Source organism: Primulina tabacum, chromosome 4 (assembly GCF_025594145.1).
Source record: "Primulina tabacum isolate GXHZ01 chromosome 4, ASM2559414v2, whole genome shotgun sequence".
NCBI classification, from domain to species: domain Eukaryota; kingdom Viridiplantae; phylum Streptophyta; class Magnoliopsida; order Lamiales; family Gesneriaceae; genus Primulina; species Primulina tabacum.
The window spans coordinates 4,639,672-4,710,997 of record NC_134553.1 but is presented as its reverse complement, the minus strand read 5'-3'; the positions used below and the strand labels follow the sequence as shown (position 1 = coordinate 4,710,997).

At 34.0% G+C, this 71,326-nt stretch overlaps 8 protein-coding genes across 14 annotated transcripts in view; 3 read left to right on the top strand and 5 right to left on the bottom strand.

Annotated features, from left to right (window-relative positions):
* Nucleotides 1–3,167, bottom strand: part of LOC142542661 (L-ascorbate oxidase homolog) — a 3,388-nt gene extending 221 nt beyond the window's left edge. The window contains exons 1-8 of one of the 2 annotated variants that reach the window (XM_075649417.1): nt 2,805–3,167; nt 2,325–2,434; nt 1,507–1,777; nt 1,317–1,419; nt 895–1,240; nt 431–796; nt 254–332; nt 1–151 (exon numbers count right to left, since the gene is read on the bottom strand). The exon at nt 1–151 is cut by the window's left edge and continues 221 nt beyond it. In XM_075649417.1, coding sequence (XP_075505532.1) covers nt 1–151; nt 254–332; nt 431–796; nt 895–1,240; nt 1,317–1,419; nt 1,507–1,777; nt 2,325–2,434; nt 2,805–2,942 — 1,564 coding nt within the window. In that variant the 5' untranslated portion in view covers nt 2,943–3,167. The other variant, XM_075649415.1, reaches the window with a different exon arrangement.
* Nucleotides 3,168–7,903: 4,736 nt separating this feature from the next.
* On the top strand, nt 7,904–10,224 carry LOC142542660 (uncharacterized). The gene is made up of 2 exons (XM_075649414.1): nt 7,904–9,433; nt 9,743–10,224. The coding sequence occupies exons 1-2, from the start codon at nt 8,045–8,047 to the stop codon at nt 10,064–10,066; spliced, it is 1,713 nt and encodes a 570-aa protein (XP_075505529.1). The 5' UTR covers nt 7,904–8,044; the 3' UTR covers nt 10,067–10,224.
* A 2,897-nt stretch (nt 10,225–13,121) lies between these two features.
* Nucleotides 13,122–15,660, bottom strand: LOC142542659 (pentatricopeptide repeat-containing protein At2g26790, mitochondrial). The gene is given in 3 exon segments (XM_075649413.1): nt 13,122–13,236; nt 13,324–14,452; nt 14,454–15,660. Coding segments are annotated over 2 exon segments (1,521 nt in total). The 5' UTR covers nt 15,279–15,660; the 3' UTR covers nt 13,122–13,236; nt 13,324–13,756.
* A 15,080-nt stretch (nt 15,661–30,740) lies between these two features.
* Nucleotides 30,741–32,207, bottom strand: LOC142542657 (ATP synthase gamma chain, chloroplastic). The gene has a single exon (XM_075649412.1). The coding sequence runs from the start codon at nt 31,998–32,000 to the stop codon at nt 30,864–30,866; it is 1,137 nt and encodes a 378-aa protein (XP_075505527.1). The 5' UTR covers nt 32,001–32,207; the 3' UTR covers nt 30,741–30,863.
* A 1,264-nt stretch (nt 32,208–33,471) lies between these two features.
* On the top strand, nt 33,472–39,348 carry LOC142542656 (tRNA wybutosine-synthesizing protein 2/3/4). Its single transcript, XM_075649411.1, has 9 exons — nt 33,472–34,402; nt 34,944–35,328; nt 35,747–36,892; nt 37,007–37,136; nt 37,541–37,776; nt 37,902–38,037; nt 38,390–38,466; nt 38,616–38,722; nt 38,858–39,348. The coding sequence occupies exons 1-9, from the start codon at nt 33,610–33,612 to the stop codon at nt 38,962–38,964; spliced, it is 3,117 nt and encodes a 1,038-aa protein (XP_075505526.1). The 5' UTR covers nt 33,472–33,609; the 3' UTR covers nt 38,965–39,348.
* An 864-nt stretch (nt 39,349–40,212) lies between these two features.
* On the top strand, nt 40,213–45,062 carry LOC142542655 (putative GPI-anchored protein At1g61900). Of its 2 annotated transcripts, XM_075649410.1 has the most exons (8): nt 40,214–40,660; nt 41,804–41,983; nt 42,067–42,672; nt 42,856–43,101; nt 43,229–43,240; nt 43,620–43,763; nt 43,887–43,934; nt 44,608–45,062. In XM_075649410.1, exons 1-8 carry the CDS (start codon nt 40,597–40,599, stop codon nt 44,676–44,678), a joined length of 1,371 nt encoding a protein of 456 aa, XP_075505525.1. In that variant the 5' UTR covers nt 40,214–40,596; the 3' UTR covers nt 44,679–45,062. The 2 variants fall into 2 exon arrangements, 1 of the variants encoding a protein (XP_075505525.1); XR_012819565.1 differs by lacking the exons at nt 43,229–43,240; nt 44,608–45,062 and having other exon boundaries at nt 40,213–40,660; nt 42,856–43,115; nt 43,622–43,763; nt 43,887–43,940.
* Nucleotides 45,063–46,157: 1,095 nt separating this feature from the next.
* On the bottom strand, nt 46,158–53,491 carry LOC142542654 (heat shock 70 kDa protein 16). Of its 5 annotated transcripts, none has more exons than XM_075649407.1 (10): nt 53,228–53,489; nt 51,713–52,888; nt 51,051–51,263; nt 49,849–49,944; nt 49,646–49,756; nt 48,278–48,478; nt 47,688–47,834; nt 47,456–47,596; nt 47,221–47,351; nt 46,158–46,654 (listed from the first exon to the last, which is right to left on the bottom strand). In XM_075649407.1, the coding sequence occupies exons 2-10, from the start codon at nt 52,880–52,882 to the stop codon at nt 46,549–46,551; spliced, it is 2,316 nt and encodes a 771-aa protein (XP_075505522.1). In that variant the 5' UTR covers nt 52,883–52,888; nt 53,228–53,489; the 3' UTR covers nt 46,158–46,548. The 5 variants fall into 5 exon arrangements, with proteins under 5 accessions (XP_075505522.1, XP_075505521.1, XP_075505520.1 ...); XM_075649406.1 differs by having other exon boundaries at nt 49,849–49,950; nt 51,713–52,882; XM_075649405.1 differs by having other exon boundaries at nt 49,849–49,950; nt 53,228–53,487.
* A 14,501-nt stretch (nt 53,492–67,992) lies between these two features.
* Nucleotides 67,993–70,663, bottom strand: LOC142542653 (iron-sulfur cluster assembly SufBD family protein ABCI8, chloroplastic-like). The gene is made up of 2 exons (XM_075649403.1): nt 69,142–70,663; nt 67,993–68,436 (listed from the first exon to the last, which is right to left on the bottom strand). The coding sequence occupies exons 1-2, from the start codon at nt 70,564–70,566 to the stop codon at nt 68,218–68,220; spliced, it is 1,644 nt and encodes a 547-aa protein (XP_075505518.1). The 5' UTR covers nt 70,567–70,663; the 3' UTR covers nt 67,993–68,217.
* Between the last annotated feature and the right edge of the window lie 663 nt (nt 70,664–71,326).

Below are 71,326 nucleotides of genomic sequence, written 5' to 3'. Positions count from 1 at the left end.
GATACTCGTCTCTCAATGATGTTGAAGCGGTGTGAACTCTTAAATAAAATTGCTGTCCTAGATACTGCCTGGCCCAGTTCTCAGACCTTATGTTCCACATGCCTACATTGTCCAAAGCTAGATAGACTGCGGTCCAAGATTTCGGATACACCTGCATTGTTTTACACAGTTTATACTCATATTGATCGAGAGTAAGGATGCAGTTTGAGAAAAAGCCGTGATCTTAATGAAATTTTATGCATGCAGCTTAAACCTGAGCAGTGCTACGAAAAACTGCATCTCTCAGATTGTAGCCTGCCCTACTTGATGTAGTCCACTGTCCACCATCCATTCTGTTAATTTGCATCGTTTATTAGTTATACCAAGAAGAAATCAATAAATTATACTTCTTGCATGGTTTTTAAGTATATATATGGTTATCTTAACTCACCCGACCACAAAGAAAGCGTTTCCATTCATGTGCCAAGATTGGACTGTATCCTCCCAATTTTGGAACACGATCTCTACAAAAGCTCGGTAATCAGAATTCATAACAGAGGTTGCTAGATAGGCATTTCCGGCTGCGGGTTTGTCAGGTATTGCGCCAATGGTGAAGACTCCTCCAATCTTGAAGTAGTCAGCCAGTTTTAAAGGCGTGTCGGGGGAAACATAGGATACACTGTTCACTGCATATCGTTGTTTGCCGTTTATATATGGAGCAGAGTTGGCAAGGATAATGGTCCTAGATGGCTTGATCAATCCATAGTGATATGAGCCTTGAGGATTCGGTCTAGGCGCACTGGCTGTCAGATTGCGGCTGATTAAGAATCACAGCGTGCAAGAAATTTCAAATTGAGTACTAGTTAATTCATAAGAAAAGCCAAATTAGAATTTAGTCCAGAAAAGGATGTATACCGTATCGATCTAGCCTGATCCAGAGACCAATCAATCTGAACTGTAGGTCCACCAGGGAGATATCCCGAAACTTTAATGAATGAGTTTCTATAATGGAGAATGGCAGTGCTTGTAAGCACAGTAGAAGTGAAACGTGAAGATATTACGATATAATAGTCCTTTGGTGGCTGATCGGCTTTAACCAAAACCGAGTACGACTGCCCTAAATGGATATCGATAGATGAGTACGTGTTCTGGATCGTGTGTGATCCTTCTACCTCCACGAGTGTCATCATGTGGCCCTGGATTCTGAAATTAATCGAAGTACTAAGTCCAACATTCGATATCCTGAACCTGTATGTTTTGCCTGAAGCACAACATTCAGCATAGGTCGATTCATAAGAATGCAAAACGACCACAGTTTTTTAAATTAATTCAGCTACCTGAATCAACATTGAACGTAATTCCATTCCAACCACGGCCATTGATGAGAAGTCCATCCGGAAACGGAAGATTATGACCACTATCCAAAATATACCTCAGTTGCTTAAGGAACAGAAAACAAAACAGAAATTGAGTACACTGGATCAAATAACCAATGCTCCATTAGACAGAGTAAGGAAATCAACTTACTTTGTGGCTACTCTTGAACCAATCTCCAACCAGAACGGAGTGATCTCCAGCAGGAGGTGGAAAAGGTACCGGAATTAGTGGACGGCTATAAATTTTTATGCTCCCAAACCCACCGGCGGCCTTATGGAGTCCTAGTGATGGAAAGTAGTAGTAGCTACCGATTTGATCCTTTACTTGAAGGATGTAAGTAAAGTTTTTTCCGGGTGGGATTGGGCACGTTGTGCCAAATACTCCATCCTGCCACGAATTCTTCCTTTGCAGGATCCCGTTCCTGAGAAATTGGAGTGTTAAAAAAGCGAAAAGTTTTTCAAGCACATGAAAAAATCAGATTCAGCTTAAAAAATCAGATTCTTCTTTTTATTTTTCAATTTTCAGAGATTTTGACATTTGTACAAATCTGGCCATACATAAACATGGGACATTCAACTCTGTTTCACTGTATCATTTTGAACATATCGTAGTTGAAAAATGCGAAAATTAGATGTCATAAACCCCATCAGATGTTAAACGTGAAAAAAGAACTTGCACCATATTTAGTTTTCAGAATGGATAAAATAAATGAATGAGTTTTACTTCCACATCTTCTGAGGCAACATCAGCAGAATAGCCTAGCGGAGAGCGACACTTTCCATTGAAAAGTTCATGTTTTAGTACTTTCTAGTGATAGATAAAAAACAGATTCCATGTCGGACTACTCCGATTTTATCACAACTTACATGGTTCAATTCGTATCGAATAAAGACGACCAAAGAAAATGTAAAGATCTGCTACACTCTTTTAAAAGACTAGTACTAGTATAGTGTAAAGGCTCTGCTTACCAAGAAATGAGGAACGATTCGTCCAAGTAGTTGTAAACACTGATAATCAAATTATCATTAGTCACACAGTCAATCTGAGGCCCTGGAAACTGCCCATTAATAAGAATTCCCTGCGCCAAAACCACCATTTTACTTCACATTCAAACCACATATTGATTCAAGAAAATCCAAGAAACTACACCAGAAACACAGAGGCAGATCCAACAGCGTAAGTGGGTACCATCTTCCTCAAATGAGAACGGACAGCAAAAAAAAAAAAAACAATTCTTATGCTCTGAATAACGTTCATTTCATCTATAAACTGCATCAAACAGCTACCCTCGAGTGAATTTCCACTCCGATTTCGACAGAACACACCCACGCAGACACCCGCAAAGAGCGCGGAAAACAGCACCACCATTCCTCTCCGTCAAAAACTTGTGGTTCAAGAAAATCCAAGAAACAACAGCACACACACACATACACACACATACGGCGTACCTGTTGCTTAACGCCAAGCGGATAGATATCACCATATGTGATTTTCCAAGTGTAAAATCTATATGGGTTGTCGCCATTAGCGACATAGAATACGAGTAGCAATGCAAAGAAACAGGACACTCCGTAACACCCTCTCATTATGCCCTCTACTTCTTGTTTCTTGCTATCCTTGTGGAAATGACTTCCCCTTTCTCAGGTCTCTCTCTATAGACGGATAGATCTTGCTGAAAGATAATGGGAAACAGAATATGAATGGATTCTGCAAGTGCGTTACCAATTCAGGAGTGATTTATGGCACCGCGTATTTACTGTCAACTCTCTTCATAAATTATTAGATTCATGTCGTCTACCAGTATCATTCTACACCCGCAAATTAGTATTCCAACGTTTCAATTATATAATCCATTTTATTTTCCATACAATATATTGATATTAGGAAATGAAAATTGAATACTGCCGTATACATTAAATACGGATATAACAGTAAAATGATTTATTAAATGAAAGTGGATTATATAATTAAGACAGTGGGTATAGTTTAATATTTAATAATCAATAAACACCTACAAAAAAATAACTTAATATTTAATAAGCTATATGTACACATATCTCAAGAGCTACTTTGAATACTAAAGATTTACGTCAACATATATTATATAAAAACAAAAATTTGTGTAAGACGGTCGGTCGTATTTTGTGATACGGATTTCTACGGATTTCTTATTTGAATCATACATGAAAAAGTTTTACTTTTTATGCTAATAGTATTACTTTTTATTGTGAATATCGGTAGGGTTGACACGTCTCACAGATAAATATTAATGAAAACGTCTCACAAGAGACACACTCTTCTATAAATGAGCGATATTTCAGTTGATCTTTATAAATGTTTATGGTGAGTGTTTATCATATCAAAACTTTTTATGATTAGAGTTTTGATACGGTGAATATATAGAATTCTGATATGATACTTACTCACTTGAGTCGGTGTTCACATAGGCTAGACTTTAATATTTTAAAAAATCGATCGCTTTTCTCCAGATATAAATTTTTTGTGAATCGTTATAATAATCGAATGTTATGGCGCCTATTTTTACATTTTTATCGAATTTAATAGGCATAAAACATAAGGTGGAAGATGAAATTTTTTTTATTGATGGTGTGCACATGGATAATGTCAAGCGCTTTATCTGATAGCCTGTGATAATTATTATTACTAATATTTTAAAACTCACAGATCTGAAGAACATGACTATATTTAATGAGCGTCGTCGCTGGAAAATTCAATTCGTCCAAATTTCAAATCGTAAAAAAATCATAGCTGGTTCATTTATTTGTATATAAATATAATATATATTCAAATGAAATTGGGAGTGATACCAACCAATTTGACTATAAATGTTTTTATATTATCTTGTGCATTGAAATGCCGCCTCCAAAATTAATTATCTTACTGTTGGCCATTTTTAAATTTTGAACTAGAACGTGAGGTACTTCAAAAACACAACAAATACATATGATAAATTGCTGCAATGGTACAATGTAAATAAATTAAATATGAAAGTTACTGATATACAGGGGAAAATATGGTTGGGACATAGAGAAGCCGCCTCCTTCCGGGGAGAGATCTTTTTTGCATTTGGAATTCGTTGGAGAATAGCATCCGGGATCGATGTTCGGGTGTTTATGGACCTTTGGTTGCTTCGCCCTAATCTTTTTAAACTCATCACAGTTCCACGACCAAATCAAATTCACTTGAGGGTCTGCGATTTGATGACGGATTATGGCGAGTGGGAATGGGACATAATTCATAATACTTTGTGGCCGGTTGATCGCGATGAAATCAAACGAATTCCCAATGGCAATGATGCGCTGTTAGTTAGTATCGTGTGCTGGATAAATTTAAAACTTAATGAATAGAAATTAAGCTAAAAAATATAAGAAACTCGAAACAAATTGTTCTATGCGCCAAGTGAGGTGCGTGGACAGGACACATCAGCGTTCCATATACGGCTTGGAACAGTCAGACCGTAAGGGAGGTGCCTAAGCGCCCCTCTATGTAGTTGAATTTTTCAAGGCCGTGAGGGTAGCGCTTATGTGTTTGGTGGCGCTGTTTACCAAGAGTTGTGAGTTTTCATGAATTTTAATCACCAAAAGGTGTATGCTGGTCATATTTTAGAAATTTGTAACTTAAATATCAATTCAACGTAGGATTGCTCCATCCCCTGGCAAAACTGGCACCAACGTGCGTAAAGAACGACCAGCCAAGGCTCATTCCTACTTTTCAGTTTCAACAAGTTCTCAATTCCGGGCCTGCTCAAATTCACAACACAGTTAGTGTTGAAAAGGTCTGTTTCTTGCACACATGAACTGCCCCGTTCAAGTTTTCCTCCTTGATATCATATTTTAGAATTAAGAAAATAAATAAATGCCATGAGTAGAAAGTATTTCTAATATTCAAATTTTCAAAACTTAACATTTATTGTGTTTTCCATGTTATTAAATCTTTGTAAAATGTATCCTCTATCATTGATTATATATATTTAAAAAAAATTCAATTAATTCATAATTAATCAGATTGAATGAGCATTAAATTTACGAATATGTTGTACGTATATAACAAGAATCTAATTTTATGTACAAGATTGCATATGGACGCCATTGAAATAAAACCAGCATGAAAAGGGAAGCTAATAAATCCAAATGATTACAAATAAATAGGAGATTCTAGGATTAATAATAATATGTTTGTTGTGAGATGATATGTTTTGACTTTAATTTTTTTTGGTTTTTTTTTTTCTTAGCATTTTTTTAAATTATTCATGTTTAATTAAGTAATAAATATATTGTCTATTTTTTTTTAGCAGTTTTCATTTTTGTTAGAACAAATTATTAAAGTAGTTAAAAATAAAGGTGATAACAGGCAAATGAACATATTTTAATGCATATTTTCCTTCTGAGGAATGGAGCTTAAATTTTAAATAAATACATCACATATTAAAATTTGATTTGATACATAATTTTAAATAAATATGAAATTTGATTTGATTTATATATATTTATTTATTTAAAATTTAATATATATATATATATATATATATATATTAAAGTTCCTTGGATTGTTTGTACATAAATATTTAATTATCACCTATCACTTTAGATAATTTTGACAATCATATATTTTATTTTATAACTTAGTATAAATTTTGAGTACAAAAACAATACACCAAGTTTTGAAATTCAAGGGTTTTACATCTCTCCCTTCTTTTGAGATGTTTCATCCTTCAAATCGAGTTGACTTAGTATTCGAAGGGGTAACGATATTGTTCTGACACTCTTTCTTTCAACTCTCACGTGACTTCTCTTTCTCTACGGTAAGACCAATGTACCTTGAAGTAGAGAATAATATGTCGTCTTACGTTTATGCTTATGTTATACGAAATATGTTATGCATGATATATTATTTCGAATATCATGTGTATTTGGTATGTATGTGCTCGAACGGCTCCCATTTGCTAAGTGATGATGATATCACTCATAATTTACTCTACCTTTCCTAGATAAGTCAGTTGAGGAAATCGAGGAACTTGAATAAGTAAGGATTATATTTTATGATTGTAAAAATAAAGAGGGATTTCGAACCGGGATCTAAAACGATTCTATAGCAAGTGTGCTGAGATCTTCGATACTTCTGACCAGTGTCTCTATATATGATTGCCCAAAACATACATAGGTGAACTTTATTAGTCATCATTGCTGAAATGTAGTGAAAAAGAATCATTCTACTCTAAGCTTTTTGATTTATTAAAAATGATATTCTTGGATTTTGTCCGGGTTGACCCCGGACCGATGGGCCAAAAGTGGGTCCAATACATCTCCCAAACGACTGTCCAAAGCAAAGGATACTTCAATTTCACCTTTTGCTTTAGGACTACACATTCGGACATGCCCAAACTTTATCTCTTTAGCGTGGCACGGTAATTCTAATATCGGACACACAAAACATTATATATTCTTCTAAATTTCTACTTTCTTGCATATAATCACTTATTATATATTCTTTTTTGAAATATAATTAAAATATCACATTATATTGCACAGAACAATCAACATCGAAGATGGGAAATTTAAAAAAAAAAGATAAAAAACAAGAAAATGACAAAAGGGAATAGGAGAGCAGAAGAAATAGTGAAAAAAGGACTGGGCAATAAATAGTCGCCAAAAGTCGTGCCCAGTTGGGAGGGCCGTATTACACCCGCTACAGAGTATCCCAGTATGTTTATTTTGTGACCAATTTGCCCCCAACATTTTTAAACTGTATGACCTCACATTCCTTTCGTAACGCTCCCCCCCTATTTACTACTTTCCTTCTTTTGGTTTAAAATTTGTGTGTTTTGTTTACAAGTCGGTGTTCTTGTTTTTGAAATCGAAGGTTTCACACCCATAATTTTAGATATCTTGGAATTTATTTATAGATGTAATTTGATTTTAAATTATAAATCTATTTGATTAGACGGTTAGATCTATATATTTACTGAATTCTAAATTCATAATTTTGAGCATCATTTCAATTTCAAATTATATTGGAAAATTTTTAGGAACCAACATGATAAAAAAATTATATAATTAAGTTTAAACAAATCAAATTTTCTAAAATGATGCTTTAGAATTAATTTCTTAAGGTCAAGTTATGATTTGAAAGTCTTGAGTTAAAAATTAGACAAAAACTTGTGTGATACGGTTTCACGGGTCGTATTTTGTGAGACGGATCTTTTATTTGGGTCATCCATGAAAAAGTATTACTTTTTATGTTAAGAGTATTACTTTTTATTATGAATATCGGTAGAGTTGATGCGTCTCACAAATAACGATCCGTGAGACCTACTCTAAAAAGACATTAATCACTAAAACTCTAGTGAAATGGCATATATTCTGTATATCGTCTTGTTACAATAATAATACCACAAGAATCTAATTATCTTAACAACAACAACAACTTGTATTTAGGATTCTAGATACCTTGTAAATCAATTTTTATATACTTAACACACAGACAATGGGTGTGGCTGTTCAAAATTAAGGCAAAATGAGAGAGTAGGAAATAAAGAACGGTCAAAGGTGAATTTACTCGTTAATCTCCATTTAAGCAAACCTCAATCGAAGCAAAGGGAGCACAACAAATTTTCACACAACAAGTGTAGTAGTAGATAAAACACAAAAGTAGCAGGGAAAATCTTTCGATGTCCAAGTCTTCGGCGACGGCCGCCGTCATACGGCCTCAAGACTACGCCGGCAGCCCCGTTCATTATGCAGTGGCAGTCGGCGATCACGCCACCCTCAACAAACTCCTCTCTTCGATTCCCCGGCTACCAGATCCAACCAGTATCCGGACCGAGTCCGATTCCGTTTCCCAAGAACGTCTTGCTGATAAAGTATCTTCCTCCCTCGACCGCCGGGACAACCGCTTAAGAGAAACCCCACTCCACCTTGCCGTACGCTTAAACGACGTCATCGCTGCTCGAGCCCTGGCGACTGCCGGAGCTGACATTTCACTTCAGAATGCGGCGGGGTGGAACCCTCTTCAGGAGGCTCTCCTCCACCGATCTACGGAGATTGTCTCGGTTCTAGTACAGCGGCACCACCTCGCCGCCTGGTCCAAGTGGCGCCGTCGTCTTCCCAGTGTCGTCGCCGCTCTCCGCCGCATGCGTGATTTCTACATGGAAATTTCGTTCCATTTCGAGAGTTCCATCGTTCCCTTCGTCGGGAAAATTGCTCCATCCGACACGTACAAAATCTGGAAGCGGGAAGGAAATTTACGGGCCGATACGTCACTCGCGGGGTACGACGGTCTGAAAATCCAACGCGCTAATCAAAGCTTTCTTTTCCTCAACGATATTTACGACAGTGCTCTCGATATCCCACTGGGTTCCCTATTCATCCTCAATCACGACGAGAAAAAAATCTACGATGCCTTCGAGAACGCCGGGAACCCATTATCTGACTCTGACATTTCAAATTTCTGTAATCAGACCAGTGTCTATCGTCCCGGAATGGACGTTACGAAAGCCGAATTAATCGCCCGTACAAATTGGAGACGCCAAGAAAAGACCGAAAATGTAGGAGAGTGGAAGGCAAGGGTTTACGAAATGCATAACGTAATTTTCACTTTCCGGTCACGTAAAGTATATCCGGGAGAAAGTCGAGAAGACCCGTTTGGGCCCACATGCGTTTTGCCATTGGAGATCGACGAGGAGTCCGACGATGGATTCATCGTTGCTGAGAATCCAAGATTCAGTATGTCGAACGACAGGCAGCGCAGACACAGCAGTTTCGTGAGAGAGGAAAGAGAATTTGTAACGGTGACAAGAAAGAGCGTGGACATAATCCCCATTGATCCGAGGAGGAGAGCTCCACCTTCAGCGGTGGACAGGGTGGTGGCGCCGCCAGATACCAAAGAGAAGGAGTACGCCAAGAATTTGCGACCGACGTTCTGGTTAACGGAGCAGTTTCCACTGAAGACGGAGGAGCTGCTGCCGTTGCTGGACATCTTGGCGCATAAAGTGAAGGCCGTACGGCGGATGAGGGAAGTCCTGACGACGACGTTTCCTCCTGGGACATTTCCTGTGAAGGTAATGGGGGCAAAATGGGTAATTCGCCTTTTCAAATTCCGTGAAACGCTTTTGTTTGATCGATGTTTGCTTTGCTTAGCTTTAATCCCATCTTTTAATGCATTCAAATTTACAAGAAACGTTCTTTACTTTGTGCAAGGCTTGTTGCTTTGACGTGGAAGTATACCGTTGGGCCCTTGTAATCCTAGGTTATTGGATTTAGGCCCCCCCCCCCCCCCCCCCCCCCCCCCAAGCTTGAATCTTGATTATCCATACCATAAAAAAATAATAATATTTATATATACTAATTGAGCATTGTCAAATGGACAGATAGCAATCCCTGTGGTTCCCACAGTGAAGGTGGTGATCACATTCACAAAATTTGTTGAGCTACAGCCAATTGAGAATTTTTACACTCCTCTGTCAAGTCCCAAGCAGTTTTCTAGTGGTAGTCGCGGAGAAGGCGGTGAGGCTGAGAGAACAAGCAGCTACTTCTCATCGTGGCTATCGAGGAGCGGTAGCCGCCAGCAGGGTTGCAGCGGGGGCGAGCACATGATCGATCCGTTTGCTATTCCGAGTGGATACAGTTGGAGTAGTTTTGATGAGAAGAATAGGAAAATGAAGAAGTCAAAGTCCAGTAGGAGAACCAAGTGAGTATGTGAAGTAATGCGTTTACAAAGAGACCCCTATATGATGAGATTGGTTTTATTGTATACTACTAATTTTGGAGGTGAGTTTTCGGACCCTCCAACTAGTTTAAAGCTATGTGATGCCGTGGTTAGATCTATTCAAGTTCTGGTTTTTACTCAAAATTGAATCTTTAAATTTTTTTTTTTTTGCCTTGAATCAGCTACTAAAGTTATCAATAATGGTCTACTTAATCCAATCCAAATTCAGAAATGAACCATTATAATTTAAAGAAACAAAAATCGCTCACTGAGTTCGTTTTTTGTATAATTATAAATATTGATTCGTCATCGTACTAATATTTAATTATATGTTGCAACACACGTGTGTCCAACCATTTAAGCAGTGGGTTGGGACGTTGAAGTGGGTAAGGAGCAGGTAGAAATTGGAGGCTTGCCCAATCTTTTAGTCAATAATGGATAATCTTCAACACTGCTTTCAACAACCTCAACAACATTCTGGTTTGTTATAAATAAACAAACAAAAGAGTTGAGTTGGCCCTCGGGAACAAATACCAGTAATTGCTTAGCTAAAAACTTATGTTGGGGGGTTGTACATATTATTCAGTATTTCTACTTGAAAATTTATTACAATAACTTGCAAAATAAAGGAACCAACCTGAGTAAAACTACCACAACACAATAAAAATATTAAAATCTTATGGATAATATTTTAAAGTTCAGTGTACACCATCCATTTCAATAGAGAAAATCTCTACCATAATGACTGATTTAAGAAAATGGATTACAAGAGTCAAGAGACTGAGCATTAATCAATGATAGCTAAAACAAATTTATTAAAAATCGAAGTCCAAAAATACCACTTAAATTAAAGAGTCCCGAGTCAGTAGCTGCACAATAAAGTTGATTATGTAAGCTGGCTGGTCATATATCAACATCATTATCAATTAAAAAAAGGAGGAGGAAAGAATCAAGAACAAAACATTGCTTCCAGTGACGGCAATGACTTGGCATATGTCGTTTATTACAAGGGTATTTTATTATAACTCATAGTTAAAGGGTACAGCCTATCCACATGAAGCAACCCATTCTTAAATCGGCAGAAATATCAAATAATTCTCTGTTTCTCCATTCACAACCTCAAATATCTCTTCGTAACAAGAACAAGGTACAGTCCTCTCATCATCATCTTGTGTGTTTTCAAGTTGTCGATGCTTTGAGTTTAATGTGATTTCGCCGTTTTCCCACGTATTTCTTCCGGTTTTGATCATTCTCGCCGTGCTCTAACACCATGTTTAAAATATCAGTCACGGAATAAAATAAAAAATACTCATAATCATTATGACTGTTTGATCTCAAAATAGACAAACATGAAATATTCTCTATTTACAAGTTTGATCAGTTTGGTTTGATTGTTTTTCAAAATGAAAATAAACCTTCGATATTTTCCACCAAAAACAAAAAAAAAACAAATTACTGAACAAATCGAAATGAATCTGGATTAAGGGTTGTTTCTGTTCAGCTTAGCCGAGCTTTTGCACATCAGGGCACATTTGTTAACTTCGAATCAATAATAACCAAGAAGGAAAATGTACAAGGTGTGTAGACGTAAGTCACAAGAGGTATTGACTGACTTCATATGCACAACAGTTTAAACCATCCAACAGAAATGGCTACTGACGGGCCAAGCTGGGCAGACCATTGGGGAGAGGGCGGAATTGGTGCCATGGGAGATGACAACAAATTCAAGAAAGACTCTGAGAAAGAGAAAAAAGTGGCCTCCTCCAATGGATTAGGTAAAGCCAAAGCAGCAGCCATGGCAGGTGCCCAGAAGGTCAAGAATGGAACTTCAGCGAGTATGAAGTGGGTCAAAACCAAGTTCCAAAAGAAGCCTTCCACCTGAACAACAAAGAGATTTAGCACAAAGAAGATACTGTATTATTATTGATTACTATTCTATAATTTTTGTGAGAATGTTTAATATGTTCTAGAACATATAGATAACTACTGTTCAGATATCCATAGAAAAGATTTGTCTATTGTTTAAACGAAACAATTATTTTTTTTATAAATTTCGAAAGTTACAATAGAGATGGTGACATAGTCATCTTCATCATCGATCTTGGAAAAACACAGACAAACCAAAAAAATAATAAATAAACATTCATCATAGTGAGAAATCGAACATGCTTCAACAAATTGCAGTTCACAAGATAGTAGCAACTTAAACAGATGAAGTTTACGAATTAATTTCATATTACGGCGAATAAGTTTTTGTCAATCTAGGACGTAGAGAAAACCATCTTCACCCTTGGATTCCACACAAAATGCAGCTGTAACAACGTGGAATATATCATAGGATTAAGACAATCTTATATTTCAACATAAAAAAGAAAGCCTTAACAGAACCCAAGCTTGATCCTCTTTAGGACGAGATACCCACAGTCAAATCCACAGGAACCAGGTGCATGGAAACCACACAAATGAAATCATGAAATCATCGATAACCCATGCCCCTCTTAGCTATTACATAAAGTCTCTTAAGAAATTTGGTAAATACATAATTCATGAATCTGGATATCACATGCATTTCACATAGAGACGGCCTAAAAATAAAGAAACAAAGCCTTGGTCATGTGAGGTAGGGTTCTACAATTCCATAATTTATAAGGTGGTAATATTCACAACATCAGGATACAAAAACCATGTGGTAGGATTTTGATAATCCCCAGACAGAGAATGAGCCATATCATTGATAATTCATCACAAATAGTCTACAGAGCTTCCTTTCCTTTAAGATATGTGATCTGTCCTATGAAAATTAATCACCAGCAAGAATGTGTCCTATTTACCAGTACGAATTAAATATTGAAATCATTGCTGAGTTTGCAATCAACCAAACCAAATTATCTATGTAGACAGGCAAATCACATGATGTCCGGAATAATTTAGCAATCGAATATAAACACAAACAACAACCCGAATTGAATTACACGGCCCTATATTTTTATTGGGTTCATTAAACTGAATTCTCAGTACAGGTAAAGTTACTGCTGGCACCTTTCATCATTCTATCCATTAAGAACTTAAGTGCAATGCTGCAGATGCTCCTGAGTCCCGACAAAGGAACTCGGAATCACCATGAGCTCGACTGATGGATTACAGAGACGATTCATCCTGCAAGTCAAGCAGAATTTACAACTCCATCAACAATTAACAGTATCCCAAACCAAGTTTTATTGTGCTTAGCAGAATTATCCTCACCTCAGTCAGTGCCTCTTCAATGAGTAGATTTAGAATGATGCCGTAAGTTTGGCCAGCCAGGATTACTCCCTCAGGCCCCATGTACTCACAAAATTTGGTAATTTCCTCAGTACTGACGACCTCATCAAGGTTTGGCAGCAATGTTTGTGTAGGTGACAAGATCTGGATTCATAACCTCAGCAACCATAATTCTCCAAAGTTCCGTTGATTGATGAAGTTAACCCAATTTTGCACATGAAGCCTAACCTTATGTTAAAAGTGATCTTGTCAATGAAAGAGGTCTCTTTTTATCATACTTTCAGGCACACTAAACATCTCAACGACTTTCTGAATGTTGTAGTATCTGTTCAACAAACAATTAAACTCATTACATCAAACTTATTCATCCCCCAACATTTATCAACCAAAAAACTTGCAACATCTACAATCCTTCTTAACATAAATCACCTGAATCCTTCTCCATTTCTACCATGTCAGGATACTTGTTAACAGCGATTTCCATTCAACCTGCCTTACAGTATCCATCAATCATGGTAGCATATGTCACAAGGTTCGGGACGAATCCCCTAACAAACATGGAGCATAGAAGCTGTTTGGCTCCTGATATATTGTTGCTTCTGCAAAGAAAATTGATGAGAATATAGTAAGGGAAGCTATCTTTCACAAGGTTATTGTCTAGAGCCCAGCCATGGAATTTTAGAGCCTCGGTAACATGATCATTCCGGCATAGTTCTTTTGCAACGATAGAATGAGTGAAATGATCAGGAGATATGTAATTTTCCATCATATTGGATAACAAAAGAGAAGCTACACTGGTATAACCTTGTACATATATCCAATGAATGAGCGAATTATATGTCACCGAATCAAGCATCAGACCTTTTTCGACCATTATATCACATAGTCTGAAAGCCTCCTCCAAATACCCGTGCCTCGCATATCCATCAACCATGGTAGCATAGGTCCTAACATTAGGCACCACTTCCATCATGACCATTTCAACTAGAATTTCTTTGGTGCAATCCATCTTACCCACCTTACAATAACCGTTGATGAGACAATTGTAACTAACTACATTAGGGGAAACGCAACCTCTGGACATATCTTCCATTTTCTTTACAAGTTACACGAGCTAAAGTGAGGTTAAAAGCCCTACAAGCGCCATCGATTAGCATATTAAAACTGATGACATCTGTCGAAATCCCACCTTTCAACATCCTAGATAACACTGCGAATGCTTTAGAAAGTTCACCTTCTATACAATGAGCATAAATTATCAGATTCAGTGAATTCAAATTTTCACAATATCCATATGATATCATTTCATTGTACGCTATCCAAAATATACCAACTTCGTCTATCTTCAAGAGATGGTTCAAAAAATTGTTCCATGCATGAATTGAAATCCAATAGCCTCTTGATCTCAATTTCTCGATCACAACATATGCATCCTCTGTCACCCCAAGTTCTGTACAAGTCCTAATCAAGGCACCAAAAACTGCACTGCTTGAAAAACATGCATCGTAACTATTGACCAGAGCTTCTGAAATCTCCAAAGGAAAATAACCTTTTGATATTATCAATTTTTTCATCAAACATAATGCATCATCAAAGTTCCTACGGTTTACCATCGCATGAATCAGAATACAACAAGACTCTAAAGAATCCAAAAGGCCTTCACGTACTCTTGTTCTCTGGTGGAACTCTAAAACTAGATTTGGAGATCTCTGAAACTCTCCGAAAACACGGCAAATCAAGGAACTTGTGAGTGTCGAAGACAGCTGGTCCACAAAATTCCATTTCTTCCGCTTTACATTCACACAAACAGCTTTCAAAATAATATCTTCAGCAACTGGGCTTGTGAAATGGTTGCCCAAGTGAAAGCCTCTTACAAAAATATCCCTCTTTTTTGCTGGAAGAGACTTCAGAGACATGGAACAGAAAACCCAGTTCATAAAATGACCTTTTCCACCTCATGAAACTATAAATTGAAGAATCAAAGATACATTAAAGCGATTAACAAATAAAACTCGAGCAAAATATACTAAGCGAGCTATGACCACTTTAAATTAAAACCCTGCTTCAGAATGCAACAACAGCAACCGATAAAATAAAATTCCGTCAAGAACTAAATACAGAGGTCACCAGTTCAAACTCAGAGGCGCACACTTCGAATCAAATAACTATTCCCAGATAACCAAAATACATATAGAACGGATGATAACCGATTACCCACTGGACAGCAACAAATATATAGTTATTAACAAAAGAAAAAAAGAAAAAGAAAAGGTTTATCTAGGGTTTTGATATGTGAAAATCAGAACGAAATAAGAAACTCGAAGCCATTGTTAAATAAAACGATTTATTATTAACTAATTAGCTATTATACACGAGTGTGTATGATTTTTTTTATAATTATTGAAGAATTAAAATAAAATTTCATAGTTTATCGAAAGATTAAAGTGTTATTTGAATTGTTATAATTAAAATAAAAACAAAAACAAATGTGTTTATTGAAATTAAAAATAAAAAAATTGTAATATTAATATAAAATAAAGCAAAATTGAAATAATGAAAAACAGACCAAGACATTATTTTTGTTTTTATTATAGAAATTTTTAATAACAGTAATAGATAGATAATTAGATTATATAAGACCAAGACACCGAGAAAAATAATTTTATCATAATACTAAATTATTATTTAAAGTTACTACTGATACCTAACATATCAAGGCTCTAATAAGAAAAATCAATTGCATGAGAATGCTAATTTGATCAATTAATAAAAAGTAAAGTAAACTTTTTTATTTACAGGCAAACTTTGTTAAAGTTTTGAAAAATGCTACTCTCTAACCGAAGTTCCTTTCATGTTTATGTAATATTTTTCTTATTACGATGGAACACTATCTTCAAAAAGAGTAGATACAATATCTATACGAGTCCAAATCCATAGCATACTCTCCTAACTTCTTTCTAGAACAATTACAATGAGCCAGCGGAACGAGTTATCCATCATTTGGGTGGGTTGTGTTGATTGCTAAGTCAACTCGCCTGGTGTTGATATCTCCTGTGATTATTATGAATAATGCTAAAGATACAACCAATATATCGTTACAGTAATATTTACAGCCATTATATCATGAGATTTTACTGATATATCACGATAATTTGTATTCAATATATAGTGAGATTTTGACAAATCGAATTTTTGTATTGAATTTTTTGTATTGAACAAATTGATGTACAAATATTGATGTACATGTAGCATCACTCAATTATTATTCATGGGTATTTTCACTATTTACTGCATCAAATATCAAAGACAAAAATTTGTGTGAGACGGTCTTACCGGTCGTATTTTGTGAGACGGATCTCTTATTTGGGTCATCCATGAGTGGTGGGATCGCCACGGGCACATTGCACGATGTCACAAGATAGTGTATTGGCGATTGTGCCAAAGTCTGTCACCGGATGTTTGGCTATCGATGTGGATATAATTATAACTTCTTCTATTAATGATGATCGATATTATATCGATGTGGATAGAATCGGAGCTTCTTCTATTACTGGTGATCGGTACCGTATCGATGTGGATAGAATCATAACTTCTTCTATTACTGATGGTCGATATCATATCGATGTGGATAGAATCGGAGTTCTTTCTATTACTGGTGATCGATACTATACCGATGTGGATAGAATACGAGCTTCTTCTATTACTGGTGATCGATACCATATCGATGTGGATAGGATTGGTATCTCTTCTATTACTAGGTGATCGATACCCTATCGACGTGGATAGAACTGGAGTCTTTTCTATTACTGTTGGTCGATATGTGAATGCTAACTTCTGGAAACCGGGATCCCTAGACTATGAATGAGTCTAGTCTTAAATTTGGAGTCATGAGTCTAATTGACAGTTTATATTGAGTTATGTTGAGTTATGTTCCTGATGATGGTACATGTTTAGAATATGATTTATTCTTGATATGGATTTATATTCTGATTTGAATACATGTTAGACTTATCTGTTATATGCTTTTATATTGTTTTATTATTGCATGTGTACATGATTTATACTGAGAATATAATTATCACCGGAGTTATCCGGCTGTTGTCTTGTTTGTATGTGTGCATGACAACAGGTGGGATATGATCAGGGTCAAGAAGAGAACGAGGCTGTACTAGATAGCGTGGAGATCCGGGCTTCGAAGCAACTTAGGATTCAGCACTGAGATATAGTTGAACCTAGTTGAATTCTCGTAGATAATACAAGATTTGTATAATTATGTTTAATATGTAATTTGAATTGAATTACATTACGTTTCCGCTTTGTATGTTAAAAAAAAAAATTTAGACTCTGTTTATTATAATTGGTTGAATTATTCCTGAAGATGATTAAGGAATGAATTAGCGTCCGGGTCCCCACAATATATGCCGAAAAATAATATTGATTCGATTTATATATGGAGTTGAATAAAAAAAATTGGAAAGTAACATTTCACTATTTGGTTTTAAAACTCATAAAAAGAAATTGGTCTATAACTAAACCAAGTATTTTCTGGTTATATTTACATTGCCTTTATGCGTATTATTCTTTGGAATTTTTTGTTTGTGTATTTAGTTTAAATATCATTCATTATGATATTTGGGGGTTTTTATTTTTATTTTTATTTTGTATTCTTGATATCTTAATTTTTTATAAAGCAAAAACTTGTGTGAGACGATCTCACAACGAGTCGTATTTTGTGAGACGGATATCTTATTTGGTCATCCATAAAAAATTATTACTTTTTATTGTAAATATCGATAGGGTTGACCCGTCTCACATATAAAGATTCGTGAGACCGTCTCACGAAAAATATTCGTAAGACCGTCTTTAATAAAACACACACTTCTTATAAATGAACTTTCTCGTATAAAAAGTTCATGATTTTTTTTCAACCTAGTTTATAATATAAAATGGTATTTTCTACACGATACATGTAAAATGTTAAGGACGGAGATCTTTTATAAATTTAAACTTATCTATACTATATTATTAAGTATGAGTACCTTAGAATAACTATCTTTGAGGACACCAAAATATTTAATTTCATAATTACCATTCTTATCCTACTAAAAACCTTCTCAAGTCACTCCATATTTTAAATAGAAAAAAATCAAAATAAAACTTCCCTTTTAAATCGAACAACTATTCTAAATTAAAAATAATTTCGTCTTAATTATTTAATATTATTTGATCAAATTAAAATAACAATAGCACATTGCATGTGCATCGTTTGCTAGTATAGATCAAGCAATACAAGTTGAGATATAAATTTATCCAAAACCAAAATTGCAATAATCAACCACTGCATATAGTATATTTGAATTTCACGTTAATGTGTATCAGACATTTATTATTACATGTGTGGTTTATCGTTATTTCGATACACTTTTGAGTATCGTCATAAGAGCAGCAGGAAAATTTACTATATGTCGCGACCAACATGCCACAATATATAGCAAGCAACTAGGATTATGCCATGGATTAATTATATGATAGGAAAATTGGAGAACGTGCGATTTTAGAAAGTATGCATGGAACTTTTGAATTCGTTTATTAAAAGTAACCATCCCGATCAATATAGTTACTGGATCCTGCCCTTGTTTTATAAGACCCATCCCCAACTCCCCCACCCCATCGCAGTGCCTCCATTTATTCCACCTTTCTCTGCATGCTATATACTTTTATGACAAAGGTCCCAAGCAACTGCGGGTTACATAATTATTAGGCACTCCATTCAATTCAAACCAATGGGTCACTCTTATATTAATTCTGCTCCATCTCCTTCTCCTAATGTGACAATGTCATCAAGGACAAGCTAATAATTGTTTTGAAAAAATATCATTGGCATGTGTAAATATTATTAGTCAAAGTATATTTGTATGTGTGATTTTGAATTTTTATTTTGTCAAATTTTAGTTTTAGTATGTTATCTTTTGATATTTACAATGTTAGTCTTTTTCGTAAGTCTTTTTCGGCATGACATCTGTCACGCCCTAAGCCCGAGGCGGGTCCGCGCCTGCGTGACTGCACAATGGACCCTATAGCAACTAATTCGTATTTGTCCTCGCTTTTACGAAAATGATTAACCCAAGTTGCTATAAAAGTCCATTGTAAGCCCATTATAAATTACTCATTTTAAATATTTAATTTTTAAGATGTAGGACAAGGGTATCACAACATCGATGTTTAGCAGTGTCCTATCAATACTTCCAATGAAAAGATTGGAAATGTCAAAAATTGAAAGATGCGAAATTTAAATTGAAATTGGACAACACATGCTGATCAAAATTGTAAATAAACCAAACATGACCAAAATTACACCTTTCATAATAACTTGATATATATAAACGCATCTTTAATTTGGTGAACATTGGGCACATGTATATTAAATGCTTCATTAATGAATGAGAGATTTAAATGTGGGAAAGAAAGGTGCGAAGAGGGTGAGAGACAAAAGGGGTTCAGCAGTTTCACGTGAAAAAATTTAGTATGCTTTTTAGTAAGGACAGTCCCCAAGTTCAGACGTTTGTTTCCAGGGATTACATTTCGAGTCGTGTATGAAAGAAAAAAATTGGCCAATTTATAATTTGAACAATTATAAAAAAGAATTTTAATTAATTAAATTAAATATATTCAAGTACTATAGGAGCCGGCAAGAGAATCGCTCTTTCATCCATCTTAAATCTTTTTTTAGATTTATATATTTTTATACGTATAAAATATTAAAAAAAAAAAAACAAATTATGATTTGATTCCCTCCCATCTAAACGATTCAATCTATGTTCCACACTTAACACTGTTAGAAAACATGGTCTCTTCGTATATTATGAAACTTGACATTATGTGTTTATGATCCAGGTACTAAAATTTGGCTATATCATCAGCAGAGAAACACTTTCGGATATAGCATAGAAAAATAACTTCTAAACAATTCCAGTATCTGCTTTTGATCAGTTAATCTGGAATGCAATATTTACGATAAAAATTAGCCGGGAAATGAGGAATTTAAGTATGACGTAGAAACAAAATTTTCAAGAATATTGAAACGGTTCGAAATTCAAAGGGAGCTAGCTACGGTGTAAATGGTGTTGCCGTATCTTCTCCCTAACCTCATAAATGCATACTGAAAGGCTCCAGATTTGCTGCAGTGAGCTTTTTCATCGTTACGTTGCTTTTGAGTTAATTTACTTTCCTTTTTGTTGTTGGGTTGTTGGCAAATTCAATGCCCCCCGTCCCATCTCCTTTCTGATTAATTAATTTGGATATATATATATATATGAATGACGCTCCAGGAGTATTGTTCAATACAGCAAACCAATAGTATAAACCTTCTGCTTGTTCTTCAAGTACTATTCACGGAGTTTAAAGTTCATCTTATTCAATATGTATTCTTCTTCTTCTTCTTTTTTTCAGGTTTCGTATGTTTTTTTCTGGAGGAAACTAAAAGAGAGGAATGTTATGTTAAATGAGATCCAGAATACTTTTAATAGATGCTCGTCGACAGAGGGGAACGAACGTTCTTTCTTTACCGATGGTACGAGATATTGGTGCAGTTCAATCAGAACACCCTTGCTCTAATTGTGTAGAGCTCGGTTATTTGATTGAGCCGTGCCAATATCACGTGATACTCGATATATGTGGTGATGCTAGCTAATACAGCCTTGTTACTTACTAATCCTTTTGATCCCCTCTCAAACCAGAAACAGGTATTTGATTTGTTTAATTTCTTGAGTTATTTCGTCCTTCTATCTGCAATATTGTTGTTGTCCGTCTGGCATGAATATATTAAAAGTTCTATGTATAATTCTTTGGACAACTTTTTATGTTTTCGGTCTGACCCTTTCGATGTTTCGACTAAATTTCCGCTGTTTACCGATACTTTTTCTCTGGTGAAAATATGAAAGAGGCAGCGGAAGCGATCAATATCTCACGACCGACCAGATCCGGTAGCTCAAACATTTTTGGTCATTAATAAACTTTTTCAAAAAATGAGACAGTTTATAAACTATATAATATATAATATAGTATTTTATATTCAGCGTAATGGTTTTGTTGGCACAACAAATGACAATCATTCTTAAAAGTTTTTTAAATATTAACAGGGTGAAAAGTCGATTAAAAAATATATTCTCTACATATATATAAATATATATATATATATATATATATATATATATATATATATATATAGACACACACACACACACCCACGGAAGTATATATATAAAAATATATATCGTTTAATCTCTATCAATACTTTTGTGGGCATCATCTTATTAAGTTACATGTTAGGGAATATACAAAAACTTGTATGAGACGGTTTTACGAGTCAATTTTGTGAGACGAATATGTTATTTATATCATTCAAAAAAAATTTATTTTTTATACAAAAAATAATATTTATTAAATTAAATATGAGTATTGTTGATATATTTTATAGATCCGTGAAACTATCTTACAAGAGGCTACAGGAAATATACGCACCAAAATTGTTTCATATACGGGGGATATGTATCTGTAAATTCAAATTGTACGAAAATTTTGAAACGGTTCTCCAAATCATACGGACTTCCCTTCTGTATTTTAAATTATATTAATTAAAGAATGAGTTTATTATTGTTATTATTATAAAAGACAAATTTTATTATTAAATCTGAAAATATAATTATTAAAATAGATAAAGAGAAAATAATGTGCTCGTAAGTTTCGAAATTAACTAACATTTAGCAAGAGTAATCTTGGTTAGGGATGACAACGGATCGTGTTTGGATAGATCCAATTTGGATTGAACCCGTGAACTCATCAAATTATTTTTTAAAATATTTTTTGCAACTACAAAATTTAAAACTTGAAAAATTAATTACTCATTAAAGTTATTTGCAAAATGTATATTAAAAATATTTAAGAAAAAAATTATTATTATTATAAAAATTTAAAATCTATCAATTTTATTTAATTAATAATTAATAAAAAATATAATTATATGTTTTGATATTAGATATATTTATTTCAGTATTAAAATATTATAAAATAAAATTATGAATAAAATATTTATTATTAAACATAAAAAAATTTCTAATAATATATATATATATATATATATGTATGTATGTATGTATGTATGTATGTATGGATCGGTCTTCCCGGACTCGTTTGAGACTGGTTTAGGCAGGTCTAAACCCGTCCCGTTGGGGGATTTAATATGGATGTAGGTTTCGATCCGGTCCATTATCATCCTTAATCTTGGCAATGATTGAGATAAAAGGATAAGTTGGAGTGTGAACTTGATTATGTGTGCTTAATAAAACGATTAACTAGACGATGATTGAATGAAATCTTTAAGACATTTGCATAATAGCATTTATTGATCTCTACATACACGCTTCCTCCTTTTTGACAACCCTTGGGTTGTCATTACACCTCCTGGCTCTTTTCAACTCCAAAACAGTACTAAACACAGAGACAGAGGTAGAATGAAATTGACAAGAACTACAATAACCACAATCTATTCTCATTGCAAAGACCATTTTGCGTTGTGACCTGATGAGTACCTAGATCACAGTGCTTTTATTTCAAAACGATAACTTCTCTCGGCATTCAGTTTAGTTTTAACTCGTTTGGCTACTCTGCGCTATGAATTACTTATATAAACTTATTATATGAGAGAAAGATATAATAATGTACGTGTATGTATTGATATGTAGCTAGATAATATAGACTTGATGTGTTATTGTTGCGAAACTAGCTGTTTCTATTCTTTTAGCGACGCTTGTTGATGTCGGAGCTAATTCGGTTTTATATATCCCTAGATTTCATGAGTCAGGATATAAATCATTCCCAAGTTCATAAAATGCAGCAAACATAACCCTTGAATTAATGTTGGGTAGTGACACTTAGCTTCATTGATAGACACAAGGAATACAAACTTTATTGATGTTTTTAATTACATTTTGTCATTTTTTAAACATTTGATATGAGATAATATTAAGGGTGGATATTTAATAATACATGTTGATATGTTAGACTTTATTTTCTAGCTATCAGATATATTTTTATCCTATATATAATGTCATATAGGAATATCTTGAGTTAGTTTAGAAATATAGGTTGTTAGATTATAATTTGACAAAATAAAATATTTTTTGATATTTGTAAAAGGTAAATTGAAAGTAATTATTATTTTAAGAAATATAAATATTATATATATATATATATATATATATATAAAAAGCAAAAGAATGCTGTTAGCATTTTAATGGATCATTCTATGAATGCAGACATTGAATTTAATTATTTTTTTATTATAAATATTATACATGTGGGTAAATTTCACTTAGAGCGTAGAGGGAAAAAAATATGACTTGAATATGATAAATTACATTAGGATAACAATTATTTCGAGAGTAGATCTTTTGTGAGACGGTCTCACGAATCTTTATCTGTGAGACCGGTCAACCCTATCGATATTCACAATAAAAAGTAATACTTTTAGCATAAAAAGTAATATTTTTTCGTGGATGATCCAAATAAGATATACGTCTCACAAAATATGACCAGTGAGACCGTCTCACACAAGTTTTTATCTTATTTCGATATGATTTTGTTATTATGAAAACTATTTTTCCTTCAGAAAATCTCATTTGCGTTCACTATTTTTCCAATGATTTCAACTAAAATGTTATTTTCACAATATGTAAATTGTTAAGGAAATAAGTTTCATGATTAAAACAAAAAACAAAAAACAAAACAAAACAAACTACTATTACTTTAGTATGCAAGAAAAACATTTCATCCTCAATTATAGGCATCCTTCAAGCACACTTGCCCACATGTCACATGTCCTTTAAATTTTGACAACAAATCCACGAAGTTGGTGACAAATTATAAATTCATCTGCACTGTGTGATTCGAATTCTATGTATCTCAAACCCGTAATTAACACACGAACAGCTCCCAAGTCATTACAACACCACTCTTGGTTCTTGCGGTTGATTCTATGCTAAAAATTTCACTCTCGGTGTATCATTGGATTAAGGGAAGAAGGGACAAGGGAACAGTGCTAAAACTTTGAGCATGCACGAAAAGGGAACAGTGCCAATTACCAATACCAGCAGAAGAATGTTCTTTAATCAACTAATTATATTTGTCTATAGTCGTCTGCACCATCTCCGAAGGTTGTCTGTAATTTCTACGCAAAGCATTGATCAACTTGTTTAATGCACTACTGAAACGACGGTTCTTAAAGCGTGTACGATAAGATCAATCCGCGAGAAAAAAAAAAGTAAATATAGCCAAAAATTCAAAGAGAGCTGCAGTACAGACAGCTGAAACAATGTTAAACAAAACATGAAGTATTCCATAATTTTCCAAGAGAGAAACATATTTAACACAATCATAATCTCAGAGCCTGCAACCATTGATTTCGCGTTCCTCATAAATCATACTGCTACTAATACGGACATAAGAAATATATATATATAATATTGGAAAAACCAACTCCTTTGTAAATATAAAATCGAAAAGCAGCAAAATTTCTGTGCCACTTTATATCATAAATACATATCTTCTGCTGCTGATCTTGATTCTGTTTCAGTTTGTATAAAAAAAAATATCATTCAAGAAAACCAGTCTTGGTTAAAATGGCATTCCTCATCTTGCTAAGGTCTCTTCCTTTCAGAGTTCTACCAACTCCTTCACACATTGAAAATGAAGCGATTTGTGTGCTTGCAAGCTTTCTTGCTAAATATTCATGTGGTGGGACCATCTTATCATCATCCACATCATCGTCATTTTTAACATGATGGGTTTTACTCTGATCTCCATCGTCAGATTCATGATCATTTGGATAATAACATGCATCATCATCATCATCATCATCCCATAAGTTCTCTTTGGATTTCATCTTCAAAGTCTTGGACCAGTCTGGAATATCTATAGGAGCTGATGAATGTTGAGTAACAAAATCTGCGGCCAAGTCCTCCGCCTTGTCTCCCCCTCTTGAAGAAATGGCAACCGCTGAACGCCATGCAGATGCTGGTGAAACTTTCTTTCTTGATTTCGAGATCGAGTTTGACTTCGAACCTTCAGTTAGTTGTCTTCATTACTGACCACACTTCATCTTCTTGAAGATCTCCTTCGTCCAACGCAGCCTTTATCATTCTTCCACCGCTGTAGTACTTTCCGAAGCCACGATGAAAATCCTCCATGGAAGACATTACGAGTTGCGAAACCTAGTGCTGAAAATGATAACTGAAGCTTGAAATGCCCTAAATTCATAAACCCGGTATCTATATGTATAGACAGATGTCAATACGGAAAGGGCTGTTAATTAGTCGGCGTGAAATATAAAAATTATTGAATCTTCTCAAGGCAAAAAACGAGGAGAGAAAGGAAGTGGGTAGAAGAGAATAATACAAAGAAGCTACGTACGTTATCCTCTTCCAAAAGCTAGCCTTTTCTAACCTCAATTCTTCAGTAAAATGGCACTCATGTTTTTACACTCAGAAATCCCTTTTACTGCAAACTTCCAAAGAAAATCACGTAAATCAATCTCTTCGAGTAAGAGAGGTGGAAAAGGACAAAAAATATGGATACAACTAACTCGCTCTCCCCCCCTTTGAGCCCCTCGAAACAGGACACTTCAGTAAGATATACTAGATAGATCAGTATACACACACTTCAACGCTCAAATTTGCAACAATGTTCACTTTGTGTTTGTAGTGGCAAGTACTGCGTTTATTTATTCTTATCCGCCACGAAAAAAAAAATGAGCTGGAATATGAAAGGTTGGTTTTTTCTGGTACGGAAAATTCCGAGAACGCCACCCATAGAAAAATGTGAAGAAAATTAAAAGAAAAGGAATGAGAGAGGAGCAAGTTGGGTCACTTTCTTAGAGGACCTCTGATAGAATAACCCATTACCCACAAAAACCTATCTACGAGGATTCCAATTTTTTCCCACTTCTGTTAAAAACATACAGGTGAAAGATTAGAATCAGATAGACTTTCAATATATATTTGAATTCATAATTATATTGAAATTTTTTTTTTGAGGATATATATATATTGAAATTGTTTTAATATATCAGTGTTGTTTCCTGCAACTAGCGGTATAAATTTTTTAATTATATAATATTTGTATTATTTGGTCGGTTAATTAAAAAATTAGAAAGAGAAATATGTCATGGAGAGAAAATTAATGAGTGTGAGTAGATAAGTTAAATTGATATTTATGAAATTTCAATAAAATCTCCACCAACATATCACTAAGATATTTAATTTTAAGACTATCTCATTTATGAGACGGTTCCACGTGTCTATATTCATAACACACTTCGATCTGATCTATATCTTAGTAAAAATTATTCGAGTCACAAATCTGTCATATAATCTATAAAACGATCTCATATCTGTTTTCTCCTAACTTTAATTACTACTATAGATATGGACGAATTACATCAACACTCCATATAAAAATTCAAAAATATGATTTAAAAAATCAAGGCATAAAACCTTTTTTGTATGGATAATTGATAGATTTAATATATATCCTTGATTTTTTTTTAAACAAAATGACAGATATATTAGCTTATTGATATTTTCTAAGGGCTTTAGATTTTTCACGAAAGGCTTGATGCAATAAACATTGAAGGAGGTAAAATCCTATTTATATATGTATTTGTTAAATAAATTATTGATTGTACGACAGTTTTTTTAGCCGGTGAACCTTTATCAATTTATACAATCGAATCACCTCATTGAATTCAATGTTTATTTAAAATTTTATTATAATGTCTAGTCATATACACAAAATATAGTTTTCTTATTATTAACAATAAATGTTGTACTATAAATTAATTTAAACAAAGTTATTCATGTGAACGGGTATCAAATAATTAAAGTTTTATATATTTTTTCTTCTACTTCGTATCAAATAATTTTAATATAAATTAATTTGTAAGGTTTATGATATAAAATAATGAAGATTTTAATGAGGTTTTAATTAGTTTTGTACATAAACTTATTTGAATAATATCCTTGTTTTGCGGGTATTTTTTTTAAACCTTAGTCAACTATTTTTTATTTAAAAAAATGATATCATCGAGTGTATTTGATCGATTTACAAAATATGCCAACTAGTCAACTGAGCTTTTCATTGCCTCAGAAATGGATTGTTTGAAAATATATTGGAAGAACAAAAAATTAATAACAAGAACTTATAATTTAACCGCTCATAGACAACGGTTGTTAAAATCGTTGTTGTAGCCCAAAAAAAAAGCTCTTAGACAGCAGTTTTTAAAAATCGTTGTTGTAACAAAAAAAAAACGCTTTAAAAAACCGTTGTCGTAGACACATCAAAAACAACGGTTTTTAGACACATAAAAGACAACGGTTTTTAATTTAAAAACCGTTGTCTTTAAGCGGGATTTTTTAGGCTACGACAACGATTTTTGTTAAAACCGTTGTTAAAAGAAAAAAGACAACGGTTTTAATAAAAACCGTTGTCGTATGAGTGTTGTTGATTGAAATTTTTGTTGTAGTGATGACTTAGTAAATGAATATGATAAGTAAATAGTAAATACATTTTACGTCACAATCTACGCAATATTTGGTAACATTTTCCACGAATATTATTTATTTTATTAAATAAAACAATAGGTTTTTTATATTTAAAATTTTGTAGGATAGACGTGCAAGGTAGTGCTTGAATTGCCGTACGGTTTAAAATATTTGATCAGTTATACCATTAACATCAGCTATAGTTTTTGGTAAAATGACAAACGCTCGGTCCTACACTTATTCTTATAATAATTTTTACAATAGTGTTTTTAATCTCGTAACATGAATATTATTTTAATTCAAATTGCTAAATTTTCTTAAATTTTGTATTATATGAAAACATTAAATAAACTATTTAATCATTTATCAGTAATTCCAAATTAATTATGGATATAATAAAGCAATAAAAACACTTATAATTTGATCATGTTTAGTCGCTTTCATGAACTTGATGATAAAACACAGTCCTTCAATATTGTCCTAAAGTTGTTGGTCGAACTTATGACAAATTAAAGGGTGAATTACGGATAGAGAGCGACAATAGTAAATCTCAAATTAAAGAGAACATTTTAAATATAATTTTTAAAATTTTTTGAAACTACCTCTTCCGAAATATTTGTAGAATAATAGATCTCGAACTCGATCTCGATCTCAAAAAAAATAAAATCGAACTATGTTATAATGCACAATTCCATCAACTTACTCTCAAAAACAAATATTCCATAAACCTAAACAATTAAAACTCGATAAAGACTCGAGAACAGTCAAATCAAACTCAAGTCGAGTTTTGACCGAACCACACTTGGCTAGCTCGTACTCTAAGATGAACTATACATGTAGTTAATAAAATATAAATACTATATCTGAATTAACTAACTAAAATAAAATAACACAAGGAGTATTAAATTTTTTGGCATTATTTTTAAATGGGTCGCCGATGTTGATTGATGAAAGCAAAGCATTGATTACATAAGAAAAATGAAATAAAAGGAAGGCCCAAAATTAATCTCTAATAAATTTTTTTTTTTGAATATTTGTTAAATTGGAGGAAACCAGATGTCAATAGGTCGGATTTAAATTTTGTTTCATTGTGATGGGTAATGATCCAATTTAATTATTCAATTTATTATTGAGGTTTGAATTAATTAATTATAATTATAAAGGTCTAAGCTCGCGATACACTCTAAAAAAATCTATGAGGATTCTCATTATTCAAGGGGGGATTCTATGCTTAAACTTTTTAGCTCTCAATTAACATCTTTAAATTGTTTGCTGACTTGAGCGTCGGATTGTCTACGTCTTGCAAACCCATGCGCCTCTGATGAGTGTTCGTGACGCCGTGACGCCCCACAAATTAAATGTATATTGCCTACGTGGATCCGTTTACCATCCAAGTGAGCTTATTTATCAGCCAAGTGAACCAGTTTACTATCTAGTCGGATCTCACGTCCGCAGTCTACGCGATTCATTAATTTTAGCTGCATCACATTGGAAAGAACTCGACCCGTTACCATCCCTCTCCGATCCATGCATTGAGCAGGGCTGCCCCCAGTTATTTCACAAAAATATTACCGTTCTCATTATTAATATCACGTACTTTTAATTAAACAGATATATGTCATTTTTAAAATTTACGTTTGAGTAAGATTTTTGGACCAAATACCCTTATTTCGTGATGAGTTATTAGACGTGCATGTACAGTCTACTAAATAAAATAATTCTGATTTCTTAGATTACTTCGATCTCTGCATGTGTTACGTGTATATACAGTCTACTAAATAAAATAATTCTGAATTTTAAAATTACTAATTAGTGAGAAGTATAATAATAATATTGTTTTACTGTAATTTGGTCATACTAATAAGTAATAAAGACCCATTTTCCGTAACAAACATCAAATAATCGTGAATCGAAATTAAAATTGAGAAATCATTTTTGGGTTTTGAACCAGAATTAAATAAATAAATATATACATATATTATTTTCCGATATTTTCAAATTTGGTTAAAATTAATTCAAATGAAAACCAACTACAAAATTAAGATTTAGTTTGAATTCAATTTGTTGTCGGGACTAGCCAGTACCGGTAAACCATTGGTAGGGTGATGGATAGAACCATGTATTTCTTAATTATGAACGTCGCTTTTGAGAAGGATATGGTGATGAATCCACATATAATAAAGGGTCAAGGCCTCAGCCCAAAGTTGTTTCTTTTCCACTTTTAGCCCATTAATAATGGAGTAGGCCCAGCCCTCTGGATCCGAAACTGGACAACGTAACTAGTACTGCTTTTCATGCGAGAGCAAAACATGATATTCAAGCATAGCATAAATTACAAGCTTGCGTGATTTTTTTATATGTAAGAGAGAGAGCGAGTGTGTGTGTTTTTCTTGAATTTTAGTTTTGAAAATTCTAGCTTACAAGCGCAAATAAAAAACCTCGTCAACTTTTATAATCTCGAACTTAGCTTATCAAACATTGGACTACATAAAAATAGTTTACCAAGTTTTTTTTTTTGTTTCTCTACGAAATTAGAGGGCGGGGCTGGCTTGCCACAACCCACCGTTAGGTCGGGTGGAGATGGGCTAGAAGGGTTGAGAATTTTCAACTCAGCCAGCCTAGCCTCGGTCCTTTCCCATCTGTAATCTCCAAGTGAGCTCAATTCATTTGATGAGTTGATATTTCATTTATTTTATATAAAGGGGTGGGTTGATGGGCGAGCTTGATCTGTTTTGACAGCTCTAGATAAAATGGATTAGGCAGTAATTGTAGGTAGGTATGGATAAATATGTCATGAAATTGCCATTATTTTTTTTAAAAATATGTCATGAAATTGCCATTATGTTACAGAATGATGTATTTGAATTCCGACAAAAATACTCCAGAAGAAAGTAGAATCACAATTACAGGCCGGAAGAAGAAGTGCATTTAGGCCAAGGCATCGGCGCCAGCAACAATCTCCAAAATCTCCCCCGTGATCTTCGCCTGCCGTTGTCTGTTGTACACTAAAGACAAATTTTTTTTCAATTCCACCGCATTATCTGTAGCATTGCTCATCGCCGTCATCCTAGCAGCAAGTTCACTGGCAAGCGATTCTTGCAACGCCCTCAAGATTTGACTGTTCAAATAAAGAGGAAGAAGGGCATCAAGAATCTGAACTGGGTCCTGCTCGAACTGCAAGATTGGAGAAAATTCTGGAGTTTTAGCCCTTATTACATCTCTCTCCACTGTTAATTTCCCTTCTTTTGTTGTTAACCTGAAGAATTCATCTTCTGCCGCATCGACGCAGACGCCATTGATGTCACAGATTTCTCCTTTCGGTGATAATGGAAGCAAAGTATGGATTACAGGATCAGCCTTGACCAATGACACGAACTTGGTGTACAGAAGCTCCACTTTGTCGACTTCCTCGCTAACAAATAGTGAAAATACATCGTCGGCGATGGCCTGAGCTTCTTTGGCAGTCGGAAGGTTGGTGCCTTCGAGAAACCTATCCACAGGAATAAAAGGTCTGCGGATAAAATACGTGTTACCCTTTTTACCAACACTTATGACTGTGTAATCGAGGCCAAGATTCTTCAAATCTCTGATACGGGACTCGGCTTTTTTCAGTATGGCGTTGTTGAATCCGCCGCACAGGCCACGATCGCCGGTTACCACGACGAGGGCGACTTTCTTGACTGGCCTAACCTTGGTGAGTGGGACGTCGATATCATCCGTTTGAAGCTGTTCGTTGATGTTGTAAAGGACTTCAACTAGCGTTTCAGAGAAAGGCCTGGAATTGACCACAGCTTCCTGCGCTCTTCTCACTTTGGCTGCAGCCACAAGCTTCATTGCCTCAGTGATTTTCTGGGTGTTTTTCACCGATTCGATACGGTCACGCAGATCGCGTAAACCACACTGAACTTGGGTGGAAGATGGTGGTCTAGATGATGTGGAAATGGAGCTGGAAGTGTTTGAACTCGGAAGCTGAAAAGGGGTGATAAAGGAGCGCCAGGAGAGAGCGGAAGGGTCGGAAATGGAGGGTTTTGAGGACACCCACATAGTGATACTCGAGCAAGACATAATTTTGTCACCTTTTCTTGAAGATGCAACACAAATTGGCAATGGCGGAAGAGAAGAGAATGTGGGATTCTGGTTTTGTTAGCTAATGATTTTGAATCTTATCTGTATTTGTTGTTGGTGTTTGCATTGTGCTATGTTTTCTTGGTGATGAATGGTGGAATGGAATGAGAGGTGGAGGGAGTATTTGGATGAGATTTTAGGATAAGGATTTTGAAAGAAGGAGAATGCTTAGTGTGGACCAGGTTGTGTGAAACAAACCTTGGGTTTGAGAGCAAGATTTTGAAACCTTCAATGGTGTGGTTTTTTAAATCTTAAATCTTTTATGTGGCAACGATTGTTGGGAGAACCATCAACTTGCATCAAAGTGACGGAATATGTCAAAATTTTAATTCAAATATTATTTTTTAGCAAGATGATAATCTAAACTTGTACTTTTTAATGTGAGTTTTATAGGTATTATAATATTATTCACATGTTTTGGTTTCTTGGAATGATGTTTTCACAAATAATAAGATTGAAGCAAAGAATGAACTAATATAAAAAATGCTTAAAATAAATCTTTAGCTTGACTGCACCCTGTTAAAACAAAAATCATATAGCCAGTCCGATTCGGATGGCTAATAGTCCAATAGTCCAATATTTTACGATAATATTTCGAAAAAAAAGTTTAGAAGTAAGAAACTAATATCTTCATGCATATAACTTGCAAATATTTAAATATCAGACACACAAAATAAAAATTTTAGTGAAAAAATTGATAGAAAAAGAGAAGTTTTTCAAATAATATCACATGTTCACTGACTATTCACGAATATCTTGACTCGCTTATGAACGATTTGGTCGTAAATAGAATGGATTATGCTTTGCAGTCAATTGATTTTTGAGAAAATTATCCTTAATGGGGTTGGACATTTTGGATTTGGATAGTTCATGTCTAACGCCCAATGATCATGTTGTTGTTAAGGCCATCTTCAATCCATATCCTCTATTTTTCATCCTATATTTTCCAAAATAGAGATCCATGATCTCTATTTTCAAACATATTCTCCAACCCATATCCTCTAAATATTACCAAATACTCTATTTCTTTAATTTATTTCATTTTCAACTCATATCCTCTAAATATTACCAAATAATTTTTTTTTAATTTATTTCATTTTCGAACACATACACACATATAATTAATTAATTTCATAATATATTATTTAACTAAACTTAATTAATTCGCTAAACATGGCACAACTATATGTAATTCGCTTATTAATTTTCAAAAGGATTATATGGCAATTTTTAAAATATCTATTTTGTAATTATTTTTCACCCCTTTTCAATCCTCTATATGAACAGTGATACTCCATAAATAGAGGATCACTGTTGCATACTCTAAAATGAAGGAAACAAATAGAGTACAATTGGAGAAGATTTCATCCTCCACAATGGAGGATTCCTCCGTTGTGGACTACGGTTGGAGATGCCTAATACACGATTTTTCTTCTCTGTGACTTTTCAAAAGCCTAATCTCCTAATGTGATTGGATCAAATTCTGACTTGTGTTTTGAGTCGCATCTAAAACCCCGCGCACTCATCGAATAGGGTTTAGGCAATACCGATGGTGTTTGACAAGAGGAAAGCCGCTGCCATGGTCGCTATGAAGTCGCCGGAGCCCGATAATTCTCCCAAAGGCACGTTAGACTTGCCCATAGTTCCTCTCCTGAACACCATCAACTCACATCCCTCTTTCTTCACCACCAGCTCTTGCTCCGGCCGTATTTCCGTTTTCTCCCATCCCACCAACCACTCCACCCTCAAGAAAAAGGCCAAGGGAGGCACCTGGATCTTCATCTCCCACGACCCAGTTCACCAATCTTCCCTCCTTCCCCTCCTTTACCCTGCTTCATCGGATGCCCCTCCTTCCCGTGTCACAAGCGAGTCTGATCACCTGGAGTCTCACAGCATGGTGTTCAGGTTTGAGCCTTTGATTATTGCGGTTGAGTGCAGAGACTTGGAGGCGGCTCAGTGTTTGGTTTCTCTGGCTATTTCTTCTGGGTTCAGAGAGAGTGGCATTACCAGCGTCAGTAAGAGAGTTATCATCGCGATACGCTGCTCCATCCGGTTGGAGGTTCCGCTGGGGGATTCCATCAAGATCATGGTTTCTCAGGAGTATGTTGAGTACCTTGTTGGTGTTGCTAATGAAAAAATGGAGGCTAACAGAAAAAGAACCGATCTTTTTCTGACTACTTTGATAAAGAATGGATTTTCCAGTAGTCCAATTCTAGTGGAAGGTGAAGTGCTTGGTTGTCGTTCTGAGAAGTATAGCGAGGTCAAAAGGATTGAAACTTTGGGGAATTCTGTAGGGAATGTAGTCGCTGGACTGGAGGGGAAGTTGAGTTCTGAAACCAATGGTAATCATCACATTGATTGATAGTCATTGTCTGTTATTGCCTTTTAAATTGACTGGATGAAATTTGAACTTTTACTTGTAAGAATACAAATGATATTTACTTACCCAGTGTTGTAGCAGGCTTCTACTTTCTAGATCAAGTGGTTTACCTTTTGCTGTTTCTTATGTTTGCTATATTATCTGCCTAACTCATAACATTGATTAAAGGGTAATTTATTAAGTATTATCTGATGACACTCCATAATTTTTTGGTCAGTATATTATTGGTTATCCATGGGCAACACTTAATCATTGCATATTCGCTTGCAGTTGATATGATAAACCTTTGTGTGTGGATTTTTCTATGCGTTTAAATGTCATCTGAAATTGATGTAATTTCAAGACCTGCACTGTCTTTTGTTTTGCACTTTTACAAACCTTTTTGATGAATGGTCACAGCTGCCTGAAAAATTGTTTACTGGCGCATGCTAATATATATTTAATTGCAGGATTTCTTTCCATTAATATGACCGGAAGTTTAAATATTTAAAAATCATTGGCAGGATCGTGTAAAATTATTTCCTTCAATCTATCTACGGTTGAGATAGATGGTGAACCTGTTGAAAGACTTTTCTTATGGGGTCATTCTGCATGTTCAGTTGACCAAAAGAAAATTCTTATTTTTGGTGGTTTTGGAGGAATTGGACGACATGAACGTAAAAATGATCTTGTGCTTCTGGATGCACAATCTGGAATGGTAGAGATAGTTGCTGTAATGGGAACACCTTCTGCTCGATTAGGACATACTTCTTCTGTTGTTGGGGATTTCATGTATGTAATTGGAGGTAGGGCTGATCCTCTGAATATTCTGAATGATGTTTGGGTCTTTGACATGGCCAATAATGAATGGAAGTTTTTACAATGTTCTGGCAGTTTGTTCCCCCCAAGGTGAGTTTTTAAGTCGGCAACCTTTTATGTATTTTCAGTTTGTAAGAACTGTTGTACAATCATGTAACCCTTGCTTAAATATGTAATCCTGTATTAACCACATGTTTTAATCTAAGATGCTTTTGCATTTTTTAGTATTGACATGATTAAATCCATAAGTCCCATTGATTCCTATCCAAAAAAACAATCCATATGTCCCATGTTAGCACTCATGAGAAAGCATAATCTGTGTATTTTTTAATTGGTATTCTTTTTCCTTCAGAAAGTAATATTCCTTTATCCATGCAAGGGGTATGATTTCATCAATTCTCCTTGAAGAAAGTCTATTTGCTTGACGTGCTTTCTGAATCTTGAACTTAGTTGTCCAACCCCTGAAGTTTGTCCTTTTGTCATGTGTTTTTGTATACTTTTTCCTCAGGCATCGACATGCAGCAGCCGTGGTTGGTTCTAAGATATATGTATTTGGTGGAATTTGTGATGATAAAATATTATCGTCGCTTTATGTCCTTGACACATTGACTTCTGAATGGACAGAGATAGAAACTCGGGGAAACTGGCCTGGTCCCCTTCATTCGCATTCTATGGAATCAAGTTGTTCTAAGTTGTATATGTTTGGTGGATACAACGGGGAGAAAGCACTTGGGGATCTTTACAGTTTTGATGTTGAAACAAGCCTGTGGAATAAGATGAAGACATATGGGGTTGCACCGAATGCTAGCTTTTCACACTCGATGTTCATTTATTCAAATTATCTTGGCGTGTTGGGTGGATGTCCTGTCAGTGGGTATCAAGAATTATCTTTACTGAATCTTCTGTCCTGCTCTTGGAAGACTATAAGGATGCAGTCTATTGAAGAATGCCTTTTTGTTCGTAGCACAGTAAGTGTAATTGGTGATAATCTAGTAATAGTTGGTGGTGGGGCATCTTGTTATGCATTTGGGACTAAGTTCAGTCAGCCTATGAAGGTTGATTTACGTCGTTTGCTGTCGATATGTCATGATTCAGAATTTATGGGACAAAAAGAGGAAAAGAATCGATCTTTTTTGTATTCGCATAAAACTGAACTCAAGGTGAATCAATCTGCTCTCCAAGACTCTACATTTGAAGAACTGAGGGGAAACAATGGAGGCTTGGTCATAACCAAACCTTGGGTTCTTCGGCTTGATAAAAAGTATGCAAAATTGGGAAAAGATGTATTGAAAAATTTTGGTTGGTTGGATCTCGGAAGAAAGGTGTACACTCTCGACAGTAAAATGATTATCTGTTTCCCCGTGACTGAAAAATTTAGCGCAGTCTTTGAAGATATGTCAAAGGTTGAAAACAATGTTGAAGTATCCAATGATCAACAATCCTGGACGGCATGTTCTTTTGACATGTTGAAAGGTATCTCGACTCCATCGGCTTTGAATCTTCTAAAAGCTTGTGGTGCAACTAAGATCGTTGATGAAGGTGCAAACATTAAAAAAACTCCTACTTCTCCTTTCAAAGTGATGAAGGAAGCTGTAGCACCTTTGTTGAATCATCACAGGCTTCCATCAGAGCTTATAGAAGAGCTGCCTTTGAGGTCCAAATTTTTTAAATTAAATATGAATATAGTAATATTTTCTTTCTATTACTTAGACCCTTTTAACTGGAATACGCATTATTCATCTTGTTATGAATTTATTCTTTGCTGCAGATGGGAACGAGTAGGAGATATGATTGTTCTCCCTACAACATCCTTCAAGGATCCAGTGTGGGACTCGATCGGAAAGGAGCTTTGGCCGATAGTTGCAAAATCACTTGGGACTGGACGTCTCGCGCGACAAGTATGTTGGACATAGCCCTTCATCTAACAGGCCACTTCTCTGTCATGCTTTTTTTAAAATACGTATTCTAGTTTATGATTAAAATATTATAATACCAGATTATAGAATCTTGGTTCTGCTTGTTTAATGCTGAAGTGAACATGTATAAATGTTAATTCAGTTACCTGATTTTAATGACTTGAGTTTCTCTGTTTTGCAAAGCCTTTGCTCGAATCACAATCGTATGATATTAGATTTTTTACCAAATTATCGTGCACTTCTCCTGTTGATCAAATATGCCCTTAAACTATTCCTTGCTAGATACATAAAAGTCATGAGAATTAATGTTATGATAAACCCGTGGTCCAGTTTTTATTTGTAATGTTAACATTTCTTTGCTGATGGATTGTGTTGATATTTTGTAGAATCGAATTGCACAAACTGGAACGAGAGACAGTAAGTTGGAGATTCTTGTTGGAGATGGCGGTTGGGTTGATCACCGTGAAAACGGCATACTCTACTCTTTTGATACCACCAAGTGCATGTTCTCTTGGGGTAATCTTTCCGAGAAGCTTCGGATGGCCCGACTAGAATGTAAAGATCAAGTTATTGTAGATTTGTTCGCAGGCATAGGATACTTTACTCTTCCTTTCCTTCTGAGGTCTATTCCTATTTATCTCTAGAAAATTTCAAATTTTCTGAATTCTTGTTGCTAACTATTATGTGGCATGATGCTTGATATGAGTGTATTTAACGCTTCTATTTTTATCTGCGATGGTAAATTAGGGCCAACGCAAAAATGGTGTATGCCTGTGAGTGGAATCCCCATGCCATTCAAGCACTCCATCGTAATCTCCTTGCCAATTCTGTGGCTGACCGCTGTGTTGTCCTGGAAGGAGATAATAGAGTTACAGCTCCTAAAGTATGACATTGCGTCACTGAATTTAAATGTTTACTCGACTATTATACGAGAGTAAAAAAAATTGAACACTCTGGTGTGTCTGACCATTTTACCCAGAAAAATAGCGGTTTCAAGTAAGTGATATCTTTTAGATAACATAAAAAGGTAATTTGGAAAAGAAATTTTATTTTAGGGAACAAGGTAGGTGCGTCTGGAAAGAAGCAAAAAACTATAAACGACAGAAAAAAATTTAATGACTCGACTTGCACATTAATGTGCTAGTAAGGAGACTAACCATCTTAAGAAATTAACATATTCTCCACGTTTGTTCTGATTATTCTTGAAAGCTTACATGGGTTATCTTTCTATGCAGGGAGTTGCTGATCGAGTCTGCCTAGGCCTCCTTCCATCCAGTGAATGTAGTTGGGTTACCGCCGTTGAAGCGCTAAGGTATATAACATCAGTCCACGTATTTTAGCATGTCACGAATTCAAAAAATTAGTGCTTTATTCATCATCTTTATGGATTCTTGCGTTTCCATTCTTGGGTCATGTTTACCGTTTCTTTTTCCAAGTTTCATGTGACTTAAAAATCTGCAGAGACGAGGGCGGAATTTTACATATCCACGGGAACGTGAAGGACACAGAGGAGAGTTCGTGGACGAATCATGTTGTGCACTCCATTTCCGACATAGCTAAATCGCAAGGCATCATCTATCTTTATCTTCAGCCAATTACCAAATAGTGTTTCGTTTTAGAAAAAATGATCTTGAAAAATAGAGCATGATACTATCAAAAGTCAAATTTTGTGAATCTGATGAGATAAAAATCGTTGGTTGCAGGCCTTTGCTGGGAGGTTTCGGTTGATCACCTCGAGAAAGTGAAGTGGTATGCTCCACATATCAGGCATCTAGTTGTCGATGTGAGGTGCAGATTAAGACAGAAATGAAAAAAATCGTCGCACGGATTCTAGAAGAACGTTGTTAACCCCCTTGGGAGTTCTTGAACTTGTAACATTTGGAGGCCCTCTACTGATTCAAGGTTTACAGGTTGAGCAAATGTCTCTATGGAAAGCTTTCATGTTGGCCGTTGTGTTGGGGCGCTCTTATGCTGTAGTATTGGATTTGAAATGTACATGCGAATTCAATATACTACTCAGACTTTATGACAATGGGTTGAGTCTCTTAGTTGTGAGATCTGACCTGTTTAAATTTTGGAAGACTCATGCCGTCCCCATTTGTTTAAATCTAACATGTCCCCCATCTGGAGACGTACCCGAAGCCTGAAAATTTGTTGTTATTTAAATTATTTTTAAAATGTCAGGCAATTATTACTACTTTACTCCAAAGGGAATTCAAATTATTAATGCCCAAAATCCCCCGTCTAATTACCCACATTGAAGCTCATTTAAGACCTAAATAATTTGCCGGTAATATTGTAACATTTAACTATGGCAAAAACTTGTGTGAGACGGTCTCACGGGTCGTATTTTGTGAGACGGGTTTTTATTTGGGTCATCCATGAAAAATTATTATTTTTTATGCTAAGAGTATTACTTTTTATTGTGAATATCGGTAGGGTTGATCCGTTTCACAGATAAAGATTCGTGAGACCGTCTCATAAGAGACCTACTCACTAACTATATATCTATATAATCTGAATTAACTACATATATATACACACAACAAACGAATAATGAGTTTTCTTCGATATAGCGAAAAAATTATTATTATCATTATTATTAAAATAGAATTTGAAAAAAATCTCATCATCCAAGTGATGGCAAAAAAAATATTAATATAATATGTACATTTTAAGGAAATAATAAATTATTCTTTTTGCTTGCAATTCATCTTCTCCATTTCTGTCTGTAATTTTCATCTAAAAATGTCCATTTAAATAACATATTCATTCTCAGTCGAATGATTGTGACTTCGCTGATTCAATGAAAAATAAAATATTATATTTTATATAATCAAGAAATAAAGTAAATCTATTTTATTTTTTGGCCAATTTCTCCCTGTATTGTTTCTCTTTGTGTAGAATAACAGTGTCCCCTGTGAAACAAAACCAGGATTTCGGACAAGGATTATTTTTTCTATTTAAAAAAATGGAAACCCTGAAATTCATGCATCACGTGCCACGCACGTGAGTCTTAAAGGCACACAAACAAATTGGGAAGAAAAAGGTTGTCCATGGACTTTAATGCGAGCCTCGGTCCTTGGGTGGATCGATTCGTACTGCTGTGTTATCTGAGTTTCCACACCAAGAAGAATCAAGAATTTCCTCTATATTTTTCTTGAAAAAGTGGGGCCCTTTCTCACAAAATATGTACAGCTTGCGTTCATTACTGCTTCTGTCCCCACTCAACTTGAGCAGCTCATTCATGGCTGCCCCAACCCCCCTTCCGCTATACCCAGATGCCTATCTTCACTCTCTCATTTTGAAATTCTGAATTTTTCTCCTTTTTTTTTGTGCTTCCCTGAGCTGAAATTATTTTCTTGTTTGAAAAACTTGAACTCTTTGCACGTTCATCTTGTATTGTCCGCCATTTTGTTTGCAGCAAGTACAGCAAAGAGAAATGAGAAGAGGGGTAGCTCGAAGTTTCAGTCTTTATCCTTTAGTTGTGCTTTTGATTCTTCTCGGTGAGCAATTACACCTTACATTCAAGTTTCTTAACGGGTTGTTTCACCTCTGTCTTTTGGAAATGATTGGCTTTTCAAGAAACCAGATGGGTATAATTTACTTTGCGATCTCTGGTGGTTTGTGGAAATTAGGCTTTTAAATATTTGATTTGCACTATAACACCCTCAGAGTTCTTCTCTACCATTAGTTGCTTTTGCTTGAATCTCTGAATTTTGCTGCATTGGCTAAATAAATGATCTTTACTGTAGTTGTTTCACTGGGTTGCTTCTCTATTTGTCCTATGGTTTCTGTAGCTGGTATCTACTGTAGGATGATTTGACCTGAATTTCTTTTAGTCAGTCAACTTCTAGGGTTTTAAGTTGGTAATTTAAGCTTTTTATTTTATTGTAATCTTTTTGTTTTTCGGAAAAAAATTACTGGACCATTTTCTCGCAGGTGCATCTGGTTGACGCATCTTATATTAGTTGGTGCTTAAATTTCAACCTAAGTTTCCTTATCCTTGCTCTTGTATCCTTCTAGCTTGAGTCATTATGCCTTTATAATGTGGTGATGTTTTCACCGTTAAACTTTCGTAACCTGTATTGCATTTTCATTTTTTTCAATAATAGAGAGTGGCGGAAAAATGTCAGCAGCAGCCTGCAAGTTGGGCTGATTTCAATAGAACGAGTGTCTGATAAAGTTCTGTGGATAACTTTTTGATACCTGTATAAGATACTTTAGCTTGGAGCTTTGCAAATGTAGTCAATTAGTGGCAACCTGATCCAACTGATAAGCTCAAGCAGTAAGCTTATAATTGGTCATTGTTCTGGAATTATAGTGCTACTAGCACTAGAACATGTTTTACTCGTTCCAAGAAAGACAAAATTCTAGCAAGCACGTGGACACCGTATGGGCATACCTTCCAAAAAATGAACATCGAGCTGCTATGCAGGATTTTCTTTGAAATAATGTATTATACTGTCACTTAGTTCTGTTAACTTGGCCACAAGTTTATCTATTCATTTTATTTCTTGCAATCAGCATGTATCCAGTGATGTATCTAATCTAAAATTTCTTGCAAACCCCAGAAGAAAAGCATAACATGTTTCTATCTTTGAGTTCTTTTAAATTGTCGTATTTCTTATAAACATTGTGTCATACAGGGATTGGAAAATCATACTGCTCCTTGTCGGAAAATCACGGAAGTTTTATGCTAACGGAACGACGAGCTGATGTATTTTTGCCTGATACTTCTCCTACTGCCTCTCCTCAGCCCTTTCTTCCTCTTCTTGCACCTTCTCCCTTGACACCATTCACAAATAATACTATCCCCAAATTATCAGGTTTGTTCCCGCATTAGAAAATTTAAAATCATTTAAGTTATGGATGTTAAAATTTGAAATTATTTCACTCTCCTTCGGCACAGGGTTATGTGCTCTGAACTTTACTTCCCTCTCAAGCATGATGCAATTGACGTCAACAGATTGCATGGCTGCATTTGCACCATTGTTGGCCAATGTAGTGTGCTGCCCTCAATTAGAAGCCACTCTGGTCATTCTCATTGGTCAATCTAGTAATGTAACCAACAGACTTGCTTTAAATGGAACACTTGCCTCCCATTGCCTTTCAGATTTTGAGCAAATTTTGGTGGGTCAGGGTGCCAATGTCGGTTTATCTAAGATATGCTTTATTCATTCATCAAATCTTACAGAAGGCTCTTGCCCGGTTAGCGATGTTTCTGAATTTGAGAGCACGGTGGATTCATCTAACCTTCTTGCTTCGTGTGGGAAGATTGATATTGTGAATGAATGCTGCGAGCAAGTTTGCCAGAATGCTATTTTGGATGCCGCCAGAAAGCTTGCTCAAAAAGCTTATAATATGCTGAGCCTGGATGGATCCCATGTGCTTTCTGACCATACAACTAGGGTTAATGACTGCAAAGGTATCGTTCTAAGGTGGCTTGCGAGTAAACTCGATGCTTTACGTGCAAAAGATGTTCTTCGAGGACTATCAAACTGCAGGATTAATAAAGGTGAGATGTGAATAAAGATGTTATCATGTATTCAACCTTATAACTCCACCATTTATTATTTTATATCCTTTTTCCATCAAGATCATTAATTTGGATTTTTTTTATGTGTTTTGATGATTTCATGTTCAATGTCTTCAATTGACATTAATAATTTTTTGACACCCTTTATATATTGCTCTACAGTGTGTCCTCTGAATTTTCCAAACATGAGCCATGTTGTAGAAGGCTGCAGTGCCGTAACAAATAACCAGACTGCATGTTGCAATGCTGTCGAGAGCTATGTTTCTCACTTGCAAAGGCAGAGTTTTGTCACAAACTTGCAAGCTTTGAATTGTGCGGCTTCACTTGGAGTAAAATTACGAAAAGCGAACATTACAAATGATGTTTATAACCAGTGTCATATTAGCCTCAAAGATTTCTCCCTGCAAGGTTAACTATTTTCTGTTATTTAATTACGTGTTATTTATTATAAAATAAAGTTCTGCTGATGCTAATGATGAAAAGTTTCTCATTCTTCCATGCTGATCTCTCTGGAATCATCATTTGTGTGCTCCAGTTGGTACACAGGGTAATTTTCTCATTTATTGCTTTCACCTTTTGTTCCGATCCTTGTGAAATAAGTGAATTTTTTTTATTTTTTATTCAGACTTTTTATAAACCATTCACCTGTCATCTATTTAGTTATGGTTATTAATCAATCTTATTTTACTGCTGACTTTAGAAAATTGAGATGTTATGATCATCAACGACTGGTGCCAATAATACTAGCATCTTATCTTTTGAAAAGACAATTTTAGATTTCAATACCATGCAAATTCAATCGTGTAATATCTTGGACTTTGTTGAGTCGAAACAGCTTTTGACAAGCCATCTAGTCACTCTTAAATTAGTAAATTACCTTTGCATCCTCTACATCTCATTTGATTTATTCTCTGATTTGAAAATAGAGTCTGGATGCCTTTTACCGAGCTTGCCATCAGACGTGGTTTTCGACGTAACTGCAGGGGTCAGCTTCCTATGCGACTTGAACGACAACATTCCAGCTCCTTGGCCATCTACATCCCGGTTACCAGCTTCTTCATGCAATAAAAGTATGTCACCTAGATAATTTTTTTACTACAATTTCTTCGTAAGTGGTAGATTTTTTCGCACCAAAAAGATAACTCCTCTTTAAAATTATCTCTCACAAATACCACAACTGTTTCTAAACACAGCCATCAAAATTCCAGCACTGCCTGCTGCTGCATCGTCTGGGCAAAGCAGTAAGTTCTCATTCCATCAATATGTTGTGGTTGTAACTTTTTATTAGTAATGCTTGGTATTGAAGGTCGGCTTTTCAAGTTTGATAAATCTGGATAAATGACAAAAAAGATCTTAGTGATCTATAGATTCAAGTAGCCAATACTTCTTGTATTCTTGATATCAGTTGTCTATCACAATCCACTGCTCCTCTTCTCTGAAGAAAAAAGATATTTATATGGAGAATTTATTCAGGGATTGTTCCAGGAATTTCGGAGGGGGGAATGGGACATGAAAAGGGGGAGGTGGGGAGCGTCAGTAGATTTTTTGGGAGGGAGTCTTTCATTTTTAGAAATATTACATATACCATTTCGAATTTTTTCATGTGATCCCCTCTCCCCCCAGCTCCCTACTGAATTAACTTCTGTATCCCGGCAAATAAGCATACTTGGCAGTAGAACTCCACTTACTGTTTTTGTCAGTACTGCTTCAAAAGATCCCTGAAACTTTCTCCAGCATTGTCTTGCATTCGGCTTTATGTGATGAGTTAGTTATTAGATGAATGGCTATGCTTAGAATGAATAATACCAGCTCTTCGCGTCATGTTCTGTGGCCGTTTTTCTCATGTGTTTACTATTAGTATTATAAATTATGGTATTATTATGCTTTTTGACTAGGAAACGTCATGTATTTCAGGTCTTCGATGCACAGACATGAATTCATTACAGCTTTTAATGGTTTCTGCTGCTCTTTTGATTGTTATGTAAAACTTGGCGAAACCATCTTCACAATTTGGTTTGATAAAGGAAGCTAGGCGTTTGTTTAGCATTAGTTCTTGAGGTTAAGAATATTGTGTAAAGTTCGAGCGAGGATGCATCGGGAGAGTCTGGAGTCGAAAAGAGGATTCCACCCGTTCCCCAGTAGAAAATTGACTTGAAGGTGATGTGTTGATGTGTTGTTTAGTTTAACTTTTATATATATATATATATATATATAATGTTAGTTTACCCATTCTTGTGTGATTGTGAAATAAGAAATTTTGTAAAGGAAGGTGATAAAATTCCTACTTGATCATTACCTTGTAAATTTGGGGTGTGAAAAGGGAATGTTTTTTCTGGCCTTCAAATAATTCACCAAGTTATTTAATCTTATATTTGTTTGTAAAATTGCCGATAAACTTATAGCATGTCTGGCACTAAGACCTCGGGAAAAGCTTACACAATTATGTCAAATTTTATTCATCTTCTCAAAATAATATTTTTTTTGCAAAATTAACATTAAAAAAAATTATCATATCCAAAATGACCCATCAAAACGGAGCTCATGCTTGAATTGGAAAGGATAAATGATTTTTAAAAAAGTTATGGAAATGTCATACCAAGAAACTCTTTTGGTAGTTTATGGAAATATTAATATCGATAGTTAGTTAAACAAGTCAAAAGCTATTGTTTCACGAGTTTTTTTCTCCCTGAATTATATTGTTCAGATTCTTTTTTTTTTTGGTTTTCTGTGATTTTTCTTATTTTTATTTCCAGTTTTGAACATAATTTTAAATTCAGTCAAACCCATGTGTTATTGGGTCGATTGAGTTTAATCTAAATATTTATATGACTCATGAAAAATTGCATAATTACATTTCTCAAAAAAATTATATAAAAAAAGTTGTACAATACATGACCTTCTTCGGCATGGAAAAGCGTCAATTTAGAGAAGATAGTGGGTCCGTTTTACTAGGATTCGAGACTCAGCTCGTTAAAATTTTAAATATTCTATATTCTTATCGACATGTTAAAACTTAAACTCATACTTGACATGATCTATACCCGAAATTTAACGAGTTTAACCTATCAAACTCATTAAATATTATATTCATAGAAGTTTTTGACATATCTAATTTTTAACTAGTATATTTTATAACAAAAATTAAACAAAATAATTCAGTAAAGCCTTACTATCAAAAAAATTCAATAAAATTAATCAGTCAAATATAGGACAAGTTGTATATATTATTAGCAAAATAAATGCACAAGTTTTGGCCAACAATAGAAAGTGTTTGATCAACTAATCTAGGAAGGATTAAATTGTTTATTTGTATTAGGATGAAATACATTTGGACTTTGCAGCTGAAACTTATCTGTAATGCAAACATTAAAATATACAAAATTTGAACAAATGCATGCTGGATGAGATATTCAGTATTTATGAATTATGCTTACTTGCAGAGTTTACAGAACATACGTGCACAATTGAGCAATCAAGATAAATATGGCATTGATACAAAAAGGCACTTAAGGAGCCTTGGTATTTCTAGTACCAGTGTCTCCCCAAAAAGTTCAATCTGTAGACCAGCGAAGCGTTTTATTAATAATACTTTCTTTCTTCGAAGTTTCAACCCTTGAGAGAATAAAAATGATAAAGTTGGAGAATAGTGACCCTAAATAAGGAACCAAATACCCCAAAGGAGGGCACAAGAAATTGCTGTATCATCACCTGGAGATCTATGTAATATAATATATTATATTAAGCTATGAAAGGAGGAAAACTATAGACAAAAGTCGACATCCATCTGAGTTACAGGTTATCAATTTTCTTCTTGTACTTGGTGCATGATCTATCACGATCGTGCTCAAATGCACACTAATCAACATCCATATCATCATCCTTTTGTCCTCTTGTCTCTGCTTCTTTGACATCCTCTTGGTTCGAGAATGAAGGCCTGGGTGGTATCAATTGTTTGCACATCCTAAAAAAAAAAATCGATAAATGAAAAGAATAAACAGGGAAAATTACTAAAGGAATGAAGGTTAATTACGAGAAGCATTTTTAGAGACATTGGTCTCCTGTGTGCAGCATCAATTTGGAAAAGTGCTAAACAGTTTTTGTCAATGCTAACTTGACTAGAGAAGCAGAACTGTTGGCAAACACAGGAGTTAGTGCATCATTAGCTATGACTCTCGCTATTATTAGATGCAGATTGTTGTGGTGCAATTGTGCTAAATCCCCATGATAGGTATAATTAAAACCACAAACCTACAACAGTATAGCTGGCTTAGTTTTAGCATAGTTGCAGGCTGAATCCTACAGTGAATAGATCAAAATTCAAGTTACTTGTAAACCAAGATAGGCGTGAAATTTCATGGATTCAGTGGATTTCTGGAGGGTAGATCTACAGCTATATCAGAAAGAAAAAATGATGGAATTAAATTCAGGTAGGAAAATAACTAAATATCCAAGTCAACTTAATAAGCTGCCCTTCATGCTTCAAATTTGATTTCCTATGAATTTCATTGGCTACACTGTCTTCCTTACTCGGTAAGGGCCTCGGTTTTCTCCTTGATGTGACTAGACCAAAGTATAGGATCAGCACTCTTGTCTAGCGAAGCCTGCTGTTGGGTCTTTTCTCGAAGCCACTGATGTGCTTTACAGCATTCAGCCCATACCTTTTAAATAAAAGACAAGCCAATCAATCACCTTTTCTTGAGAATCATCCAAACAGCATAGTCTAGCATTAAAAGAAAAAATCATTCATCAGAGTGAACCATACGGCATCTTTTTCGGCATCTCTTTCACCAGATGGAAGTGAATCTATAGCCTCCCGACACTCCACTATGCAATTCGATAGGCCCCGGGATGCCAGTGCCCTTGCCTCTTCATCATTATATCGATTTTCAATTGGATTCACCATCTAATGAAAACATTAAAAAGTAAATCAATTATCAACTGTCACCTGTTGGAAGTAAGGTTTTCAAGAATTAAAGCAAATAAACTAAATTAACCTTTTTCAAATCCTCTAATTTTCTAGTATAAATATATTCAGACTCATCATCTCCTCCATCATAAAGCCATTCTTCGGTTTGCTGCAACTTTCTGGAGATCTCTTCCTTTTCAGGATCAGTGGCAAAACTCCGAAATTTATTCAAAAGCTGTTTAGATACTTATGAGCCCCACATTGATGAATTCAATTGAGAATAAGGTGCGCAACACTTGTCACAATCAAGTAAAACAACATTCAGTCAACACATGAGAATAGAACGGTTTTGAAACTTCATGGTTCTTTTACAAAATGTGGTAGAGCCTCACATCTTGACTATTACAGTGAATCATATCATTTTCAAAAAACACGGAAAAATACGTTGGCAAACATCTGACAAACAAAAATGGCATCAGATATTGGCTCAAATTTCCACAAAAAAAGATCGCCGTATTTATGCAGAACCAGACTGATTTCATGAGCCGACCATGTTGAATCTAAACTATGTTTGTACTGACCAATTTGATCATGACCTTTTGCAAGCAACTTCATCAATCAAGCAGGCATAATAAAAGCAGAGGATGCAACAGTTAAACTTAGAGCACAAGAAAATACCTTATTTCGTGTTTCATAAACATATGACTCCAGTGTGTTTTTCTTATCTTTCGTACGCTCCATTATAATGTCTTGCTGGGTTAACTGAAACTCTTTTTCTTGAGCTTGCGAGAGCTCACCCAACATCAATCCACCATACACATTCTCCACAATGAATAAATTATGTCTATTAGTAACCTTTAGCATCTGCGTTGCATGATCCTGCATGGCAGTGGAACACTTATTTAACTTTCGAGTGTTACAATTACAAAAACTGGAATGAGCAACATGCTTAAACTAAGGTTGTCAAGATTCTTTGCTTACTCACAACAGTTTTTTTTAACAAGTTAACAGCACAAGAGAACCGTAAACATAAATTGAACAACTTTGCACCAGAAAAATTGCACAATCAAGTTGTATCTTATCAGATATTAATTTGCTTAAAATGGTTAACCAGTGGCATCGAAAGATGGTTCACCAATGCTTGCAGGCTTTCAAAACAAAGGAATCGTGGGTTTGACCCAGATTTGGAGTCTGAAATCAATGATTATGTGCAATCAGCCTCACCTCAAGGAAAAACAGCTTTATCTTAAGAATGGTGATTATGATGAGGATTTATGTCAGCTTATATCTGCTTTAATTTGACCACAAATCAAGCATCCACAAAGAATTCCATCAAAACAAGCTCAATTATTGATCTAATTGATGTAGTAAAAATAAACCAAAAAATAAGAATGAGATATTTCTAAAAGACTAGGAACGTTAAGTACATTCGACTTCAAAAAATTTGAGGTAATGTGTAAAAAGCTTTTCTAAATAAATATAATAATGGCCAATTTGAGTATAGTTAATAATATCCACACAAGTAGCAAGAATAAAGGTTGGTCATACTATTTAGGTAATATCACAAAGTTCCATTGCTTAGTTGTCAACCGTTAGCTAAACAAACAGAACAGATGGCAGATATAAACCATAAAACCGGTAATGCTAGAGGAAGAGTAGTATAGGTAAGACCAAGTCATGAAACAGCTGGGGAAACCCTAACAGCCCAGGAAAGAAACCCAGATTACAAGTTTACTAAAAAAAGATCCAAGACCCAAGTCAGGGGAGCACATAGTTAGTTACGCTACACGTACGCCTCTTGTCATTTTTCATTTTATTTGCCACTTCAACAAAGTTCAATACATTGAAATTCTCTTTTTATTTGCAATGTGTGTGATCAAGACTCAAGAGTTGAATTATTTAAGGTTTTTTCTTGTGATTGAGAGTTTATATATCAGTGGTCCTATCCGGCACCACTTCCAGAGCTTAAAAAGTGAAAACATTTTCAATTCAGTAAAAGATCATTCATCAAGTATTTCCACTTCAATTTTTTCCAGCTGGACTTACAGCTAGGCCATCCGCTTTTCCAAAATTGTCTTGATTGTGTGGATCCACATTTTCGAAAACTACAGGATGAAAGTTATTTAAAGTAGAACCATCCAAATGATGCTCGATCAGCTGCAGAAGAAACAAAGTTTCCAATAAATTGGCATCAGGTCTTCTAAAGTTCTAGCTTCATACACTCTTTGGAATTACACACCACCACTTACAAAAGCAGAATTTATGGTAACAATTCCATGTAGGTTTAGCAGAACTTCAATTTTGATCTTTGCTTTCTCTGAGTGAGAGACTTTGACAGGTGGAATCTGAAACTGAAGGAAAATTATGCAAAAAAGAATAAGATATATTGCTGAAATAAATTTAAATAGGCTAAGAAAACGAAGAACTTCAGTCTTGCGTAGAATCATGATAACATGGAAACAGTATCACGAAAAGGGAATTCACAGCGGTTTTGCAAAGTTTTCCGCTAATTTGGAATTCAATGACCAGCCAACATTTTAAACGGTTTTTCAAGTCTTTCCTTGCCTGCACGTACAGCATTTAGGATGTTTCAAATCAATGACTAGTAGAAGAGGCAAGATTCTCAGGGCGCATAATATGCACAAGAAAGCTAGAATTGCTTTCCTATCACTGTTTAATCTTTCATTTATGATTGGTACAGGTCAACCATTCGAAGTCCCAAACATTGTGTACTAGAACAAGTTTTAAAAGTTTAGCATAAGTGAATAAATTTCGCACTGCTGCAATCCACTAATACAGTTTTAAGAAGATAATTAAAAAATAGTGCATGGGAATATATCAAACTTGAAGAAGTTTATACATATGCAAGATGTGCTTGTACATTTTTTTATCTTTCAACATAAATTCATGGCATAAATGTTAGGAAAAATCATCTAATGGTTCAACGGTGGAGAATAAAGGTTACATTTCCCACTTTCAACTTTCAAGGGAAAGTAGCATTCTAGGAGTAGAAGCAGACAATGATTAACAAACATAAGGAATATTTAATTCAGATATAGTCATGGAGTATATTAGATTTTTCAGTCAAATACATAATTTGATAAATCGATCGTCAGAATTCTATTTGCTTCGTTGAGGAGAATATTACTGCTCAAATAATAATTCATGCTCTGAACTTTTTTCTAATCAAGCTATCAAGTCAGTAATAGATCCTTCTCTCTTGCAGTTCAAAGGCCCTAAATTGATGGAGGTGGCTTAAAAACCTTCAAAGTTCTTCATTTCACAGAGGTGTGGAATATGACACTTGCGCACATTACCTCTCAAAAGACAAATTACCAGCAGCATGAGTTTACCTAGCCGAAACAACAGAAACCTCAAGCAGCCCACGTGCTTATAATTTAATACGCAAAAACATTTAGCCATACTTGACACAACTTAATAAAATATATACCTTAAAAGAACTGATTCTGGTGGGTACGCCAGGAGGTAGCTCTTCCTGATTTGTATATAATGCTTCTATGTCAAGTACATCATTTCTGTGCAAAGTAAACATCTTTGTACTGGGAAAAGGATTTCTCTTGGGAAACAATGCTTTGTTCGTCGGTTTGCAGAATAATCTTTCATTAGATGCCAATCCAATCGAGAATGGGAAGCAATCCTCCACCTGAAAATGTAATGTGCCAATCTTTATTGTGCTGTCAACAAATGGGAAAAGTGGTATAGAAATGATGCTAAACATGTTCTGCTCTATCTGCACTCTTGACTAAAGGGCCTCAAAGCGAGCCACTATCCGGAAATGAAATCAGGCCTACATACCACTCTATCAAGTGAAAGTTTATTTCTGCTCATTGCGGTCAAAAAATTCATTGCAAGGTTAAAAAGCAGATACTTTAAGACAATGGTTGGATGTGACGACATGCATACCCTTATCATGTACCTCAGATATTTTTTATCATGTTTAGAAGAAAACCTATTCCAATATTTACTTATTAGATGTGATCTCCGGTTCAACCAACAGGCTCTTATTAAGAACAAGTGACTACAAGTCCTTTAAAGACGTGAATAAAAAGCAGGAATGCATAAAAAGATGATTCAATTTAGCAGAAAATATACCTCATACTCTCTAGCACGGAATGTGGAGCTAAGCATCGCGCATTGCATGGCACAGCCAAGAGCCACACATTCACTGGCATTTATTGTTCGGCGAGCCTCCTTTCTGAAAAGTGAATTCAATATTTTTGTAATGGCAGGTATTCGAGAACCTGATCCAACAACTTCAACAGTATGAACCATTTCCACAGTCAGACGAGAATCAAGTAAAGCCTTGTGGCAGGTAATCTTAATCCTTTCCAGTAAATCAGATGATAGCTTCTCAAAATCATCTCTCGTAATGTATCCCCTTACATCTTTCTCTTCCATCAAGCATTCGATATTCAGTGGTGCCTCGGGGTTAGCACTTAACACTTTCTTTAGTTTCTCACATGCCGCTCTTAACCTCATAGAAGCCCGGGCATTAGCATATACATCAATATTGTCCTGTTCCCGGAACTGAGTAGCGAAATATCTAAACAGAATCTCATCAAAGTCTCTTCCTCCTAATTTATCATCAAAAGCATGTGATAGCACCTTCATAACCCCAGGCGAAAATGATACGACAGCAACTTGTGTATCGCTATGACCAACATCAATGAAAACAACATTTGTTGTCCTATTGCTCTGAAAGTCAGTCTTATATATACCATAGCCCAGCGCAGTAGCGGTGCAGTCATGGATCAACCTTAACGATGTCAACCCGGCAATTTCTGCAGCACGCAAATATGCACGCCTCTGCAAATCTGTGAAGTAACTTGGTATACCAATCACACATTCGGTAATGTGTGTCTCAAGATTCTTTTCTGTAACCTGCTTTAAATGAGCAAGGAACATCGCTAATATCTGAATTGGTGTGAAACTTTGTATTTCATTCATGTATTGCAAGTGAATCAAAATTCCACCATCGAGGCCCTCAGATGCCTTGAAAGGAAACAATCTCAAGTCATTTTGCACGGTGGATTCACTAAATTTCCGGCCAATCAATCTCTTGATTTGATAAATGGTTGATTTTGGGTGCATGGTTGCGGAGGCAGCTCCAGCAGAACCCAGAAACCTCTGCTTTTCACCAAATGAAACCACTGTTGGAGTTTCCCTTTTCGACTCATCATTCAGCAACACATCAATCCTGCGTTGCTTAGCAGCTGCTATCACACTGTTCTCGTTTCCAATGTCAAATCCCACCGCACTCATCTGAAGCTGAAAGCCCGATCACAGAATCCTCAAATTTCAAGTAAACACGCAAAATTCTACTCCATTTAAAAGAGTTCTCAAACCCATCTTTACGAATAAATCAAACATATCCAAACGAAAACGCACTATTACTTGCATGAGATTGCCTAAACACGACGAATTCTGATTTTTTTTCAGAAAATCGAAAATTGCAAACAAAAATCGAAAAGACCAAAAAACTGACTTCACATAAAAACCAAAGCATTACATAAACTCCGCTAGCAACAGATACGAGACGCACGATCTAACCCAACTTCATAAGTGAATCGCAACGAGTACATAAGAATCAAAGAAACTGAAACGTACCTCTGGATTGCGAAAAGTTGACCAAGATGGTGGGAACCCTAACAAAAATGGGAAGTGATATTAGATATGGAGTGGATAAGAGAGAAAATCTCCGAAATTCCAGTGCTGACAAATTTTGTTATGCTCAATCACGCTGCATTCCATACACAGAGCAGACGCAGAGTATAGATTATTAAATTTGTAAAAAAAAAAAATTAACCTCTTGCATCGTAGAATATCACTAATTTCGAAACTCGAATAAACCATATATTTCCAGATTTTTTTAAAAAAATTACTATCACATTCCCATAAATTTTCATTCCAGAAAATTAAAACATTAAAAAATTAAAATTGCCTTGCCCTGGTGCTCCCAACTCAATACCATGTTAATAATAATCAACGTATCACATTCTCGCTAATTATGAGTTCACCTATACATGATATTAGTTCTTCAAGCTAAGCGATTTTCTCGTATGTCATCTCTTAAACTAATATCTAAGATATCGTCTTTAACCACCTTTATCCAAGTTTTCAATGATTTATCTCTTTTTCAAATCCTTCTATTAACATGTCAATCTAAGATATGTCAAATTGAGGTCGTGTTTGGTTTCTTCTATGACCAAACCATATTAGATATTTCTCTTTAATGTTATCCTTTATGTAGATACATCTAAATAACATATAATCATTTAATTCCTAATGTCATCCTTGCGTGTTTTGCCACGCATTCATCTTAACATATGCATCTTTGTTACACCATCTTATGCATATGTAGTCCTGTAGTGGCTCAGCACTCCGAGTCATAAAACATAGTTGGTCGAACAATAGTCTTATCATATTTTCTTTCAATTTCGGAAACATTCTGCTATCGCATAAAACTCGTGAAAATATTTACTAGCTCTACGATCGAAACACAGTATGCCTTACTTCCTGCATCTTATGTGTCTATCCACGTTTGACTTCTACATACTTGTCTCATTGAGATAACTCTTAAAGCAATCCCTCCACCTAGCTTTGTTATGCATTAAAACTCTACCATCTTCATGTTGATACATCTTATCATGCTCAAATATTTAGTGTTTCGATCTCTGGTTTTTACTATTTTAAAAATATCTTTATTTCCATCTTTTGTACCTAACCTATCATACCGATTATTATTAGTTTTTTCCATGCTCTATTATTGAGTCTCTTGGCTTGTTTATTCAACTCATACGATCTTTGGTATTTAGCTTCTTGTCATTTCTTGAAAATCTTACACTCAACTATATCAATTAGTTTCTTCCTCTTTGACATACTAATTTTAATCATTGGATTATTACATATAATGTCAATTTTTTTAAAAAAAACTTAAGAAATTCACATTATCTAATAAGACTTGAAAAAGAGAAACTAACTCCAGTTAGACAGTAAATTAGAATCTTTTGCCCCTAATTATCAAACTGCGGCTGGGGCACTTTGTTGAATCCACGTCCGTAATTATAAAGTCTGCTACAGAATAATTTTACATGTACAACATAAAATCTATAGCATAACTTAATATAATTAATATTTCAATCATTTAAAAACAGATATACATATATTATTAATATCTTGCCACAATTCATATATTATGAAAACTGGTATTTTACACATAGTATTATTTCATGAAATTGATTGTTAAAAATAATAAGTATTGATGTTTGAAAATTTATTGAAATTATTGCTATAATAAAATGAATATAATTAAATATTATTATAAAAATTATTATGTGAAAAATATTCATATCATTTGAGATAACACTTAAATGAGAATAACATTTTTTGTCGTTAAATTGACTTAATTTATATTGATTGAATGGAACTGTTACTAATATATATATATTATTTGTGTATCAAAATTTCAAACAATAAAAAAATATTTTTCAAAAAATCCATTTTTTTTTCATTTATTAGATGAATATATTTTTATTAAAAATGTTAATTATTTTTTAGAACATATTAAAAAATATTTATATTGAAATTTCATTTAATAATAATAATAATAATAATAATAGCAATTTATGAACACTCAATATATCAATATACACCATGAAAATCTTTTAAAAAGTTGAAAAAATGCAATATCATATAAAAAATTTGTATTTTATTTAATATATTAGATAGTAATGATAACTAAATATATAAAAATAACACAAAACTTTAAATCATAACTGAAATGATATAATAAATATAGACATTTAAATATATTTTACATTTTCAAAAGACATCGAATTCAAAATATTTTTTTTAAAAAAATAAAAGACTTCACGTTCAATTTTGCATTTATTTCTTATTTATTTTCAAATGTTTAATATAGTATGTGAATACATTAATACTAATAATTATTTATTTTTCTGGTAATTTTTTTGCGACAACTTCTCAAATATCACAAAAACTTTGTTTATAAATCTTAAGCAATAGAAAAATATTTGTCTATATAGATATAAATTTTGTCTATCAAGTTTTTAAGCCATAAATGAATATTTTAAAAATTATAACATCTAAAAGAATATTTATATTGAAGTTTTAATTAAGATACACAATAATATCAAATCATTTTTCCAAAACTCATGAGGACGCTCTTTTAAGAAGGTTGGAAATCGTAATATTATATAAAAAATTATATTTTATTTAATATAATAAAGACTAATGAAAACTAAATATATAAAATAGCACAAAACTCAATACAATAACTAAAAATAAATAAAATGATATAAAATATAGAAAATTAAATGTATTTTATATTTTCAAGAGAAATTAAATTCAAAATTGATTTTTTTAAAAAAACATTGAAAAGATTTCACATTTAGTTACTCATTTATTTTTTTATTTAAAAATATCTAAAGCGGCGAGTAAATATATTAATATTAATAAATATTTATTTTTTAGTAATTTGTTCGTATGAACTTTTCAAATATATCAGAAACTCTGTTTTTTATATGTATTAGTACCTCATCCGTGCAAAAAGATGAATACGTTTAATTATTCATCCGTGCACGAAGTATTGAAACTAGCAAGTATGAACGTTTAAATAATTACTTAAAATTATTAATATAATAAATACGTTTAATTATTATATAAAATAATTTATACCATTTGAAATCATATTCAAATAAGGATAATAATTCTGCCGTAAATTAAATAGTAATAATAATAATAATATTGATGTATGAACAATAAATACACAGAAAATTCACGATGTCATGTTCACAAAAATATTGAAAAACTTAATAATATTTAAATTTTTTATAGTTTATTTAATATTTTAAATAGTATGGAGAACTAAATATATAAAAATAACATAAACAAAAAATCGTAACCAAAATTAAATGAAATGATACGATCAATGCAAACATTTAATAATGTTATTTACACTCCACTTTTTTCTAAAATACACTTAGTATTTATTTCCTTACGCTGAAATGCTTAACATGTCTTAAAATGATTTTTTAAAATATTGATATAATCATAGAATTTTTTTTATACATTTATTTTATAAACTATAAAATATATCAAAACTAATTAACAAAAACTCTTATGAGACTGTATCGTGAGTCAATTTATGATATTGATCTTTTACTCGACCTGACTAATAAAAAATATTGTTTATGTCAAAATTATTATTTTTCACTCAAGATACGAACCAAATCGATTCGTCTCATTAATATGGGTATGTGAAACCATCTAACAGAAGATTTAATATTGTTGTTAGTATTTTTTTTCTTCAAAAATATATAGTAACAAATTTTAAGATAGTTCTTTTCAAATAATAATTATTTTTTATTTCTAATATTTATTTATTTAATTTAATGAATTGCAAAAAAATTGTAAATACTTGAATTGTTCATAATTATTGTGTGTCATTGTAGATTTAAGTTTTTCGAATAAATATGTCTTTAATGAAATAATAAATATTTGTACTCTTATTTTTTAAAGTAATTTATTACTTTAATTACATATAAATATTTTTTTGTTTAATGTTATTTTAAAATCAATACATTTAAATATATATATATATATATATATATAAGAGAAATATTATTATTCTTTAAAATAAATTAATTAATAATATAAAAATTGAAATATTATTAAATGTAACATTAATTCACTTTTATTTCTTTTTTAGCATAAATTTTTTGACGTAAACTTACTGTATATAATAACAATTCTACTTTTATATGTTTATATATAATATATAGACATAGATACAGAGATTATGATTCAACGTTGGGCCCTTCCTTTGGTAAACCACAAGGCCGAAATATTAGATTTATTTTGTGTGGGGATGTTCATGGAGAACGAATTAGCTTCATTTTTACAACATAATAATGATGATAAATGTCAATCAATAACTAAGAAATTGTTGTGAAAAAGTAAAAATTTATGGTAAAAAGTAAAAATCTCAAACTCTCAAAATTTACCAAACTACACACTTTATAATATTTTTCTCTCTACTCAATTGTGATTTTCTTCACAAATGAGAGATCTATTTATATGAAATCTTTACAAATAATCCAAAAATAAAATACATCATTACCTACATCATCACACACTAATTTTCAATATTTACAACTCTTATTTTCAACATTCAAATATTCAACATTCAAATATTCAATACTCACATTTTAAATATATTTTTCAACACTCCCCCTTGTGATGATGATCATAATGATTGTCTTCATTACGTGTTTTTATACTGCCTCGTTAAAAACCTTACTAGGAAAAACCCATTGGGATAAAAACCATAGTAAGGGAAAAAGAGTGCAGTCACGTAAACTCCCCCTCATGTTGACACGAACAATTCTTCACAAATTTCGTAGATTGCGCATCCCAATATTATATATGTGCTTTCTGAATATTGACGTAGGAAGTGCCTTTGTGAAGAGATCTGATGAGTTTTCACTTGATTGAATGTGACGAACATCAATATATTTATTCTTCTCTAGCTCCTTAGTGAATGCGAAGAACTTAGGAGGAATATGTTTAGTTCTGTCGCTTTTTATGTATCCTTCTTTCATTTGAGCAACACATGCAGCATTATCTTCATATAGTATCACAGGCTTCTCATCAGATGATAATCCGCATGAAATTTGGATATGTTGGGTCATTGATTTTAACCACACACATTCACGACTTGCTTCATGTAGTGCAATAATCTCGGCATGATTTGATGAAGTTGTTACGAGCGTTTGTTTCTGAGAACGCCAAGATATTGCAGTGCCTCCACGAGTAAATACATATCCAGTTTGGGAACGTGTCTTGTGTGGATCAGATAAGTATCCAGCATCAGCATAACCAATTATACTTGGATTAGCATCTTTTGAATACAAAAGTCCCAAGTCTGTCGTTCCTCGTAGATAACGGAATATATGTTTAATTCCGTTCCAGTGTCTCTTTGTTGGATATGTGCTAAATCTTGCCAACAGATTCACGGCAAAAGATATATCAGGCCTTGTACAATTTGTAAGGTACATAAGGGCACCGATGGCACTTAGATATGGTACTTCTGGACCAAGAATATCTTCATCATCTTCACATGGACGGAATGGATCTTTTTCTATGTTTAATGATCTAACAACCATTGGAGTACTTAAAGGATTTGCTTTATCCATATTAAAACGTTTAAGGATCTTTTCTGTATAATTTGTCTGGTGAACAAACATTCCACATTCTTTTTGTTCAATTTGTAAACCCAGACAATACTTGGTTTTTCCAAGATCCTTCATTTCAAATTCTTCCTTCAAGTATGACACAACTTCTTGAATTTCTTTATTCGTTCCAATGATGTTTAAATCATCAACATATACAGCAATAATTACGCATCCGGATGTTGTTTTCTTAATGAAAACACAAGGGCATATTGAATTATTTACATATCCCTTTTTCATCAAGTGATCACTTAGTCGATTATACCACATTCGACCTGATTGCTTTAACCCATATAATGATCTTTGTAATTTCACAGAATAACATTCCCTGGGTTTTGAACTTTGTGCTTCAGGCATCTTAAATCCTTCAGGGATTTTCATATATATATTACTATCAAGTGATCCATATAAATAAGCTGTAACAACATCCATAAGACGCATTTCTAAATTTTCAGATACCGCCAAGCTAATCAAATACCGAAACGTAATTGCATCCATCACAGGAGAATACGTTTCTTCATAATCAATTCCAGGCCTTTGAGAAAAACCTTGTGCAACAAGTCGAGCTTTATATCTTACTATTTCATTTTTCTCATTTCGCTTTCGAATAAAAACCCATTTGTATCCAACAGGTTTTACACCTTCAGGTGTAAGGACTATAGGTCCAAAAACATTACGTTTATTTAGCGAATTTAATTCAACCTGGATGGCATCTTTCCATTTTATCCAATCCTGCCGATTTTTACATTCACCAAAAGATTTTGGTTCATGATCTTTGTTATCATTTATGATGTCGATTGCCACATTATAAGAAAATATATCATCAATTTCATCTATATCTTTTCGGTTCCATATTTTTCCAGTATTAATATAATTGATAGAGATTTCATGATTCTCGTCAGTTTGTGGTTCTGACAGAACATTTTCATCATCATGTGTTTCTTCAGGAACACCATTCTCTATTTTGTGATCCTCATGTGTTTCTTCAGAAACGTCATTCTTTATTTTGTGATCATCGTGTTTCTCTATGAATTTTCTTTTTCGAGGATTTTTATCCTTGGAACCGACTGGCCTTCCACGCTTCAGGCGTTTAATGACATCATGAGTATCTTCCATTTGTTTCTTTGGAATTTCAATTCGAGCAGGGGCATTTGTAGCATGTATATATGATTTAGTTACCCCTTTTGTGTCTGCAAATGCATCTGGTATTTGATTTGCTATTCTTTGCAAGTGTACAATTTGTTGTACATCTTTTTCACATTGTTTTGTTCTTGGATCCAGATGTAACAATGATGATACATACCATGTAATTTCCTTTTCGGTATGTTTCTGTTCTCCCCCTAACATTGGGAAGATTTCCTCATTAAAATGACAATCAGCAAAACGTGCTGTGAACACGTCGCCTGTCTGAGGTTCAAGATATCGAATGATTGATGGACTATCATAACCGATATAAATTCCAACCTTTCTTTGAGGTCCCATTTTCTTTCGTTGCGGTGGTGCAATAGGCACATACACCATACATCCAAAAATTCTCAGATGAGAAATGTCTGGTTCTTTACCAAATGCAAGCTGCAATGGGGAGTATTTATGATATGCACTTGGTCTGATGCGAATTAATGAAGCAGCGTGTAAAATTGCATGTCCCCATATAGAAATAGAGAGCTTTGTTTTCATAATCATTGGTCTAGCAATCATTTGCAGACGTTTAATCAATGATTCAGCCAATCCATTCTGTGTATGTACATGAGCAACAGGATGCTCAACAATGATTCCCATAGACATACAATAATCATTGAAAGTTTGGGAAGTAAATTCACCAGCATTATCAAGTCTAATTTTCTTGATTGTATAATCGGGAAATTGATTCCTCAATTTTATTATTTGAGCAAGTAATCTTGCAAATGCAACATTTCGAGTTGATAATAAACATACATGTGACCATCTGCTGGAGGCATCAATCAATACCATAAAGTATCTGAATGGTCCACATGGTGGATGGATTGGTCCACAAATATCACCCTGAATACGTTCAAGAAACATTGGTGATTCAGTTTGGATTTTGACTGGTGATGGTCTTATAATAAGTTTTCCAAGAGAACATGCTTTACATTGAAACTTATTATTCTGAAAGATCTTCTGGTCTTTCAGTGGATGACCATGTGTATTTTCTATAATTCTTCGCATCATTGTTGAACCAGGATGTCCCAATCGATCATGCCAATTGGTTAATATCGAAGAATTATCAACTACCATGTTTGATTCAATGGGACTTATATGTGTATAATGCAATCCAGTAGGGAGCATTGGTAGTTTTTCAATCACATATTTCTTTCCTGATTTATAAGTGATAAGACACATATATTTCTCATTCCCTTCATTCATTGTTTGAGTATCATACCCATGGGAATATATATCATTAAAACTCAACAAATTTCTTTTCGATTGTGGTGAATATAAAGCATCATTGATCAAAAATTTTGTACCATTAGGTAACAAAAATTGTGCTTTACCACATCCTTTAATCAAGTCTACAGGGCCTGATATTGTATTCACCTTTGTTTTTGTTGGTTTTAGTTCCAAGAAATATCTTTTATCTCGGAGGATAGTGTGCGTTGTACCACTATCGGGTATGCAAACTTCAGCTTTGCTCATAGCATTTTCCATATTTGAACTTCAAAAAAATATGCAATGAAATAAATTACTTGCAATATATATTTAAATATAACACAAATCATAATTATACAATAAAACATTATTCTATGAATACATGAAAAATAGATTTTTGTACATTTATATTCTACCATTATATTGTTCATTTTCAGAGAAATCGTTGAGAAAATCCGCAGCATCAATATTGTTCATTTCTATCCCACCAACATATTGATCATTTCCAGAGAAATCATTCATAAAATCACCAGCATCAAAATGAGTTGAATCACTCAAACGGTCACTGCGTTCAGTGAAGTTGGTCTCCTTTTCTTTCCCCTTTAATGATTCTTTATAAAGTTTACAAAGGTGCTCAGGGGCTCGACAAACTTTGGACCAATGTCCTGAAGTACCACATCTGTAACAAGAACTTTCATATCTTTTTGAGTGCTTCTCATTAACACTTGTATTCTCATGATGCCTTTTCTGTGGATGGTTTGGGACGTTCTTTTGAGATGAGTTATAAAAATAACTATCTCGATTATTTTCAAAACCACGGCCTTGACCACGACCACGGCCAATTCCACGTCCACGTCCACGTCCGCGTCCACGACCTCGACCTCGACCAAAACCTTGTCTTTGAATTTGATTTTGGTTTCCAGGTTTAAATTCATTTTTATTTACAGCATTTACTTCTGGAAATGCTGTTGATCCAGTGGGTCGGGACTGATGATTTCTCATTAATAGCTCGTTGTTTTTTTCCGCCACAAGAAGACAGGCGATGAGTTCAGAATATCTCGCGAATCCACGTACTCTATATTGTTGCTGTAGAGTAATATTTGATGCATGAAACGTGGAAAATGTTTTTTCAAGCATCTCAGATTCTGTGACCTCATGTCCACAAAATTTTAATTGCGAGATTATTCTATACATCGCCGAATTGTAATCACTGACTTTTTTAAAGTCTTGGAATCTCAATGTATTCCATTCATCCCGGGCGGTCGGAAGTATAACTTCTCTTATATGTTCGAATCTTTCTTTTAATCCCTTCCACAAAGCCATGAGATTTTTTTCAGTCAGATATTCACATTTCAATCCATCGTCGAGATGTCGACGCAAAAATATCATGGCTCTTGCCTTTTCTTGTGACGTGCATATGCCATTTTCTTTAATGGTCTCGCTTAGACCCAATGACTCAAGATGCATTTCTACATCTAGAGTCCATGGCATATAATTCTTTCCCGTGATGTCGAGCGCAACAAATTCGAGCTTTGTTAAATTTGACATGATGGTACTAAAAAAAATTACGATGCATTTTATTAGTTAATGAATATTGCAATACAAAGTAATGGATAAACAACAAGTAAAAGCATTTGTAAAAATAAAGAAAACACACGAGGAGGATATTCTCCGATAAATAAAAGACTCGTGAGTATGATAACCAAAATAATTAAAAATAACCTTGAGAAAGCCATCTTCTTTTTTCTTCGAAAAATTTGATGATGAATAATTTTTAGAGAAGAAGAGAAAGTTGGAGTGATGGAATGTGTTTGTGAGATCATATTTACAGGGCAAAAACTAGCCGTTTTTTACCATTTATGACCGTTGGGGTACAAAAAAAAATAAAGGTATGTATTTGTATAATTTTATGGTAATAATATGATATATATAATATTAGACATGTTTAAATAATTATGTATATCATATCATAATATTATAATGAGTGTCATAATTTATTTTGTTTAAAAACCTTATAGGCTTTTATACTTGTCGTATCCCTTACCGGGAGTGTGGGATGTCGTCTTAACATCCTCCCAGGATTTATAACAAGTTTATGAAAAATTTATTTTTATTATTTCTAATAATAACATTATATTGTATATTAAATAAATACACAATAAATAAATAACAGTAAAATAAATATAATTATTTTTGTTACCTTTTTTCTTCTGTTTGGAGCTTGGAAAAGTATGTAGGACTTTTAGAGCTTCGTGCTGATAACGTGTTGTGAAAAAGTAAAAATTTATGGTAAAAAGTAAAAATCTCAAACTCTCAAAATTTACCAAACTACACACTTTATAATATTTTTCTCTCTACTCAATTGTGATTTTCTTCACAAATGAGAGATCTATTTATAGGAAATCTTTACAAATAATCCAAAAATAAAATACATCATTACCTACATCATCACACACTAATTTTCAATATTTACAACTCTTATTTTCAACATTCAAATATTCAACATTCAAATATTCAATACTCACATTTTAAATATATTTTTCAACAGAAATTACAATAAAGACAATTTAGAAGTCCATAAATAATATTCGAGAATTGAGATGTCTCAAATTTAGCTCGGTTAATTGGTCAATTAAACTCATTTTGAAGTATAATAACCTGAACTAATTAAACTCATTCTGAAGTCTTACTCTTTTCTTACCGCTGATCATGTCATTGACAGAAAAAATATTACCCGTTAAGATCATATGTCATTCTTTTATGGCCCACCTAGCTACTCTCACTAGGGATGTCAACTTTCCCCACGGGTTTGGAGCCCCGTGGGAAAAACCCGATCCCCGATTTTTCCTGGTTCGGGGATTTTTTTAAATCATCGATGATGTTCGGAATGAGTATGAGATTACTATCCCCATCCACGAATCCATCCCGAAAATAATATCAATTATAAAATAATATTATTATTAGTATTAATAATATAATAATATTATTTTTAAAAATATTAATAATAATATTATTATTATTAATATTGATATTAATATTACAACTAATAATAATAGATAAATAATAAGTTTTGATTTGATAAAATTTTCGAATCTGTCATCGTCTTGACATATTAATATTTTTGAAATGGGGATGAGAGAGGCGATGAGAAGTTTATCCCCGGACCCGAAAAAGCGGGGATCGAGACAGGTATAGGGGTGAGGATGAAATTCGGGGACGGAGATGGGGATGGCAAACCCGACCCCACCCCATCCCATTGTCATCCCTAACTCTCATTTTTCTACCGTCGGTCATGTCTCCAGCATAGACAATATTATCCATTAAGATTTAATTTCACTCTTTTACGATCCACCTGGCCAACCAGTTTAAACGGCGCAACGTTAGCAGTTTGACGTAAAAGAACTTTCTAAGAGGTTACCTGTCTCAATAGTACTCCCCACTTATACACGCTTAACCTAATATTTTTATTAATATAAAATATAACCAGATGAAATTTGAGACTTTATATCCATATTTTTAAAAAAATAAATATATAATTAAGGTAGCTACTTAAATTACACACATACACAAAAATTCAATCAAATTTGAATCCAAATTAAAACTTCACAAATCATGTCTACCATATATGCAATTTCGTATGTAGTTTCAGATGGCCAAACAAATATGCTTTTTGCGCACCCCCCCCCACCCCCCCACTCCGAATCGTTAATTTATTTACGATTTTCTTTATTGGTATCATTTCGTTGATTAGCTTATTTTTTATGTATAAATTTTTTTATTTTGATAACTATTGCTACTAATTACCATCTAATGGCTCTTGAAAACACAATTTAGCATATTCTTCAAAAATCAAGTTGATTGTTGTAGCACTTTCAAAGTTAACAAAACGACTTTCCTTTTGTATAATACAAAATCATCGGATGCAATCAAAACAAAAGATATTTCGACTTATTTAGATTATTTACATATTGGCAAATTAAATTATGTAATAAATGAGGAATTATATATGTTTTTATTCGGCATGTTAAAAATGATGAACCCCGAGTTATGATATTGCATATTTATCATCGAATTCTTCGAAAACCCCATTATATATTCATTCATATATATATATATCAATTTTTTTTAAAAAAATGAGAAGCATAATAACCAGGAACAAACCTTTTCACTGCGCAAAAATGGGATCCAACAGACTACCTGCTTGCTTAATCACGGTATAATGAACTGAAGTGACAAACACCCCCACTTTCGTCTGACTTACAGAACAAGAACGAGAAAGAAAAGTACTTAAAAATACGAGAAAGTGCATATGTTAGAAACTCAAAGCACTGAAGGGATCGTCGAACCAACAGTTGTGCCCCGTTTGGCACGCAGCAATTGCTTCCAAGATTTCAACGCACAGTTAACTTGCTTGCAGATATCAGATTTAGCAGAGGAAACTGCGGAAACGAAACCCCTTTTCATCTTCTTCAGCCTCCTGCCAATCTTGATTTTTAATCGAACTATTCTAATTCTGAGCCATGATGATGATCTCCTCGTATTGTCTGCTTTCTGCAAAGTCTTGTAAATCAAGAACTGCGCCAGCCTGTGCTGTGTTTCTTGGGGATCTTCGCGTTCAATCCTCGAGTAAGAGTATGGCCTCTTTGAAACAGCCATTTTAACTTGGAGATGGAGAAGCGATCAGGGAAGTGTGTCTTAGACTGCAGAATTTATAGGAAGTAGCTGTATAGTTATATTTATTTCTATTTCTATAGTTTTATTTTAGTCTTTTTAATATATTATAATATGAATTTATTAAAATACATGAATATTATAATTGATGCATTTATATTTTATTATTATTATTATCAATAATTAAGGTGTATTAGTTCGTCTAAAAAAGGACTATTAGTATAATAGAGCAGATAATTTTGATAATATATACTTAATCTATATCAAATATATCGAGTGTATCAACGTCGAAAGTGGGGTTAGACGCAAATTTAATCAAATCCCCCAATTAAGACAAAAAGTTACTAATTTTGCATAACTAATATTTTATCCGTGTATTTTATTTTATGAAATTAATGATTTAAATGAACATGTATTAGTATTTAAATAATTATTAAAATTATTGATATAATAATATATTGAATATACTTAAATTTTAATATTGTTACAAAAAAATTATTATAAAAAATATTCATATCATTTGAGATAACTCTTAAATGAGAAGAAAAATTTTTTGCCGACTTTTTTATTTTGGTTTACTTAAACTGTAACTAATACAGAAAAAGGAAAAAAATCTAAAAATCATATATTATTTCGTCTATTAAGTTCTAATTAAGATTATTAATAACAATAGCAATTTATAGACAATCATTATACCAAAATTCACGATTGACACTCTTTTAAAAAATTTGAAAATATAATATTATACGAAAAAATAATATTTTACATAAAAAATAAAGAGTATTGAGAACTAAATATATAAAAGTGACATAAAACTCAAAATCTTAACCTAAATTAAATAAAATGATATAATTATTTAAACATTTAAATATAGTTTATATTTTCATGAGATATCAAATTCAAATTTTGAATTAAAAAAATTTGAAAATACTTCACATTTAATTACGGATATATTTCTTATTTGTTTTCAAATATTTAATGAATTTATAACACTTTTTTTGACGAAAATTTTCTAAAAATATTATAAAAACTCTGTGTTTATATATATATATACACACACATGGTAATTTGATTTTGTTTAGAAAAATAATTAAAAGGTGATCTGCTCTCTTCATATCAATTGGATATTATATTACATTCAAAAGATAAGTATCTCAATTAAAGTGTGTTTCAGTTTGGTGAAGAAACAGTGCATGTGGTTGAAAATTGTGAGATCCGATTGGATTTATTGAGCAGGATTGTGCTGGCCAAGGGGCACACCATTTTCTTTCTTTACACAGTCAAATCAAATAAATACACCGGTTGAACTTATTTGAAAACACTGTACCTCTTCCACAACCCAAAATGTCCAAATTTTTGGTAAACAAAAATATTAGACCAGACACCGACACATACTTAAAACTCACATTCTGCTCGATGTGCAAATCTTCAACAATATATTTTGTAATTTGATAATAATATTTTGGGACCTATTCTAATTTTCGTGTACCTGCTCTGCTGGAAGACATCGTACTCCATTAAGATAAGACTTTGAAAGCTAATATTGAGTTCACAAGTCATTCGCCACTCTTTGCATTTGGAGTTTTGACTCCTAATATTGCTCTATGTATATTGTGGGATATGTTTTAGAAAATAAATAAACATCAATCAAACGTGTGCCCATTAGTCTTCATAGTGCGCAACGGTTTGTTGTCTTTTATAGATGTGGTCAACAATGGAAAATACAAAAAAATCTAAATAGAAAACCAAATCAAACCAATCCGATTTGGGATACAAACATTAAAACTTCAAGTTTACGTGGTTTGATTTTGGATTACATATATCAAAATCGAACCAACTTATTAACACTTCTAAGTTTATGTGATTTGATTTTGGATTATATATTTTGTAAGATGATATTTAGTGAACTAAGTATATTTTTGTATGTTTTAGTTGATTATTACTTGTTAACTATACATTTTATGTGTCAAAAGTTTTCATGTTTTCTCATTCTTGCTGGGGTGGACTCCGAAAGATTCAGGAGTCTGACAGGAGCAACAGCAACCCTGAAAACAAAAGCCATTAACAGGAAATAGCGATTTTATTCACCAAAACTCGAGGCATCTTCTTTCTTACCAGATACAAACAAGTGATATATTATGCATCTACATCACGTACAAAGAACAAGCAGGCTCTTTGCAAATGGACTCGACTCCACACATATTTTACAGATCAAAATTAATTATCAAACAAATATCTAGTAGTTTAAGAAACATATGAGTGTCGTCTCTTTACAGTTGTTGCAGCTTAACCAACCGATCCTTCCAGTTTCAAGCTCATGAGCTGGTTAACCTCGGCGCCAAATTCATCTGGAAGTTCATTGAAGACGTCCCGGCAGAACCCAGAGATCATGGAAGCCATCGCTCTCTCATAATCAATACCTCTTTGTTGGAAGTAAAATAACTGGTCATCACCAATCTTCGAGGTGGTGGCTTCATGTTCCACACGAGCTGAAGGGTTCTTCGCCTGTTAAGAGAACAAGTTGAGTTGATAGACAACCTTAGAATCTAAAAAGATTTTATGTCACAACTTCTGGATTTGTTTTGTGATGGTTCCAGCTTTTACATTTCAGGCGTAATAGCTAATTATACTATCAAACTTTTGGCACACACATGAACGAGCACCATACCTACAATATCTTCAAAAACCAAGAATATACGAGCAAATTCAATCTCCTTCCCTAGACACGAAAACCTAAGACAACTAAAATCCAGGAAGCTTAGAGCTGTATCTTGCCCGTTGTCACTAGGACTATTGCGCCCTCAACAAACAGAGACAAGATATGAGATGTTGAGATTACTATTATCACATTATCACACTCAATATGAGCGTCAGATAAAATTTATTTATTTCCACAAAATTCCCAAACTATCCAAATTAAGACAGCAAAGATATACCAGGTGAGAATGTAAAGGAAAAGAATAAACAAATTCAGTAGGAACTTATAATTTTGAATTTCAATTTCGACCACATCGTTCCAACATCAAAATGGAGCCCAGATCATGAAACAAAACCAACTGAGGTGCAAGGGTCCAATCAATACGTGCCAATCTTTAATACAAAACCAATTAGATCACCTTGAACAATCACATATCAAACCAACAAAACCATACAAAAGAAAAGAACGTAACATCTAGAGCAAACAAAATGCAGAGAATTTCAAATAAATACCTGAATATATGGATAAGTATTGGCAGCTGCATTGCTTCCGATAAGCATAGAGTCGCATTGAGAGGAATTCCGAGCGTTATCTGCATTGGACAATACTTGGACTAGACCTCTATAACAATTCCTCGAATGCCCAGCAGAAATTCCTTTCGAAATGATTCTACTCTTAGTATTCTTCCCCTTATGTATCATCTTTGTCCCCGTATCAGCCTGCTGATAGTTATTGGTCAATGCCACAGAATAAAATTCACCAACAGATTCATCACCCTCTAAGACAACACTTGGGTACTTCCAAGTAATAGCAGAACCCGTCTCAACTTGTGTCCAGGATATCCTGGATCGAGCTCCAGCACACAAACCTCTCTTGGTCACAAAATTATAGATCCCTCCTCTCCCCTGAGCATCGCCCGCATACCAATTCTGAACCGTGGAATACTTAATCTCGGCACCGGCATGGCAATACAACTCCACCACCGCTGCATGTAACTGATTAGTATCATATGAAGGAGCAGTGCACCCCTCTAAGTACTCCACTGAACTTCCTTCATCTGCAACTATCAAGGTCCTCTCAAACTGCCCAGTTTCCAAGGCATTTATCCTAAAATATGTCGAGATTTGCATAGGACACTTTGTATTCTTAGGTATGTAAACAAACGAACCATCACTAAACACTGCTGAATTCAAAGCTGCATAAAAGTTATCATCTGCAGGAACAATTCTCCCCAAATACTTTCTAACCAAATCTGGATACTCTTTGACAGCTTCAGAAATAGAGCAGAAGATCACGCCAGCCTTCTCTAAAGTCTTCCTATGTGTAGTGGCAATAGAAACACTGTCAAGAACCGCATCCACCGCTACGTTAGCCAATCGATTCCTTTCATTCAAAGGAATCCCGAGCTTATCAAAGTATCTGATAAGCTCCGGGTCAGCCTCATCAAGACTATCCAAAGTTGGCTTCTTTATTGGCTCAGAATAATAACAGAGATCTTGAAAATCAATTCTAGGGTACTGATTATCAGACCATTTAGGCTCTTTCATATTGCAAAATCTCTCATAAGATTTCAATCTAAACTTCAACATCCAATTGGGCTCACCCTTTCTTGAAGAAATTAACCTAACAGTTTCCTCAGAGAGCCCCTTGGGGATGGAAAATGAATCAATCTCCTGCGTGAAACCCCATTTATAGTCTCTTTTCAAGAATTTGTGAAGTGGGTCATCGTCATCTGCAGTCGATGTATCCTTACTCGGGGAATGGACGGTGGTATGGGAATCATAGCTGACGTCGGCCCTAATCTTGTGAACACCTCTTGAATTGGGGCTTCTGATAAAGGGAGATCTGAGGCTGGAGTGAAATAGAGTCCCTTTGGACAGTTCCGATATGGGTTGTGGAGAGAAGGGTGAAATTCCGTTGGAGAGAAGAGCAGCCATTCGGCGGGTTGTGGCGGTGAAGACTGCAAATGGAAATTGTTCAAGGCCACCAAGTTGGAAAGGATTTCTAAAATAAATCGAGTGATTACCGCGTGCCTTGTTATATATATCGTTCCGTTTCACTGCGTGTGTGTGGTTTTTTTCAGATATTTTGGTATGATATAAATATTAATTTTTTGACGGATATTTAAAGATTGACGATGAAGTTGAATATTTGACGAAATGAAAACAGATATGATAAATAAAAATGAAGACAAAAAATATGTAATCTTGCCTGAACCCTACCTATTTTCATCCGAGTCCAGAGTGAATTTCAGTGTTTGTCATATTTATTTTTTGTAATTAGATTAGATTAGATGTTAACCATCCAAAACTAGAGTTTTATTTATCGAATAAATGTACATGAATACTATATGATTAAAAATAAGATAATCATAAAAAATAATTTATAAATTTCAGCATTAAAGTAAACTTACAGTATGTTACGAAAAAAAATTTGTAAACTTTCAGTATCACCCTCATTATTATGGTTATCATGACAATTAATTTGGTATTGTATTGAAAAAAATACGATGGTATATTGTTTTCACTAGAGAATATATTTATTAAATTGCTGTTTCTAGGACGAAAATAACACTTTCGAGTCAGAAAATGAACAATCGAGTCATCCAAAATAGACTAGTAGAGTGTTTGAGAGAACTTCTAAGATGTATTTCTTGGTTTTTAGCTGGCTGAAAGTGTTTTAGGGTGTTTGTGAATA

What these genes read in the sequence shown, in the direction of transcription:
- LOC142542660 (XM_075649414.1), top strand. Translation starts at nt 8,045, where the DNA reads ATGTCCAAGTCTTCGGCGACGGCCGCCGTCATACGGCCTCAAGACTAC. An exon ending in CTGGGACATTTCCTGTGAAG is followed by an intron (nt 9,434 to 9,742) that starts GTAATGGGGGCA and finishes TCAAATGGACAG; the next exon opens with ATAGCAATCCCTGTGGTTCC.
- LOC142542657 (XM_075649412.1), bottom strand. Translation starts at nt 32,000, where the DNA reads ATGTCTTGCTCGAGTATCACTATGTGGGTGTCCTCAAAACCCTCCATT.
- LOC142542656 (XM_075649411.1), top strand. Translation starts at nt 33,610, where the DNA reads ATGGTGTTTGACAAGAGGAAAGCCGCTGCCATGGTCGCTATGAAGTCG. An exon ending in GTTGAGTTCTGAAACCAATG is followed by an intron (nt 34,403 to 34,943) that starts GTAATCATCACA and finishes AATCATTGGCAG; the next exon opens with GATCGTGTAAAATTATTTCC. An exon ending in ATAGAGTTACAGCTCCTAAA is followed by an intron (nt 38,038 to 38,389) that starts GTATGACATTGC and finishes CTTTCTATGCAG; the next exon opens with GGAGTTGCTGATCGAGTCTG.
- LOC142542655 (XM_075649410.1), top strand. Translation starts at nt 40,597, where the DNA reads ATGAGAAGAGGGGTAGCTCGAAGTTTCAGTCTTTATCCTTTAGTTGTG. An exon ending in TACTATCCCCAAATTATCAG is followed by an intron (nt 41,984 to 42,066) that starts GTTTGTTCCCGC and finishes CCTTCGGCACAG; the next exon opens with GGTTATGTGCTCTGAACTTT. An exon ending in TGCATCGTCTGGGCAAAGCA is followed by an intron (nt 43,935 to 44,607) that starts GTAAGTTCTCAT and finishes CATGTATTTCAG; the next exon opens with GTCTTCGATGCACAGACATG.
- LOC142542654 (XM_075649406.1), bottom strand. Translation starts at nt 52,882, where the DNA reads ATGAGTGCGGTGGGATTTGACATTGGAAACGAGAACAGTGTGATAGCA. An exon ending in GAAAAGCGGATGGCCTAGCT is followed by an intron (nt 48,479 to 49,645) that starts GTAAGTCCAGCT and finishes ACTGCCATGCAG; the next exon opens with GATCATGCAACGCAGATGCT. An exon ending in AATTAGAGGATTTGAAAAAG is followed by an intron (nt 47,597 to 47,687) that starts GTTAATTTAGTT and finishes TGTTTTCATTAG; the next exon opens with ATGGTGAATCCAATTGAAAA.
- LOC142542653 (XM_075649403.1), bottom strand. Translation starts at nt 70,566, where the DNA reads ATGGCTGCTCTTCTCTCCAACGGAATTTCACCCTTCTCTCCACAACCC. An exon ending in ATACTTATCCATATATTCAG is followed by an intron (nt 68,437 to 69,141) that starts GTATTTATTTGA and finishes TTCTCTTAACAG; the next exon opens with GCGAAGAACCCTTCAGCTCG.